Source organism: Mustela lutreola, chromosome 12, assembly GCF_030435805.1.
Source record: "Mustela lutreola isolate mMusLut2 chromosome 12, mMusLut2.pri, whole genome shotgun sequence".
Lineage (NCBI taxonomy): Eukaryota > Metazoa > Chordata > Mammalia > Carnivora > Mustelidae > Mustela > Mustela lutreola.
This window is the reverse complement of record NC_081301.1, coordinates 69,764,256-69,836,344: the sequence shown is the minus strand read 5'-3', so window position 1 is coordinate 69,836,344 and position 72,089 is coordinate 69,764,256. Positions and strand designations below refer to the sequence as shown.

General features: G+C 36.3%; 1 protein-coding gene across 1 annotated transcript; it reads right to left on the bottom strand.

Moving 5' to 3' along the window:
- Window positions 1–15,874: 15,874 nt before the first annotated feature.
- Window positions 15,875–60,692, bottom strand: ZNF782 (zinc finger protein 782). Its single transcript, XM_059143138.1, has 5 exons — window positions 60,589–60,692; window positions 59,002–59,057; window positions 54,777–54,903; window positions 25,184–25,279; window positions 15,875–19,157 (listed from the first exon to the last, which is right to left on the bottom strand). The coding sequence occupies exons 1-5, from the start codon at window positions 60,599–60,601 to the stop codon at window positions 17,308–17,310; spliced, it is 2,142 nt and encodes a 713-aa protein (XP_058999121.1). The 5' UTR covers window positions 60,602–60,692; the 3' UTR covers window positions 15,875–17,307.
- Window positions 60,693–72,089: the final 11,397 nt, after the last annotated feature.

The following is a 72,089-nucleotide window of genomic DNA, read 5'->3' as shown; positions in this document are numbered from 1 at the left end:
AACCTGACCACTGTACTTCTTTCTCTATAGAGCAAAAATGTTCTTTGTATTTTATTTGATCTTGCTCATTCTATATGGCCAGATTTAAGATACCCCTGTTAAAATATGAATGACAGTTGGTTTTCTGATGACAGTAGTTTTCATAGAAAAAAAATAAGAAAAGCTAGGTGTGCCATAGTGCTCACTAGCACTTTGCAATTGCCAAAGTCTAAGAATTAACATTTATACTGACTCCAAATATGCTTTCCTGGTACTACATGCCCATGGAGCTATTTGGAAGGAAAGGGGCTTGCTATCAAGACATAACTCCCCAATCAAATATGGGCCTAAGTTCCAAAACCCTCCTTATCGCTATACTGAAGATGGCATATATCAGATCCGGGATACATATTTGTGGTTCACACCCACAATTGGACAGCTCAGTTAAAAGGCAGTTTTATGCTGGGAACAAAAGAATCATACGTAGGATACTTGAACAAATAACACACAGTATCGAGGATGGCTATCATTAGAAATGTGTTCCCAAATAATAGTACTCCAGGCTACTGAATGTTTTGCTACTGATTGGGTAAGGTGACCTGGCATTAGATAGCCAGCTCCAAACGAAACCCACTGGATATGTGGAACCAACCTGTGGCCCTGGCTTCCTCCAGGGTGGATAGGTCGCTGTACTTTAGGATTTGCCTGGATTCATGGGCGCATTACTACAACCATTACAACTCCAGCTAATCTCCCCAACTTGAAACAAAGATGGACACGATCTGTTTTTAAATGGTATGATCACTTAGCATCCATTTTTGTTCCATCTGTGGAACTAGAGGATGTCATGTGGCATGTAGAAGCCCTTAATAAATATACTACAAAGGCACTCAATGATTCACTAAATAGCATCTCCCTGCTTAATACCGAAGTGTCACAGATACGCAAGGCAGTCCTACAAAATAGGATGGCCTTAGATGTCCTGACAGCAGCCCAGGGTGGCACATGTGCAATCATCAAAACAGAATGTTGCGTGTACATCCCAGACTATCGCAAAAATGTCACAGGAATAATAAAGGATATGAACACCCAGATTAAGGCCCTACAAGATCCCTCTCTCTCTTTTAGTGATTGGTTAAGTTCCTGGTTTGAAGGAGGACTATGGCCAAATCTCCTTCTCGGGCTTCTCATTTTTATCACCTCATTAACCTTAATATGTTGCTTTGTTCAATGTTTCTCTACTTGGTGCCGAGACTCCATTGCTGCAATGACTTCATGACAGACGATCCTTGTCGCGTGAGAGGACGCCTCTTCGCTGTCAGCGCTGGATTCGGCTGCCTCCGCCTTTCGTAACTCCCTTATACGTTCCTACCCTGACCAATATTGACCCGAGCAGGTAGGGACAGCTCTACGCCCCTATTCAGCACGAAGAAGTTACAGAAGATGAGACCTTACACCTTCAACCACCTTAAAGATTTAAGAGTCAAAATTGTTCAGGGGGAAATGATGAAGGAGCAGGAGGCTGGCTGAGGATGGAGAAGGGGCTGATGCCTTGCACCCCCTCTTCACCCTTCTCCACCGTGAAAACTGGTTCAACAGATTGCCTTGGCTCACTACTTTGTTGTCATCTATAACGGGCCCTCTCATCATTCTGTTACTAATTCTAACTTTTGGTCCTTGTGTCTTAAACAGGTTAGTACAGTTCGCCTGTCTGTTGTTCAGACTATGGTACTGACACAGCGATACCAACTCCTCAAACAAACAGAGCCCCGGACTAGCTCAATGCAAGGGCAGGACATGCAAGAACAAGACGAATGGATAGAAGATTCTATCCATGATAAAGAAAAAGGGGGGAATGAAAGACTCCTCCCCTAGAAGATAGATAGGATAACTAACCGCTTGTTTGCTTTTCTGTAAACCGCTGGCTTTTAGGTATAGACCAGGTTATTAATTAGGTTATTAATTGCTTATTAATCGCTCTTTTGCCCTTCTGTAACCGCTTGGCTTATAGAAATAATAGAGACGCCATGATGGCATTCCTACCTTCCCCCTTCTTGTTCCCCCTCCCTGCCTCTCTCCTCCCGCGCGCGGGCCCTCAGAACCAATCAGCTTGTTCCCCCTTCCCGCCTCTCTCTTCGCGCGCACGGGTCCCCAAAGCCAATCAGCAAACTCCACGTATGCCTTTTTCAAAAGTTCTAACTGTCAACCAATCAGCTGCGCCCCACCCAAAACTTGTTTGTACCTGTCTATAAAAACCCGGCACCACCCCAGCTGGGTGTGCTCAGCTAGCAGGAGCTGCTGACCATCCGCAGGCGCCTGCGTAACAATAAAGAACCTCTTGCTGATTGCATCCAGTGGCAGTGTTGGATTCTTGGGTAAGGGGATCCGCGGGTCTTTCAATTCGAGTATATGCAATTAAAAGACAAAATATTAAAATAACTTTCATTATTCAAGTATATGCAATTAAAAGACAATTTCTAGAGTTTTAAAATTTAAATTTCTAAAGTTCCTAAGTTCTTAAACTTAAGAATTTGTATTCTTAAAGAATACAAATGTTTTAAAAATATAAGGCCTCTCCGCTCCTTTCTAGGAAACCCTACCTTTTCACTCCTATCTCATGCCTGAAACCTTGCTCCACGCCTGAGAAATACTGGCCTGGTGTGCTGAGATGGGCTACACATCCATCCTCCCCTACCCCACCTGAATCCAGTGCTGTCAATGTAGATGCATCGTCACGACAGTTACTAATAAATATTTGCAGAGGGGTGCTTTGAGGCTATAAAACATACTGTTTTTCTTTAAAGTATCATTCACCAGTTTAGCATTCATCTGTGGATTTTGCCTGATTCAGTTATTACTCTGGTATTCTAACGGTGATTTTTAATTTCCCTCATTAGTTTGAGAAAGCATAAAGCAGCCTGTGAGGTGTGGGAGCTGGCCTGACACTTAGAGCTTGGCTGTGAGTAAAAGCTGTCCTAGTGCTCATAGCTAAACAGTGGTGTTTTCTTGCTGCATGTAAATGATCTCACTGAACACAAGCGGACAAGGTCATTTTGTGACCATTATGATGTAACACAAACAAGATCATTATTTTGCATGAGTAAAGACAAAAGCTCTGCGACTCTCAAAATACCAAACATGGCCCTCTCAGCTGATACAAGTGACTGTTGCTTTTTTTTTTTTTTTTTAAACAATACCCAATCCTGAACAAATTCAGCAGCTTTGGAACCAAGGCAAAATGAACTAACTAAAGCTCAAATCCTATAATTTCTAACATTCTTTTACTGAAACCCTTTATCATTTCCATGTAATCTGTGCCTATCTCTTAAAATGACTATTAAAATCTTAATTGTTCAATTTACATGTGTGTCCTTTTTTTTTTTTTTAAGATTTTATTTATTTATTTGTCAGACACAGAGAGAGACGGAACACAAGCAGGGGGGTTTGGTGGGGGCAGAAACAGACTTCCCGCCAAGCAGGGAGCCTGATACAGGGCTGGATCCCAGGACCCTGGAATCAGGACCTGAGCTGAAGGCAGATGCTTAATGACTGAGCCACCCAGGTGTCCCTGCATGTGTGTTCTGATAGTATTTGGCTGAATTACAATGATATCTTCTATAGTTATTGATTGGAATTCTGCAAGGAAGATTTGTCCCTTCTCTGCTATGTACTTTTTAATTCAATCATTTGTTTTTATCTATATGGATAAAAAGATTATATTATTATATAATTATTATATTATTATGTTATAAGTGGAGATTTATTTCACTCTTTGCACTACAGTCCATTACTGTATTTTTTATTTTCTGAATATGTGCCATCTTTGGCCATTGGGAGCTCATTCAGACTGGGTCTGTATTCTATTTTTTCTTCTTTAAATAGGCTTTATCTTGTAAAACAGGTTCACAGCAAAATTCTGTGGAAAATATAGAGTTCTTATATACTTCCTGCCTCCAAACAGGTACAGCCTTCCCCACTAGAAATATCCTGCACCAGAGCGTGGTACATTTATTACACTTGATGAACCTATGCTGATAAATCACTATCATCCCAAATTCACTGGTTACGTTAGAATTCACTCTTGATATTATATATTCTATAGGTTTTGACAAATGTATCCACCATGAAAGCATCATACAGAATAGTTTCATTGCCTTAGAAATCCTCTGAGCTCTTTCTGTTCATCCTTGCCTCCCTTCCAAGTCGTGGTAACCACTGATTTTTTTCTGTCTCTGTAGTTTTGCCTTTCTCAGAATGTCATTGTATTTGAAATCTTACAGTATGAAGCTTTTTCAGATGGGCTTCTTTGACTTAGTAAGGTCCATTTAAAGTTCCTCCATGTCTTTCCGTGGTTTGACAGCTCATTTCTTTTTACCACTGAACAAATCTCTTGTTTAATATAGCACAGTTTATTTATTCATTCACCTACTGAAGGACATCATGCTTATTTCCAAGTATTGAAAATTGTGAATAAAGCAGTTATAAACAACCATGTGCAAGCTTCTGCATGAAATTAAGTTTTTAACTCATTTGGGTGAATACCAAGGAGCATGATTGCTGGATCAAATGGTATGATTGTGTATGGTTTATAAGAAATTGCCAAATTATCTCCCAAAGTGGTTGAACCATTTGGCATTTCACCAGCAATCAATTAGAGTTCCTGTTGCTATACATCCTCACCAGAGTTTGGTGTTGTCAGTGTTTTGGATTAGGCCATTCTAATAGTTATGTGGGTGGTGTTTATTGTTGTTTTAATTTGCAGCTCCCTAATAACATAAGATGTTGAGCATCTTTGTTTTTTTTTAAGATTTATTTATTTATTTGAGAGAGAGAGAGAGAGCACGAGCCTGTGAGCAGGGGGAGGGGTAGGGAGAGAGAATTTTAAGTAGACTCCCTGCTGATTGTTGAGACCCACATGGGGCTCAACCCCAGGACCCTGAGGTTGTGACCTGAGCTAAAATGAAGAGTTGGCCGCTTAACTGACTGAGCCATCCAGGTATCTCTTGAGTATCTTTTCTTATACTTGTCATCTCTATATTTTCTTTGTGAGGTGTCTATTCAGATATTTTGCCCATTGTTTCATCAAGTTGTTGGTTTTCTTACTGTTAAATTTTAACAGTTGTTTGTATATTTAATTTTTACATATTTATTTTATTTTATTTTATTATTATGTTCAATTAGCCAACATTTAGTACATTGTTAGAATTTGATGTAGTGTCCAATGATTTATTAGTTGCATATAACACCCACTGCTCATCACCACACATGCCCCCCTTAATACCCACCACCCCGTTACCCTTTCCCCCAAACCCTCCTTTCTATAACACTCAGTTTTGTTCTTGGAGCCCAGAGTCTCTCATGGTTGGTCTTCCTCTCTGATTTTTTTCCCCACTCTTTCCCCTCCCTTCCTCTGTGGTCCTCTATGCTATTCCTTATGTTCCGCATATGAGGGAAACATATGATAATTGTCTTTCTCTGCCTGACTTTTTTCACTTGGCGTAATCCCCCCAGTTCCATTTATGTTGATGCAAATGGCTAATATTCCACTGTATATATGAACCACAGATAAATGATCAGTGTCTTTCATGTGTTGAAGGACATCTTGTCTCCTTCCACCATTTGGTTATTATGGACACGGCTGCTATGAACATTGGGGTGCTGGTGCCCCTCTTCTCAGTACATCTGTATCTTCAGGGTAAGTACCTAGTAGTGCAATTGCTGGGTCATAGGGCAGCTGTATTTTTAATGTCTTGAGGAACATCCATACTGTTTTCCAGAATGTCTTTACCAGCTTGCATTTCCACCAACAGTGTAAGAGGGTTCCCCTTTCTCCACATCCCCACCAACACTTGTTGTTCCCTGTCTTGTTAATTTTTGTCATTCTAACTGGTGCAAGGTGGTATCTCATTGTGGTTTTGATTTGTATTTCCCTAATGGTTGGTAATGTTGAACATTTATTCATGTGTCTGTTAGCCATTTCTATGTCTTCTTTGGAGAAGTGTCTGTTTATGTCTTCTGCCCATTTCTTGACTGGATTCTTTGTTTTTTGGGTGTTGCATTTGAGAAGTTTTGTTTTGTTTTTGTTTTGTTATTTAGTTGACAGAGAGAAACACAGGTATGGAGGGAACATAAGCAGGGAGAGTGGGAGAGGGAGAAGCAAACTTCCTGCTGAGCAGGGAGCCTGATGGGGGCTCGATCCCAGGACCCCAGGATAATGACCTGAGCTGAAAGCAAACACTTCTTAACGACTGAGCCACCCAGGCACCCGAGAAGTTCTTTATAGATCTTGGACACCAGCCCTTTGTCTGTAAGTCATTTGCAAATATCTTCTCCCATTTCGTGGGTTTCCTCTTCGTTTTGTTGACTATTTTCTTTCCTGTGCAGAAGCCTTTTATCTTGATGCAGTCCCCAAAGTTCATTTTTGCTTTGTTTCCCCTTATCTTTAGAGACATGTCTTGAAAGAAGTCGCTATAGTCAATGTCAAAGAGGTTATGACCTATGTTCTCAGGATTTTGGTGGATTCCTGTCTCACATTTAGGTCTTTCATCCATTTTGAGTTTATCTTTGTGCCTGGTGTAAGAGAATGGTCTAGTCTTATTCTTCTGTATGTGGCTGTTCACTTTTCCCAGCATCATTTATTGAAGAGACTGTCTTTTTTCCATTGGATATTCTTTTCTGCTTTGTTGAAGATAAGTTAACCATACAGTTGAGGGTCCACTTCTGGGGTCTCTATTCTGTTCCATTGATCTCTATGTCTATTTTACATACCATGCTGCCTTGATGATCACATCTTTGTCATATAGCTTGAAGTCAGACATTGTGATGCTCCCAGCTTTAGTTTTCTTTTTCAACAATCCCCTGGAAATTCAGGGTCTTTTCTGGTTCCATGCAAATTTTAGGATTGTTTGTTTCAGCTCTGTGAAAAATGTTTATGGTATTTTGATAAAGATTGAATTGAATGTGTAGATTGCTCTGGGAAGCATGAACATTTTCACAATGTTTGTTCTTCCAGTCCAAGGACATGAAATGTTTTTCCATCTCTATGGGTCTTCCTCAGTTTCTTTCATAAGTGTTCTGTAGTTTCTAGAGTACAGATTCCTTACGTCTGTGGCTAGGTTTATTCCTAGGTATCTTAGAGTTTTTGGTGCTATTGTCAATGGAATTGATCCCTTAATTTCTCTCTTCAGTTACATCGTTAGTGTATGGGAATGAAACTGATTACTGTTCATTGATTTTGGGTCCTGTCACATTCCTGAATTGCTGTGAGTCCTAGCAATTTGGCGGTGCTTTGTATATTTTAGATAGCAGTCCTTTATCAGATATGTCTCTTGTAAATTTTTTCTCCTAGTATGACTTGTTGTCTCGTCCTTTTGACAGTGTCTTTTGCAAAGCAGGAAGTTTTGTTTTTTTTTTTTTTAAGATTTTATTTATTTATTTGAGAGAGAGACAGTGAGAGAGAGCATGAGAGGCAAGAAGGTCAGAGGGAGAAGCAGACTCCCCATGGAGCTGGGAGCCTGATGCAGGACTTGATCTTGGGACTCCAGGACCGTGACCTGAGCTGAAGGCAGTTGCTTAGCCAACTGAGCCACCCAGGCGCCCGCAAAGCAGGAAGTTTTAATTTTAATGAAGTCCAGTTTATTGATTATTTCTTGAATCATGATGTCTTTGGTATTATACCTAAAAAGTCATTGCCAAACCCAAGATCATCTAGATTTTCTCTTATGTTATCTTTGCACTTTACATTTAGGTTTATGATCCATTTCAAGTTAATATTTGTAAAGGCTGATACTTCTTTTTTGTATGTGGATATCCAATTGTTTCAACACCATTTATTGGAAAATCTGTCATTCTCCATTGTGTTACTTTTTTTTTTTTTTTCCAAAGATCTGACTATATTTGTGTGGGTCTATTTCTGGGCTTTCTATTCTGTTCCATTGATCTGTTATCCTTCTCTTTCACCATTCTTTCTGTCATATTATCTTGATTACTGTAGCTTCATAGTAAGTCTTGAAGTTGGTAGTGTCAGTCCTCTGACTTTGTTTTTCTCTTTCAATATTATGTTGGCTAGTCTGGGTCTTTTTCCTCTCTATATTGAAGTTTAGAGTCAGTTTGCTTGTATCCATAAAATATTTCTGGTATTTTGATTGGGATTACATTTAATCCATTGAATTTATACATCAAATTGGGAAGAACTGACATCCTGGCAATACTGAGTCTTCCTATTCACAAACATGAAATACCTCTCCATTTGTCTAGTTATTCTTTTATTTCTTTCATCGGAGTTTTGTAGTTTTCCTAATATAGATCTTGTACATTTTTTTTTTGGTTAGAATATTTATGAAGTTTTTCATTTTGGGGCAGTGCTGATGTAAATAGTGTTATGTTTTTAATTTCAAATTCCATTTGTTTTTTGCTGGCATATAGGAAAATGATTGACATTTGTATATATCCTTGTAGCCTGCAACGTTGTTGTAATTGCTTATTAGTTCCAGGAGTTTTGTTGCTCATTCTTTCATATTTTCTACATAGGCATTCACATTATTTGTGAACAAAGATGGCTTTCTTCTTTTTTTTTTCCAGTCAGTAAGTTTTATTTCCTTTTCTTGTCTTATTGTATTAGTAAGACTTCTAGTATTATGTTGATTTAATTTCTTTATTGAATTTCTTTAATAGACATAGCTGTATTCAGATCTTTTTTTTTTAAATTTTATTTTTTTAAGAGATTTTATTTATTTGACAGGGAGAGAGAGATCACAAGTAGGCAGAGAGGCAGGCAGAGAGAAAGGAGGAAGCAGGCTCCCTGCTGAGCAGAGAGCCTGATGTGGGCCTTGATCCCAGGACCCTAGGATCATGATCCGAGCTGAAAACAGAGGCTTAACCCACTGAGCCACCCAGGAGCCTTTCTTTTCTTTTTTAAAAAAGATTTTATTTGTTTGAAAAAGAGATAATGTGCAGAGAAGAGGGGCAGAGAAAGAGAGAGATGTGCACTCCCTGCCGAGCAGGAAGCCCAATGTGGGGCTTGATCCCCAGACTTTGAGATCATAACCTGAGCTGAGACAGATGCTTAACTGAGTCACCCAGGTGCCTCATATTGTCTATTTTCTTTTGTGTGAGTTTTGGTACATTCTGTCTTTTGAGGAATTAGTTCATTTCACCTAGGTTATCACATTTGTGGCCATAGAGTTGTTTATAGTATTCCTTTATTATCTTTTTTTTTTAAGATTTTATTTATTTATTTGACAGAGATCACAAGTAGGCAGAGAGGCAGGCAGAGAGAGAGAGGGAGGGAAGCAGGCTCCCTGCTGAGCAGAGAACCCGATGTGGGGCTTGATCCCAGGACCCTGGGATCATAACCCAAGCCGAAGGCAGAGGCTTTAACCCACTGAGCCACCCAGGCACCCCTCCTATATTATCTTTTTAATGTCCACAGATCTGTAGTGATGTCCTTTCATTTCTGATATTAGTAACTTGTTTTCTGTTTTTTCCTTTGGATGGAGTGGAGGTTAATCAGTTTTATCTTTTAAAAGAATCAGCTTTTGGTTTCATTGTTTTTCTCTATTGGCTTCTGTTTTCAGTTTCATTGATTTCTGCCCTAGTTAATACTTTTCTTTTGTTTACTTTGGATTTGTTCTTTCTTTTCTGGTTTTCTAGCATGGAATCTTAGATGATTGATTTTGGAACTTTCTTCTACAAGGCTACAAAGTTCTCTCTAAACAGTGTTTTCACTGCATCCCCCAAAATGGATAAGTTGTAATTTTTTAGTTCAAAATACTTTAAAATTTGAGAGTTCTTTGATTCACATGTTATTTAGAAATGTATTGCTTAATCTCCAAGTATTTGGGAATTTCCCAGCTACCTTTCTATATTTATTTCTAGTTTCATTCCATTGTGGTTTCAGAGCATATATTTTGTACTTTTTATTCTTTTAAATTTTTAAAAAAATTTTATTTGACAGAGAGATCACAAGTAAGCAGAGAGGTAGGCGGGTGGGGGGGGTACATGGTGGGGGTAGCAGGTACCTGCTGAGCAGGGAGCCCCATCTCGGGACTGAGACCATGACCTGAGCTGAAGGCAGAGGCTTAACCCACTGAGCCACCGAGGGGGCCCTATTCTTTTAAATTTGTTAATATGTGTTTTAGATATAGAATGTGGTCTATCTTACTGAATGTTCTATGTGAGCTTGAGAAGAATGTGTATTCTGCTATTGTTAGATGAAAGAGTCTATAGTTGTTAATTATATCAGTTAATTTATGGTGCTGTTGTGTTCAACTATTTCTACACTTGTTTTTTGCCTGCTGGATCTGTCCATTTCTGATAGAGGGCTCCAACTATAACTATCAGTTTTTGCCTCACGTATTTTAATTCCCTGTTGTTAGGCACATACACATTAAAGATTGTTGTGTCTTCTTGGAGCTAAGATCCCTCCTGTGCTTGCTGACCATAACCAGTTTTCCTGCACCACTACTTGGGCACTCTATTAGTTCAGGCACCCCCATTTGTTGTCTCCTGGTATTCTAAGACCGCAATGACCCACCTAGAATTCTGCCCTTTTCATCCCCTGGGCCCCTTTCAGAAAGAGATATCTCTCATTGGAGCACATTTCTAAGGATTTCCATTTTTGCACGCCAGTGTTATATTACTTTCCAGTAGCCAGTTTAGGGAGGCTCCCTCCCCCCTCTGTTTATCTTCTGATACTTCCCCTCAGATTCACTTTTCCACACCTCTTACCTTGCAAAAAGCAAGTCACTTTTCTGCTTGTAGAGTTCCAGATATATTTTCTAACATCTTCAGCTGATTTTGTGGGTGTTCAGATGGTTTGATAGATATCCAGCTAAATTCAAGGACCAGATGAAACAACGTCCCCTACTCTTCTACCAGGAGACTTACTTTTAGATCCAAAAACAAACTGGTTGATATTGAAAGGATAGATAAAATATTCTATGCAAACAGTAACCAAAAGAGTGTAGAGGTACTTGTATTATCAGACAGTATAGTCTTTGAATAAAAACAGTTATTATGCTAAGTGAAATAAGTTTCAATCAGAGAAAGAAAATTATCCTATGATTTCACTCATGTGGAATTAAAAAAAAACAAAACAGAGGATGATGGGGGAGGGAGGGAAAAGTAAAATAAGATGAAATCAGAGATGGAGACAAACCATAAAAGACCCTGAACTATAGGGAAAAAAGTGGAGGGGAGGCACGTGGGGGGATGGGGTAATTGGGTGATGGGGATTAAGGAGGGCACAAGATGCACTGGGTGTTATATGCAACTGATGAATAACTGAACTCTACCTCTAAGACTAATGATACACCATATGTTAACTAATTGAATTTAAATAAAAATTTAAAAAGTTATTAAAAATTTACATATTAATAAAAGGTTTAATACCACAAGAAGCCTTAACAATTATAAACAATTGCACATATAACAAGATCAAAATAAGAAGCAAAAATAGGCAGAATCAAGGGAGAATATTACTATAATAACAAGGAGATTTCAATCTCACTATTGATAGTGATTGTACAACCAGACAAAGATAAGGAAACAGAAGACATGTACAACAAAATAAACCAACTAGATCTAACAAACATTTATAGAACATTGCACTAAACAACAGAATACACATTTGTGTCAAGGGCATATGGGGCATTCTTTGGGAGAGACCAAACATTTGGGCACAAATTAAGTCTCAATAGATTGAAAAAGAAAGGTATTATACAAAGTCTCTTCTGTGACCATAGCAGGATGAAGTTAAACATCAGTAACAGAAGGAAAACTGGAAAATTCATTTGTGGAAATTAAGCAACACTCTTAAACAATAGATCAAAGAAGAAATCACAAGGGAAATTAGAAAATACTTAGAGAAAATGAAAAGGAAAAGACAATATATCAAAATCACTGGATTTAAAAAAAAAACAGTGCTGGGGGGTAATACATAGCTAAATAATATAAAAACACTGGAAAAATATGCCAAGGAGCAGGCTAAGCCACACTTAATTTAAAAAATTATATTCTTTACATAACAATATAGCATAATATGAAAACAAATTACTTGTGTGTTCGATTGTTAGAAGCATTATTCAAGCACTCTTTTCTTTGGTAAACCTGTAAGGAGGGTGCTTTAGTCCTGATGAGAATAAGTTTCTCTTAGGAATATGGAAGGGCCGCTGAAAATTGAGCTCAATGTTTCAAGTCCTTGTAAAAATTTTCTATCAACACAGAAGATGGGTTCTCAAACTGTGACCCGAGTCATGCCCCCATGAACTCTGCACACAGGTAGAGGATCCTCTACTACTTGAAATGGTGTTTATTTTTAAGTTTTGACACACCTGTGACAAATAATGTGAAACCTCATGGCTTTTGCCCATGATTAGAGCCAAGTCAGCTGCAGAGCTGAGTCTTCTTTTTTTTTTTTTTTTATGGCAGGCACCATGTGATTCAATTATGCAAAAGAACTCAGGATATAGTTCTTGTGTTAAAAGGCATTATTAGTCACACATGAAATCACTTTCAATACAACAGGGAAACAACTTAGGGCAGCTGTGGTATCATATGCTGAAAGCATTTAGAGAATGTGTATGTGTGTTTGTGTTATTAGAACTATGCTCAAGTATGACTTCTTTCTAGAATGTTCATACATCTTGTGTGTATGCCTACTAACCTGGACTGTAGCAGAGAACCCAAGTGACAATACTTCAGCTTAGTTTTGGCTTCTAAAAGCTTCTATCAGAGAGAATCTTAGGGAGATGGTGGGGAGGGGGATGTAGGGCCATTGAGGGAGAGGCTTTTTATGTCTCTGTTCAGAAGCAATTGCCTGGGAACTAGACAATGTTTTGGATGAAGTCATGTCAGCAACTTAGCAGACCCCAAGGTTTCAAGCACTTCAGGAATGGTGTCATCAGATAGGGTTAGAAAAATTGATGCCATAATAATGTGAGGAACTCCCATCCAATCAAGGTGAAGCCTCCTTTAGGTCTAAATTATCCCATTGTTTTATTATGAATTATAATCTTGCATTAAGCTTTTTTAAAGAACACATTCATTTTGATTTTTAGCATTAGTAAAATAATGGTAGTTATTATTTATTGCCCATTTGCTCTGTGCCAGGTTGGTTTAAGTGATTGACATAGATTCAGAAAATGCTCCTCAAATGGATTGTAGGTAATTAATATCATTGTGCACCTTCCACGAATGAGGAAACCGAGGAACATAAAGAACTGACTTGCTCCAGGTCACAAAGCCAAACAGGAGGGGGAGGGGAGTAAATAACCAATTAGTAAAGTCAATAAGCCACTTGGCACATGCTGGGTCTCCTAATATACATAATAAAGTTCAATTTTATGATTTTTAAAATCAACTGTACTGACATGTAATTTATATAATATAAAGTGTATGCATTTTTGTACATTTTGATGAGTTGCAAACATTTATTCAGCTTTGTAAACACTATCACAATCTAAATATAGAACCTTCCATCACACTAAGACATTCTGTTGTTCCTCTATCTAGTGAATTCCAAACCCCACCCTAGGCAACCAATGATGTGTTTCCTATCCATCTATATGAGAGGTCTTTTCTAGAATTTCATAGAAAAGAGATGATACAGATTCTTTTGGTTGGCTTCTTTTCCCAGCCTAATCTTATTGAGATTTATCAATGTTGATACATCCATTAGCAGTTTTTTCTATTACTGAGTGCTACTCCATTCTAATATCACTGTTTATACAATTTATCTGTTGATGGACATTTTGGTTCTTTCTAATTTGGAGCTACTGTGAATAAAAGTTCCTTGAACATCTTAATAAAATTCTTTAGAAAAACTTAAAAAATTTTCTGGGTACAGTGTTTCCTTGGAGGCAAATATCTAGAACTCAAATTGTTAGTTGTAGTTATGATATTGTTAACTTTATAAGGAACTATCAAAGGGATTTGTAATACTACCACATTATAATTTTAGTTTGCATTTCCTTGATGACTAAAGCTTGGGACATCTCTTTTAGTATTTATTGGGTATCTATATATCTTCTTTTCTAAAATGCCTGTTTTAATCTTCTCCTGTTTTGCCCATTTTAACTAGGGTGTTTATATTATTATTATTATTGCATTATAATTTTTTCCCATTATTAATATTCTTTATATATTGTGGATGCAAGTACTTTATCAGATATAATTGTCAGATCTATTAGGGACATTTTCTCCTAATCTGTGTTTTTTTACAATTTCATAATAAAATCTTGAAAAGCACTTTAAAAATTCATAAACTTCAACTTATCTTTTTTTCTTTACTATTTGGTCTCAAAGTAAAATTATACTTTTGTCTGTTTTCTAACAAATATTGTACTGTTAGCTACTTTGTTTAGGTCTATATTTCATTTTGAATTAAGTATTTAATTATGATGTAAACATAAAGGTATATTTAAAATACACAATTATCCAATTATTTTATCACCATTTTTGGAAATAGTTATCCTTTCCCATTAAATTACACTGGAACATTTATCAAAAATCCATTTAAAATTTTCAGTTTTAGCTCAGATAAGTAGAGAACATCCAGTAAGAAAACAGCTAGGCAGACTTTAAGTTAGTAAGTTTTCTTGAATGCATCAGCTGAGATGGCAGGGTAAAAACTAACGCAGACCTTGGAGAGCTAGGTGGCTGCAGGGAGAAGCAAGGGCCCAAGCAGTTGCTTCATTGAGCCAGAGAAGGACAGATATTATATAAAATGACTCTAATGGAAAAGCTAGACAACATGCATGATTAGATAGGTTATTTCAGCAGAGAGATAGAAGTTTTAATAAAATTTTAATGCTAGAAATAAAAAACAGTATCATAAATGAAGAATGCCTTCAAAGGGCTCCTCAGTATACCTGATACTGCTGAGAAAATAATCGGTGACATTGAAGATGTGTGTATGTTGAAATGTTTTTTTTTTTTTCATTTTATGTATTTTAATGTTCACAAGCTTATTTTACTAGTTTAGTCCTAGAAACATCTTCACATGAAATATTCCTACCTGCTTAACTGACTGTATAATCATTTACTGTTTTATTTAAATTCAATTTAATTAACAAATCTGTATTATTAGTTTCAGAGGTAGATTTTAGAGATTCATCAGTTCCATACAACACCCAGTGTACACTACTTCAAGTACCCTCCTTAATACCCATCACCCAGTTGCCTCATCCCCCACCCACCTCTCTTCTAGCAACCCTGTTTCCTATAGTTGAATCTCTTATGGTTTGCCTCCCTCTTTGTTTTCTTATTTTATTTTTGCTTCCCTTCCCCAAGTTCATCTTTTTCATTTCTTAAATTCCACATGAGTGAAATCACATGGTATTTGTCTTTCTCTGATTCTTTCACTTAGCATAATATTCTCTAGTTCCATCGACATTGCTGCAAATGGCAAGATTTCTTTCTGTTTGATGGCTGAATAATATTCCATTGGGTATATATGTGCATGTGTGTACGTGTATGTGTGTAAACCACATCTTTATCCATTCATCTCTTGAAGGACATCTAGGCTCTTTCCATATTTTAGCATGGCGACCCTGAGATAATACAAAAGTACACAGAAAACACTGTTTGGCTTCTTTGAAAACTGTTTAGTAACAATATCCTTCCCTAGATGTACATGTGAGAAAGCAGCAGGAGAAATGAAATGTAGTATGGGATTCTGTCCATTCAGAGATTTCCTGTAAAAGACTTATTAATCTACATGTGGTAAAATGTAGCTGATGTCAGAACAGTTACTGAGCAAGGGGTACATAATTCTATTATAATGATGTTGGGTTTCAGTACACTTATAAATACCTGGTAAGTGGCATGCACATATACAAACACACATAGATAAAAAATAGAGGAATCAGAAAATATTCACATATATTCAACACTGTTCAGTTTATGCAACTTATTTTTTATTTCTTTTTAAAGCTTCTTATTCTAGTGAATTCTACATTATCAATATTGTTATGTTTAACTGTTTTCATAATACATATGTAACAATTGTTTTATGAAACAATTTCTAAGTAGATGCTATTACTTACCTTTCTCAAATTGATAGATTCTCCCCCTGTAACACATTCTGAGAAAGATTAAAATTTGACAACCTGTTGGAAAACTTTCATATGTTTACAATTCAATTATCAGATATTTGATGAGATATTATTTTTTGGTAAAGGATTTCCTACATATGTTGAAATGTTGAGTTTCTTCCACTGGTATTTACCTGACTGATGAGGAGGAGTTGTGGATAAAAACTATTGTCATTCAGGATATTGTCAGGGGTTTCTCCTTTGTCAGGTTTCTGATATATGTTGAGTTTAGATATCCACAGAAATCATATTCCTAGGCTTTATTAGTTGAGGGTTTGGTGAGTATATGTCAGTATAGAGTGTACTCAAGCCTGTAGAAACTCAGTAACAAATTTATATCCTTGCTGCAAAAAGACTGGTTCCATGGAGGAAAAAACTCCATTCCAGTCACTCTTTTACCCTGTTTCCTTCCGTCTTGTACTCTCCCATCTTCAGTGCATGAGCCCCACGATTTCACTGGGAGAAATCTCTACTCCATTCTAATAAGGGACAGTAGAAAACATTAATTCGAGGAATGTATTAAATGAGACTGGTCAATGACACCCACATCCTACTAGCCAGAGGTTATTAATATGACACCATTTGGATGACACTGGTTGAGAAATTTAGACATATGGCATATGGGGATTTAGACATATTTGGACATATGGCATATGGGGATTACTTCTGTGTAAGTCAAACTGAGGGCTGATTTATAATAGAAAAATTCCCCACATCCATTACCTTGTTTTTTGTTTGTGTTGAAATAGTGTGAGGTCTATAACCTCTATGTATTTTCTGTTGTACTGAGGAAGGTGGCTTTTGGCTAAAAGTTATCAAACACTTATTACACTCTCAGTTTTCTTATTGTATCATTTATCTGATGATGAGTATATTTTGATAATTGATGCAGAGTTTTCACATTTTATTACATTCCCAGACCTTTTCTGCAGTGTGAGTTTTCTGAGGATTGAGTACAGAGTATTTCTTACATTCATTCTTTCTGTAATTTCATTTCTTTGGTGGGTGAGTTCTCTGATCCATAATGAGGACTGTACTTTGTATGAAAGACTGCCCATATAAAATATATTCCAAGAATTTCTCTCCTGTGTACATTCTCTGATGTTTGTGAAGATTGGTATCTTGCAGAGGAACTTGCAATAGTTTATTCTATTCACAGGGTTCTCTTTCTCTTTTATATTGTGAGATTTGATTTCTGGCTCAAAGTTTTTCCATATTCTTTACGTTCAGATGTTCAACTCCCTGTGTGGGCTTTCTGATGTTCTCTAAGGCTGGATTTCTGGCTGAAAGTTTTCCCACACTTATCACATTTATAGGGCTTCTCCCCTGTGTGAGTTCTCTGATGTACTCTGAGGTTTGATTTCTGGCTGAAAGCTTCTCCACAGTGATTACAATTATAGGGTTTCTCTCCAGTGTGAGTTCTCTGATGTTTTCTTAGGACTGACTTTTCACTGAAAGCTTTTCCACATTCATTACATTCATAGGGTTTCTCCCCTGTGTGAGTTCTCTGATGTCCTCTGAGATTTGATTTTTGCCTGAAAGTTTTTCCGCACTCATCACATTTATAGGGTTTCTCCCCAGTGTGAGTTCTGTGATGCACTCTGAGGTTTGATTTCTGGCTGAAAGCTTCCCCACAATGATTACATTTATAGGGTTTCTCCCCTGTGTGAATTCTATGATGTCCTCTGAGTTGTGATTTCTGACCAAAAGCTTTCCCACATTGATTGCATTTATAGGGCTTCTCCCCTGTGTGAGTTCTATGATGTTTCCTTAGACCTGACTTCAGTTTGAAAGCTTTCCCACATTCATCACATTTATACGGCCTTTCCCCTGTGTGTGTTCTCCGATGATTTCTTAGGCCTGACATGTGGCTGAAAGCTTTCCCACATTCATTACATTCAAAGGGTTTCTCCCCCGTGTGAGTTCTCTGATGTACTATGAGGATTGACTTATAGTTGAAAGACTTCCCACACTCATTACACTCATAGGGTTTCTCCCCTGTGTGAGTTCTCTGATGTATTCTTAGACCTGACTTTGCACTGAAAGACTTCTCACAACCATCACATTTATAAGGTTTCTCTCCTGTGTGAGTTCTTTGATGTTTTCTTAGGCGTGATTTCTCACTGAAAGCTTTCCCACATGCATGACATTCGTAGGTTTTATCCCCTGTGTGACCTTCCAGAGGTTGAATCAGGAATGAATTCATAGTACAGGGTTTTCCACATTCATTACATTCATAGGGTTTCAGTGTTATGTGAGTTCTCTGATGTATGTTGAAAGCTGACTGGCAACCTAATGTCTCTGTACATGTGTCATAATCAGAGGATTTGTCTGTTGTGTGAGTTCTCTGATGCACTGGAGGGGCTGGATTATGGATGAAATTCTTTCCATATTCAAAGGGTTTCACTCCTATATGAATTTTCTGATGTTCTCTGTGTGATTTTTGGCTGAAAGGTTTCCCTTCTGTGTCAGTTCTTTGCATGATCCTACTGAAATTATTTCTGTTTTTGGCACATTCATATTCATTAAATTCACAATGACTCTTCTCTTCTGGATTATTGCTATGAGAGACTATAAAAGTTGTTTTATCACATTGTTTTACCCCAAATTTACTGAATTTATAAGATTTCACTTTTGGGTGGATACTTTCAGATGCAATGAGAGCAGTCTGTTCAAGGAAAGCTTTTCCACATTTGTTGTACTCAGAAGCTTGCTGCAAAGTCTGAATTGCCTGATGCTGAATGACTTTCTCTTTATGACTGAAGGATTTCACATTTTTACTATAGACAAGTGATTTCTCACTAGTATTAGTTCTGCCCTCCTTAATACTAAGAAGCCATTTCTCAGTAAGCTTATGAGCCTTCTTTCTTGAATATTGATAGTGTGGGGCCAATGAGCTGAGATGCAGGAAGGTAGGCCCTGTAGTATCAAATTTATAGGGCATTGTTCTTGCAGGTAAAATGTTTATGTCCAGATTACATGGTTCTGCTGTAGTCAATGATTTATTGGTGAACAAAACTTGCCACAAATATTTGCCTTGGTTTTCTAGGCTCTTCTCTGAATGTTGATTAGGTTGGGAGTCTTCTAAAAAATGAGAAAATTAAAAATACTTTAAGATATTTAACATACTTCTTATGGAATGGGACTTATAGATGTATGCCCTATTATGTATTTGATGCCTCAGTTTCTGGCTCAGGTTAATAAAGTAATTTCAAGTGTATATTCTTTTTTTTGCAAAAAAAACCCCCAAAACAAACACCCCCCCCCAAAACCCAAAAAAACCCTCCAAAACCAAAAAAATGAAAAAAACTTTTTTAGTGGGAAGAAACTAGAAATAAATATACATATGATTTGGCATCTTAAGGTATAGTTTTCAAAGCTGGTTAAAGAAGAAGATATAGGGTGCCTGGGTGGCTCAGTGGTTAAGCCGCTGCCTTCGGCTCGGGTCATGATCTCAGGGTCCTGGGATCGAGTCCCGCATCGGGCTCTCTGCTCAGCAGGGAGCCTGCTTCCCTCTCTCTCTCTCTCTGCCTGCCTCTCTGTCTACTGTGATCTCTCTCTGTCAAATAAATAAATAAAATCTTTAAAAAAAAAAAAAAAAAAAAAAAAAAAAAAAAAAAAAAAAAAAAAAAAAAAAAAAAAAAAAAAAGAAGAAGATATAAAGGAACGGAACAATTAAGAATGTAGAATATATTTGAGAGAATTGGTTCTTGGGAACAGAAAAGACAGGAAAAAAGTAGTAAATGGGATGAATTCAACAAAGATTATGAAACTTCGTAGATTAAAAGGCTTTCAATGGTTTTACTGGAGATAGAATTTGCATTAAGGAAAAATATGAGTCTAGATTCTTAGTCAAATATAGATTAAAACGGTAGCATAATCATTAGAATATATGATTAGATTTGGAGCTCCATTTTTGCTAGTCTACATAACAACACTAAGTTTATAATGGGACCAACTTCCTCATGGTGAAAAAAAAATATTTGCCATGCTTTAATTCTCTCTGTGGTATTATTCACAGAAAAAGTGTATCAGTAGAAGTAAAAACAAAATGATGGGACTTAAAGTAATTTTTCCACCTATAATGGAGTCACTGGTCTATCCTGGTTCTGGTACCTTGGTATTATTATTAAGTAGTGAATATCTCTTGGTCATCAAACCTCAACTTTTCTCTTTTCAACTTGCTCATTATTTTCCCCAAACTCGTCCTGCTTGCCCAATTTCTGATATTTTTTTTCCAACATAGCTAGGTTTTTTTTTGACTGAGAACCTTAAGTAAGGATCATGCTTCAAACTGACCCTAAAAACTACAAGTATCCTTTGTATTTATTCACCATAAGTTTCTTATGCATATTTGACTGTTATTGCCCTTTAACTACCCACACTCCTAGCAAAAACATCAGGCCTATCCTAAAAATATTAGAAAGCTTTGAATATATTACCCTAGGCACCAAAAGATTAAAGATTTAAGTGATTCAGGAAAAATGTCACATTAACTACATGTTCATTGTGTGTTTTAGCTACCATTCCCCCCGTCCATAGTATTTTCCTGCTCTAATCTTATTATCGGTCCCCATTAAATGGTTCTTTTCCAGCAGTAACTTTATATGCACACTCTTTCCCTAAACTGACTTCCAATTTAGTATTAGAACTATACAGAATCTAGATGCCTTTCAGGTACAGCAAAGCTATCTTCATTAAACTTAACAACAGAAAGACTTCCAATATCTTCTTACAAATTTAAGCAATATTTACTTTAAAATCTGAAAGAAGTACCATTCTGCCTATCTCATTATTATTATTATTTTTTAAAGATTTTTAAAATTTTATTTATTTATTTGTCAGAGAGAGAGGTAGAGCGAGTGCGAGCACAAGCAGACAGAGTGGCAGGCAGAGTCAGAGGGAGAAGCAGGCTCCCCGCAGAGCAAGGAGCCCGATGTGGGACTCAATCCCAGGACGCTGGGATCATGACCTGAGCTGAAGGCAGCTGCTATTTTAACAAGGGATATACAGAGAGGGCCCATATTTGTGACTGATGATTTTTTTTTAAGATTTTATTCATTTATTCGACAGAGAGAAATCACAAGTAGGTAGAGAGGCAGGCAGAGAGAGAGGGAGAAGCAGGCACCCCGCTGAGCAGAGAGCCCGATATGGGGTCAATCCCAGGACCCTGAGATCATGACCTGAGCCAAAGGCTGAGGCTTAACCAACTGAGCCACCCAAGTGCCCTGTGACTCATGACTTTTAAAGTAAATTATCACAACCCAAATCAGGAGTCTTTTTTTTTTTTTCTTTAGGAGTCATTTTTAAAATTAATGGCATGTCCATAGTTAAATAAGAAGCAATTTTCTCTTTCTTGGTTGTATTTAAAATACTGGTTCATCTTTTAATCAACAGTACCTTATATGATATGAAATATATTTTATGCAGTTTTGCTCACTTTTCCAAAATGAAACCCTCACTATGATATTCTTTGCATCCTTCTGTAATATATCAGTGGTCCATAAAAAGCAGTGTGCTCAGAATTACTTAGGGAGCTTATAGGAGGGCTCAGATCGATTGTTGACCTAGCCTGAGGATTCAAAAAATCCTAGAAATTTGACTTGGGCATTGCATTTATGAATAGTGTCTTCTGAATGAATCAGTATGAAATAGTTACCTCCACCTCATTTTGGAATCAATCTACAATGTTATTAAAAATATTTATCATATCATACATATCAAAGTAGAAGAATGAAACAGACAATTCTTTTGGGGGGGAATCATAATCCAAGCGAGAAAAGGAGCTCATCAATAACTTGACACATCCATCACATGATTTAAGAGTTTACAAAAGAAATGGAGAGGCTAAAATATTCCAAGATTATATTACACAAGTTAGAATCTGTCCCCTTCTGATTTCTTTCCTTTTCTGGCTGAGGTTAACTATTTAATTTACTTTTATTCCAAGGATTACCTTTGCTATATAATTGATACCATTATACTTTGTATTACATTTTTTTACTTTACTTAAGCTTTCTTTTACAACTTTCTTGTTAAAAAAAAGTACACTTGAGGGGCACCTGGGTGGCTCAGTAGGTTGAAGCCTTTGCCTTCGGCTCAGGTCATGGTCTCAGGGTCCTGGAATTGAGCCCCACATCAGACTCTCTGCTCAGCGGGGAACCTGCTTCCTCCTCTCTCTCTGCCTGCCTCTCTGCCTACTTGTAAACTCTATCAAATACATAAATAATAAAAATCTTAAAAAAAAAAAAAGTACACTTGACCCATGTGTTTCAAGGGTCAACTGGCCAAGGGGTGCTGACCACTCCCCATGCAGTTGGAAATCTGTGTATAACTTCTGATTCCCCAAAAATTTAACTACTAACAGCTTACTGTTGACCAGAAGCCTTACCAATAAGATAAACATAGTTAACTCATATTTTGTAATTTACATGTATTATATATGCTGTATTTTTTACAATAAAGTAAGCTAGAGAAAAGAAAATATTATTAAGAAAATAAAAGAAAATACGTCTACAGTACTTTATTGCATTTATTGAAAAAAATCCATGTATAGGTAGATCTGTATAGTTCAAACCTGTGCTGTACAAGTGTCAACTGTATATGAGATGAAAAATTCTGCACTGCTTTACCTACAGTTCAAAGGTTCTAATAAGACATTTTTTTAAAGATTTTATTTATTTGACAGAGAGAGATCACAAGTAGGCAGAGAGACAAGCAGAGAGAGAGAGAGAGAGAGAGAGAGAGGAGGAAGCAGGCTCCCTCCCAGCAGAGAACCCAATGTGGGACTCGATCCCAGAACCCTGAGATCATAACCTGAGCTAAAGGCAGAGGCTTAACCCACTGAGCCACCCAGGCAGCCCAAGACATGTTTTTTTAATAAAAACTTCAGGATATTGTATAACTTTGATTTACCTTTTAATAAAATAGGTTTTTGAAAGATATATACTCATCACTGATTTTAAGATAGAGGGATTTTAACTTTTCTCATATTGTTTGCAATTAGTGTTACTGAACGATAGTATCTCTGCTTTTTGGAATTTATTGACGTTTGTCTAAAATACTTTACATTTTCTCAGTGTTCCAAGGCCATTTAAAAGGAGGTTTATTTTTTGTTTTCAAAATAGAGTTTTGAAAGACACTTAATAGATTTTTTTTTAATAAAATATGCTAGATAATGTCTAGACCAGAGATTGGGAAACTTTCTTTGTAAAAGGCCAGAGAGTAAATGTTTTGGGCTTTGCTGGTCATGCAGTCTCTACTGCAATTATAGTTGACCCTTGAACAATGTGGAGATTAGGGGTGCCAACCCCCAAAGCAATTAAAAATATGCAATTTTTAACTCACCAAAAATTTAACTATTAATAGCCTGCTGTTGACTAGAAATTGTACCAATGACATAAAGTTGATGAACACATTTTATATATTACATGTATTATATACTATATTGTTACAATAAAGTTAGCTACAGAAAAGAAAATTATAAGAAAGAGAAAATATATTTACATGTGCTGTTTTGAAAAAAATCCACATAGAAGAGAACCTGAGCAGTTAAAGCCTATGTTGTTTCTGTAGTTCAAACTGAAGTTACTTAACTCTGCCTTGTAGTGTGAATACATGAACAAATGGACATGGCTGTGTGTTCCAATAAATGTTTCCTTACCAAAAAAAGCAGCAGGCAGGATTTGACCTAGGGATAGTTTTCTGAGCCGTATTCTAGACCCCACTGAGTCTGGTATGAAAGAGGGGCATATTAAGGTTTATTATATCTACTGTATGCCTACTTCTCCTTTTAACTCTTGCCAGCTTTTATTTTATGAATCCTGATCATTTGGTACATAATACTGAAAACTTCAATGTCCTTTAAAACTCTTTCAGCTTTATCAAAATATCCCTTTTCTTATCTGTTTTTGACATGAACTGATTCTTAAGTATTAGGTAAATAAATATTGAGTTTTAAAATGCTTTTGGCTTAACAATTCATGGCTATATTTCAAACTATATATATATATATATATATATATATATATATATTACTTTTTAGGCATATCTCTTTGATACAATTTGATGGGATATTATCTTAATAGGTGAATTTAATTCATTTTCATTAGTTGATATGGCAGGTATGTTTATCTTACTGTATATTATGTAGTGTATTTGCATAGCTTTTGTCCAAAATGTTTAACACAGCAGGCCTGAGACTGTTACCCTTAGATGGTTGGCTTGGAAGATTAGCCCTTGCCTGGCATCTACAAACTTAAGATTTTGAGATGGTTCTCAAGAACCTAGTCTCTAATGAACTTTCCAGGTAGACAACATTCACTGTTCGGGGTCTTAGAAGCTTGCACTTGGTTTCCTCTGGACTTCGTCCCTTTTCATTTTGCTGATTTTGCTTTGTACCAATCATTTCATGTTATAAATCTTAGCTGTTAAGTATGACTACATGAATAGCAAAAAGAACCAATGAATGTGGTATGTGGTAGTTGTCTTGAGGACTTGCTCTCTCTTTCTTTTTTTTAAATTTGAAGTATAGTTGACACATAATATTATTGGGGACTCTATAGCTTTTAAAGAAACTTTTCTATTAATAGGTCTGTTATCTTTGCTCTATTAAAGATATTTAACTTCTAATAATTAGGAAGGCTGCGTTTTGTTCCAGTAGTTATCCTTTCCAATTATATTATATAATTTCTTAATTATCTATATATTTAGATGACAACTAGTAACACATTATCATATGGTGAAAAAATTATGGTTCCTTTCTCTTTTCTAATTTGCTGATTCTCGATTTTAGTAGTTTTATTAATTTTTCTTAGTTTTTATGTTTTTACTGTTAAGAGTATAGAATTCATTATTTAACTTTTCAGCTTCCCATCTTTTAAGATGAGAACATCAACATGCTTACAACCCACTCCTTGTGTTAACTGGCCCCCCCACATTTTATTAGATTTAATATTTTTGTAATTTAAAAAGACTCTAAAAGGACAGTGCTGAAAAACATTTTAAACAGCTCACTTCCAGCTGATTGCTTTGGTTTTATTTTTCTTTTTTAGCTGATCACTTTGGATCTAATTTTCTTGGATGCATTCTGCCAGTATTTAATAACTCACCTGGGGAGCTTTTTCTTAGAAATTCTTTCTTTAATAACCATGGATCCTCTCCTTGTTCCAATGTGAAGATCAGTTCTGGTTTTGCAAAGCAGTACCCTGTAAATGGGAAATAATTTAGCACTTCAGTTTAGCTGCATAGGTTTCACTGTTTCTGAATGTGAAGTAAGGTATAGTTTCAAAAGTGGCATGTTTAGGGTACTCACTACAACTTTTCTGGGAGGGGAATGATCACAAAAAATATTTTCTAATGCTTATAAAGCACCAATCTTCTTAACCTCCTAAATCACAAGCCTAAGTAATGTTAAATTCCAAAATGCTCAGTGTCTATCTTTTAAAGAAGAGCGTTTAGAAGGACTTTCCAAACTGGCCATAACAGAGTAAAAGGAACTGATTTACTTCTCCATACCACATATCTAAAAAAGTGTACAAACTATATAAAATGGTTTTTAAACTTTAGACACCAGGCAGTGCAGACAGAAATACCTGAAATAGGAAAACAAATGATGTGAGTCCTAGGATTACCATGTGTTGACACAAAACGAACATAAACTTTAAAAAATTTTAAAGAGGGGCGCCTGGGTGGCTCAGTGGGTTAAGCCTCTGTCTTCGGCTCAGGTCATGATCTCAGGGTCCTGAGATCAAGTCCTGCATCGGGCTCTCTGTTTATCAGGGAGCCTGCTTCCCTCTCTCTCTCTGCCTGCCTCTTTGCCTACTTGTGATCTCTCTCTGTCAAATAAATAAATAAAATCTTAAAAAAAATTAAAAAAAAATTTTCAAGAGAAAGGAAGAGTTTTACTTGAGCCCAAGTTAGGACAACTGCCAGGGATACACAATCTTCACAAGCAAGAGTCTTCCAGGGAAGGAACATTTAGTGCAGGGTTATATATGTTCTTTACACAAAGAGTTACAAATCAACAAGATGAAGGACATTCCAGAAAGTGACAGACTTTATCTTATGTTTTTATTATATGCAAGGCTCTATGATTAATCTCAGAGAGAGTTGTTTTGTTTTTCTTATCCTTATGTTTAGAATGCTCCTTTTTCGTCTTTTTCAAAAAAATTGACATGTGCTTGGGGCAGAAAAAGAGCCCATGCTTTGAGGTTTTGCCAAGTCATTTTGGTCTTAGTAAATGTTAAAGCCCAGGAGCAGGGCCCACAAACATTAAAAGTTGAAAATTTCCCTTATCACACAGCTTACTGCTAAGAGTTTAACCCAGAACAAAAGAACCAAAAAAGCCTAGCTGACTCATTAAGTTGAAGTAACATAAATGAATCATGACAACTAGAATTGTTAAGGATGAAATACTAGAGAAGACAAAGCTGTACTGGGGCGCCTGCGTGGCTCAGTTGGTTAAGCAGCTGCCTTCGGCTCAGGCCATAGTTCCAGGGTCCTGGGATCAAGCCCCACATCAGGCTTCCTGCTCAGCAGAGAGCCTGCTTCTCTCTCTCCCTCTGCCTGTTGCTCTGCCTACTTGTGCTCTCTATCTCTCTGTCAAATAAATAAATAAAATCTTAAAAAAAAGAAAGAAAAAGCTGTACTGATATGGAGTCTTATTAGAGATTTGCAGAAGAGTCTCCTAAGTACTAACTTGTGCAAGTATGGAAGAAAAATACTCAAGGATGGGGAAAGACCAGTGAAAAAGAATAGGCTGAAAAAATTATCAAAGCATACATAGATGTAAGAAGCTTCTGTTGCCACCAGCCAGGGTAGAAAAATCTACTTCATGGCCAACTGGGAAGAATACCAGAAGGATGTTTATTGCTTAACAGAAGAGCCAAATGAGTCCTAAAGCAATCTCTGAATCTAACAAAACACAGCTTAACGCAATCCCTGAAATAATCAAATTAATTCCAAGTAACTTAACTACATGCCAGGAAAGGCCTCAAAAGATTTAAAATATAAACAACAACAACAACAACAACAAAAACTAGAAACTTACAATTTATTATCAGTACTCCATAAGATAAATGTACTTTTGATCCCCTTTATCAATTTCATCCCTCCCCCACCCACCTCCCCTCTGACAACCACTAGTTTATTCTCTGAATTTAAGAGTTTGCTTTTTTGTTTGCCCTTTTTTTTGGGGGGGGGGGTCTGTTCTTTTGTTTTGTTTCTTAAATTCCAAAATGAGTGAAATCATATGATAATTGTCTTTATCTGATTGACTCATTTCACTCAACATTATACCCTCTAGGTCCATCCATGTAATTGCAAATGGCAAGAACTCATTTAATGAAGAAAAAAAATCTCCCTCTCCCACTCCCCCTGCTTGTGTTCCCCCTCTCTCTGTCAAATAAATAAATAAAATCTAAAATAAAAAGAAAATTTTTATTTTAGAATGTCTTTAAATTCACAGGAAAACTGCAAGGATAGGAAGGAAAATTTCTAAATAGGCTGTACCCAATTTACCCTACTGTTAACATTCCTAGATTTGTCACAACTAATAATATAATGTTGACAATTATTAAATAAAATCCACACTTTGATATTTATTTTTCCCCCTTAATCTCATTTTTCTGTTCCATAGTATCCATCTGTTCCATAGTATCCATGCAGGATACAATATTATATCTAGTTATCATGTCTCCTTAGACTCCTCTAGATTATGAGTGACTTGCCCTGGTTTTGACAATCTTGACATTTAGAAGATGTTGCAGAAAGTCCTTCAGTATGGGGTAATTGTCTGATATGTTTTGAGGATAAAAATGGAATTTGTGTTTTGGGGATAAAGACCACAGAGGCAAAGACACTGTATTCTTATCCCATCTTATGCTATCAACATGACACTATTTTCTTTTCATTCAACTTTTTATTTAAATTCTAGTTAGTTAACATACAGTTAACTATGTTAACTATGTGAATACTACTTTCAGGAGTAGAATTCAGTGGTTTATCACACACAATACGCATCACCCATTTAGCCCATTCTCCACACACCTCCATCAACCCTCAGTATGAGCTCTATCGTTGAGTCTCTTATAGTTTGCTTTCTTCTTTTCCCTTGTCCCATATGTTTATGTTTTGTTTCTTAAATTACACATATGAGTGAAATCATATGGTATTTTTCTTCCTCTAATTGACTTATTTTGCTTAGCATAACACACTATAGTTTCATCCATGTCATTGTAAATGGAAAGACTTCATTGTTTTTAATGGCTGAGTAATATTCCACCCCCCTCAATCCTACATCTTCCTTATCATCTGTTGATGGACATATGGGCTCTTTCTGTATTTTGGCTATTGTGGACATTGCTGATATAAATAGTGGTGTGGATGTGCCACTCTGAAACACTATGTTTGTATACTTTGGGTAAAAACCTAGTACCACAATTGTTGAGTCAGCGTAGTTCTATTTTTAACTTTCTGAGGACCCTCCATACTGTTTTCCAGATTGGCTGGACCAGTTTGTATTCCCACCAACAGTGCAAGAGGGTTTCCCTTTCTTCATATCCTTGCCAGCATCCATTCTTTCCCTAGTTATTAATTTTATCCATTCTGACTGGTGAGATGCTATCCCATTGTGGTTTTGATTTGTATTTGAACATCTTTTTCATGTGTCTGTTAGCCATTTGTATGTCTTCTTGGACCATGTCTTTTCATGTATTCTTCCCATTTTTTTGACTTGATTTTTAATTTTTTGGGTGTTGAGTATGGTAAGTTCTTTTTAGATTTTGGATACTAGCCCTTTATCTGATATGTTATTTGCAAACACCTTCCATTCCATAGGATGCCTTTTAGTTTCTTTGCTTTGTTGTGCAGAAGATTTTTGTCTTGATGAACTCCCAATAGTTCATTTTTGCTTTTGTTGTTCTTGCCTCTGGAGACATGGCTAGCAAGAACCTGCTGTGGCTGAGGTCGAAGAGCTTGATACCTGTATTCTTTTCTAGGATTTTGATGGATTCCTGTTTCACATTTAGGTCTTTTGTCCACTTTGAATTTATTTTTGTGTATGGTGTAAGAAAGCGGTCCAGTTTCATTCTTCTGCATGTATTTTCCCAATACCATTTGTTGACAAGACTTTTTCCCCTTTGTTGAACATTAACATTGTTTGACCATGTAGTTGCAGACTCATTTCTGGGTTTGCTGTCTGTTCTATTGACCCATGTGTCTTTTTTTTTTCTGCCTGTACCATACTATTTTGATTACTACAGTTTTGTGTAGTATAACATGAAATCTGGAATTGTGATACCTCCAGTTTTGTTCTGCTTTTTCAACACTGTGTTGGCTATCTGGTGGTTTTTGTGGTTCCATATAAATTTCAGAATTGTTTCTTCTGGATCTGTGAAAAATATTGGTGTTATTTTGGTAGGGATTGCAATGAATGTGTATACTGCTTTAGGTAGTATAGACATTTTAAAAATATTTGGTCTTCCAATCCATTAGCATGGAATGTTTTTCCATTTCTTTGTGTATTCTTCAATTTTTTCTCATAAATATTCTGTAGTTTTCATAGCACAATTCTTTTACCACTTTGGTTAGATAGGTACCTTTGAGTTTTTGGTACCACTATAAATGAAATTGACTCCTTTCTGCTGCTTCATTGTTGATGTATAGAAATGCAACAGACTTCTGTGTGTTGACTTTATAGACTGTGACCTTGCTGAATTCCTGTGTAAGTTTTAGCAATTTTTTGGTGGAGTCCTTTGGGATTTTTACATAGAGAATCACGATGTCTGCAAAGAGTGAAAGTTTGACTTCTGTGCTCATCTGAATGCCTCTTATTTCTTTTTGTTTTCTGATTGCTGAAGCTAGGACTTCTAGTAATATGTTGAACAGCAGTAGTGAAAGTGGACATCCCAGTCATGTTCCTAACCTTAGAGTAAAAGCTCTGTTTTTCCCCTCTGAGGATATTAGTTTTAAGTCTTTTGTATAAGGCCTTTATGGTGCTGAGGTATGTTCCTTCTTTCCCCACTTTTCTGAGTTTTTTTTTTTTTTTTTTTAATCAAAAAAGGATGCGGTATTTTGTCAAATGCCTTTCTGCACTGAGAGGATCCTTTGTTTTGTTAATGTATTGTATCATGTTAATCGACTTGTGGCTGTTGAACCACCCTTGTAGCCCAGGAATAAATCCCACTTGATCTTGGTGAATAATCCTATTAATATACTGTTGGATCCTATTGGCTGGTATCTTTTGGAGAATTTTGGCATCTACGTCCATCAGGGATAATATTGGTCTATAATTCTCTTTTTTAGTGAGGTATTTGTTTTGGGGATTTGGCCTCATAGAATGAGTTTGGAAGTTTTCCTTTCACTTCTGTTTTTTTGGAAAAGTTTCAAAAGAATGGGTATTAATTTTTCTTTAAATGTTTGATAGAATTCCCCAGGTAGCTGTCCAGTCCTGGACATTTGTTTGTTGGGAGTCTTTTGATTACTGCTTTAATTTCATTGCTGGTTATGTGTCTGTTCAGGTTTTCTATTTCTTCCTGTTTCAGTTTTGGTATTTTATATGTTTTTAGGAATGCATTAGTTTCTTCCAGATTGCCTAATTTGTTGGCATATAATTGCTCATAATATTCTCTTATAATCATTTTTCTTTGGTGTTTGTTGTGATCTCTCCTCTTTCATTCATGATTTCATCTATTTGGGTCTCTCTTTTTGATAAATCTGGCTAAGAGTTTATCGATTTTTGTTAATTCTTTCAAAGAAACAGCTGTTTCATTGATCTGTTCTACATTTTTTTTTAAATTTCTGTATCACTGATTTCTGCTCTAATCTTTATTATTTCCCTTCTCCTGCTGGATTTAGGCTTTATTTCCTCTTATTTTTCCAGCACCTTTGGGTGTAAGGTTACGTCTTGTGTTTGAGACTTTTCTGTTTTCTTGAGGAAGGCCTATATTGGTATATACTTCCCTCTTTGAAATGCCTTTGCTGCATCCCAATGGGTTTAGAATGTGTATTTTCACTTTCATTTCCTTCCATGTATTTTAAAAATTCTCCTTTAATTTCCTGGTTGACCCATTCATTCTTTAGTAGAATGTTCTTTAATCTCCACGTATTTGTGTTCCTTCCAAGTTTTTCTTGTGGTTGACCTCAAGTTTCATAGCATTGTGGCCCAAAAATATGCATGGTATGCTCTCAATCTTTTTGTACTGGTTGAATCCTGATTTGTGACCCAGTATGTGCTGAATGTCTTGGAAATTCTTTATCCTTCCTTCTATTCTGAATGACAGCCCTAATGGATAAAGTATATTTGGCTACCTATTTTCCCCATTTATCTGCTCTAAACTTTATTATTTCCTGTCTTTTGACCTCAGGTCTTGTTTTTCTAGTTCCCTGAGACTTAAAGGTGTTTATTTGATGTTTTTCTATTTCCTAATATAGGCATTATTGCTACAAACTTCCCTCTTACTACAGCTTTTGCTGCATCTTATACCTTTTAGCATGTTATATTTTTGCTTTTGCTGGATTCAAGATAGTTTTTACATTATTTTTCCATTTTTTTTCTGACCCAATATTTAGCTGTGTTGTTTAGTTTCCACATTTTTTGAATTTTCCTATTTTCTTGTTGTTGTTGGTTTATAGTTCAGAATGATTTCAATCTTCTTAAAATTTGTTAAGATTTGCTTTTTTTTTTTTTTTAAACCTAACGTGATTTCTCCTGGAGAATAATGTATGTACTTGAGAAAATTATGTTTGCTTCTGATGGATGGAAGGTTCTATATTTGTCTGTTACATCCAATTGGTCTATCAGGTTCAAATCAGCTGTTTCTTTATTAATTTTTATGTCTAGACTTTCTTTCCATCATTGTAAGTGGAATATTGAAATCACCTACTTTTTATTGCTGATAGCTTCTCTGTTTAGGCCTATTTATGTATAACTCAGAGATATTTCAAGTACAGCTCCAGGCCATCACAATAAAATGAATACTGCATTACAGCAAATTACATGAATTTTTTGGTTACACAATGCATGTATGCTTACACTATACTGTAGTTTATTAAGTGTGTGATAGCATTATGCTGAAGAAACATATACTTATAAAAGAACTTCGCAGCTAAAATATTCTAACCATCATCTGAGCTTTCAGGAAATTGTAATCACAGATAACAGTTTGCCTTTAGCAAATACTATACTAATGAAAAAGTTTTTAAACTTTTAATTCCTGTATAGTTAACATACAATGTTATATTAGTCTCAGGAGCACAAAATGCTTCACCAATCTGTCCACTGCTCAATGCTCATCAAGAGAAGTGTACTCTTAATCCCCTTCACCTATTTCACCCATGGCCCCACCCACCACCCCTCTCTTAACCATCAGTTGAGAGTATGTTTTTTGGTTTCTCTTTTGTTGTTCATTTATTTTTTTCTTCAATTCCACATAGTAGTGATATCTATATTTGTCCTTTTCTGACTTATTTCACTTATTAGCATTATGCTCTAGTCCCATCTGTGTGTTGCAAATGGCAAGATTTCATTTTCATGGCCAAGTAATATTCCACTGTATGTATTTACCATGACTTCCTCTATTTATGGACACTTGGGGTGCTTCTACCTCTTGGCTATTGTAAATAATGCTTCACTAAACATATGGGTGCATGTACCACTTTGAATTAGTGTTTTTGTACTTGGTGAGTAAATCCTTAGTAGTTTGGTTCTATTTTTAACTTTGTAGTTAAACTTTGTAAGAAACCTCCATACTGTTTTCTACAGTGGCTATACCAGTTTGCATTCCTACCCATAGTGCAAGAGTATTTCTTTTCTTCCACATCTATGTCAACACTTGTTGTATCTTTTTTTTGGATTTTAGCCATTCTGACATCACATTGTGGTTCTGATTTGCATTTCCCTGATGATCAGTCATGTTGAGCATCTTTTTATATGTGTCTGTTGGCTATCTGGATGTCATTTTTGGGGATATGTCTGTTCAAGTCTTCTGCCCATTTTTTAATTGGATCATTTTTTGGGTGTTGAGTTTTATAAGTTCTTTATAGATTTTGGAGACTAACCCTTTATCAGCCCTATCATTTGCAAATACCTTCTCCCATTCAGTAGGTTGCCTTTTAGTTTTGTTGATTTTTTTCATTTGTTGTGCAGAAACCTTTTATTTTGATGTATTTGATGTATTTTATTTTGATGTATTTTTACTTTTATTTCCCTTGTCTCAAGAGGCCTATCTGGAAAGATGTTGCTATGGCCAATGTCGAAGAAATTACTGCCTGTGTTCTCTTGCAGGATTTTTATGGTTTCAAGCCTCACGTCTAGATCCTTAAACCATCTTAAGTATTATTGTGTATGGTGAAATTGGTCCAGTTTCATTCTTTTGCATATTGCTACTTTTCCCAGCATCATTTGTTGAAGAGATTGTCTTTTTTCCATTGCATGTTCTTGCTTTTGTTGAACATTAACTGACCATGTTAATGTGGGTTCATTTCTGGGCTCAATATTCTCTTCTATTGATATATGTGTCTATTTTTGTGCCTGTATCATACTGTTTTGATTACTACAGCATCATGTAATAGAACTTGATTTCTGGAATTGTGATATCTCCAGTTTTGTTCTACTTTTTCAACACTGCTTTGGCTATTTAGGGTCTTTTATGGTTCCATACAAACATTAGGATCATTCTAGTTCTGTGAAAAATGCTTGGTGTTTTGGTAGGGATAACATTAAATTTGTAGATTGTTTTGGGTAGTATGTATATTTTAACAGTATTTTTTCTTTCAGACCATGAACATGGAATATCTTTGCATTTGTTTGTGTCCCCTTCAATTTCCTTCATAAATGTTTTATAGTTTTCATAGTATAGGTCTTTTCATGTCCAGGGTTAAATTTATTCCTATGTATTTTATTCTTTTTGGTGCAATTATAAACGAGATTGTTTGCTTAATTTATCTTTCTGCTACTTCATTATTAGGGTACAGAAATGCAGTGGATTTCTCTATAAGATTTATTATCCTGCCACCTTACTGTATTCATTTATCAGTTTTAGCAGGGTTTTTTTGGTTTGAGTTTTTTGGGTTTTCTATATATAAAGTCATGTAATCTGCAAATAGTCGAAGTTTTACTTTTTCCTTACGAATCTGGATGCCTCTTATTCCTTTTTTTTGCTTTGTTGCTGTCACTAAGAGTTCCAGTAGTATATCGAACAAAAGTGGTGAGAGTGGATGTTCTTGTCTTGTTTCTAACCTTGGGAGAAAAGCTCTTATTTTTTTCCCCATTGAGAATGATGTTATTAGCTGTGGGTGTTTCATATATGGTCTTTATTATTTTGAGGTATGTTCTTTCTAAATCTACTATGTTAAGGTTTTTTTTTTATTATCATCATGAATGGATGTTGTATCTTGACAAATGCTTTTTCTGCATCTATTGAAATGTTCCTACAGTTTATGTCCTTTCCCATATTGATGGGATGTATCACACTGATTGATTTGTGAATACTGAGCCACCCTTGAAACCCAGGAATAAATTCCACTTGATTGTGGTGGATGAATTTTTTATGTATTGTTTTATGTATTGTTTGATTTGATTTGCTAATATTTTGTCTGTGTTTTTTGCATCTATATCATACGTCAGATCTTATTTTCTCTTTCTTATGTGGAGTCTTTGTTTTTGGTGTCAGGGCAAATGCTGGCCTCTTGCAATGAATTTGGAAGTTTTCCTTCCTTCCTTCCTTTTTTGTTTTGTTTTGTTTTTGTTTAAAATAGGTATTAACTCTTCTTTAAATGCTTGGTAAAATTTGCCTGCGAAGCCATCTGTTCCTGGACTTTTGTTTGTTGGGAGTTTTTGATTACTGATTCAATTTCACTGATGGTAATAGGTCTGCCCAAATGCTTAAGTTTTTGTGGTGTTGGATGTATTTCTCCTCTTTCATGTCTGATTTTGTTTATTTGAGTTCTCTCTCTCTCTCTCTTTTGATGAATCTGTTTAAAGGTTTATCAATTTTGTTCATTTTTGAAAAGAACCAGCTCTGGGTTTTATTGATCTGTTCTACTGGTTTTTGTTTTGTTTTTTTGTTTTTAGTTTCTATTAAGTTTATTTCTGCTCTAATATTTATTTCCTTCCTTTTACTGGTTTGAGGTTTCATTTGTTCTTTTTCTAGCTCCTTTAGGTGTAAGGGTAGTTTTTTGAGATTTTTCTTGCTTCTTGAGATGGGTCTGTATTGTTACAAACTCACCTCTCAGAACCAGTTTTGCTTCGTCCTGAAGATTTTGGACCATTATAATTATATTTTCGTTTGTCTCCATGTATTGTTTGTTGTCCTCCTTTATTTCTTGGTTGACATACTCATTGTTTAGTAGCATGTCACTTAACTTCCATGTAGTTTTGCTCTTTCCAGACTCTTTCTTCTGTTTGATTTTCAAAGTACCGTGATCAGAAAAGACATGGTATTACTTTAGACTTTTTTAATTTGTTGAGGTTTGTTTTATGTCCTAATATGTGATCTATTCTGGGTGAATGTTTCATGTGTACTTGGAAAGAATGTGTATTCTGCTGTTTTAGGGTGGAATGTTCTGACTATATATCAGATCCATCTGGCTGATGTGTCATTTAAAACCACTTGTTGATCTTCTGTTTGATCTATTCATTGATGTACCTGGAGTATTAAAGTCCCCTAATATTATTGTATTACTATACCAATTACTTTATGTTTATTATTATGAGCTTTATGTATTTGGCTGCTTCTGTGTTGGTGCATATCATTATAAATTCTTATTGGGTTGTTCCCTTTTAAATTATATTACGTTCTTACAAAAAACCAGTTTTTGTTTTAAAATCTTTTTTCTTTCTTTCTAGGTGGCTCAGTCAGTTAAGCATCTGTCTTTGGCTCAGGTCATGGTCCCACAGTCCTGGGAATGAGTACCATACTGGGTTCCTTGCTTGGTGGGAAGCCTACTTCCCCCTCCTGCTTGTTCTCTTTCTCTCTCTGACACATAAATAAAATCTTAAAAAAAAAAATCTCTTTTCTTACTGGTTACCAGAATGGATGTGGGTGGAGAGATCGGTTAAATAGGTGATGGGGCCTAGGAAGTGCATTTGTTGTGATGAGTATCAGGTATTGTACAGAAATGGTAAATCACTATATCATACACATGAAACGAATATTCTGTATATTAACTATAATTTAAATATAAGCTAAAAAGACAAATACAATAGTATATATTGACTATCCATGTATTAAGTAAATAGTCTATTTTGTCCAAATAAGTATTTCTACCTCAGCTTTCTTTTCATATCCATTTGTGTGATAAATACTTCTCCATCCCTTCACTTTCTTTAGTTCTTTTTTTCTTAAAGATTTTATTCACTTATTTGACAGACAGGGAGAGAGACCACATGTGAGGGAGCATAAGTACACAAGCAGGGGGACTGGCAGGCAGAGGAAGATGGAGAAATGGGCTCAGAGTCTGATGTAGGGGTCAATTCCAGGACTCTGGGATCGTGACCTGAGCTGAAGTTAGAAGCCTAACTGAGTTACCCAGGTACCCGTGTCTTTAGTTCTGAAATCAGTCTCCTATAGGAGTATACTCTTATAGAGTATATATACTCTATAGAGGTATAGAGTATCCATATAATGGGAGTGTTAATATGCTTCAAGGTGTTGCCAAGTTCCCTAAATCTATTTTCATTTTATATTAGTTTTTTCTCTCTCACCTGTTCAGCTTGATTGCTTTCCTCCAGGTCGCTCATCCATTGTTCTGCCTCCTTTAGTCTACTTCATTCCTTCTAATGATTTTTAATTTCATTTATTGAGTTCTTCTTTGATTGGTTCTTTTGTATGTTTTCTACCTCTTTGTTAAGGTAGCTCTTAGGTCTTCCACTCTTTTATCAAATCCTTTGAGTAATTTTATGACCATTATTTTAATTTCTCTATCAGGCATATTAATTATCTTCATTTTGTTTATGTCTCTTGCTGCGATTTTGTCCTGTCTTCTCATTTAAGACATATGCTTCTGTGTCCTCATTTTGACTAACTTTCTGTGTAGTTTCTATGTGTTAGGAAAATTAGCTGCATTTCCTGCCCTTAAAAGTAGTTGCCTTATGAAAAAGGGATTCTGTAGTGCCCTGCAGTGGAGTGTCCCTTGGTCACGAGAACCTAGTACTCCAGAGGTGCCTCCTATGTGTGTTGCTTGTGCTTTCTTTTGTGGCTGAGGCACTTTTTCCTTGGACAGTTGTCTTCAACATCTCTCTATTTGTTGTAGGCAGGGTTTAGTTGCTGTGGTGATAGTGATCACTTTGGGGCTTCCTTAGGCTTGATGAGAGTCGGACCAGTTATTTGCCAGAGATGCAATAGTACTGAAGTGCAGGACACTTTCCCTGTTTTGTCCCCCGAGAAGTTTTCCTTGGTAGGTGGGACCTGTAGTAGACCAGGTATCTTCCCCCAGTATGTGGTTGTCTTTCTCCCTGTTGCTGTGGTTGCTTACATTCTGCCAGCACTGTCACAGTACTTTGGATGGGCTCTGGCCAGGAGTGTATTGGAGGGGGGTGGATCCGCAGAAGCACAGACTATGGAGGTTGAAGGTAGGATGCACAGTGTTAACAAAAGGTTTGGGAGGGTCCTCTGTGGGAAAAGAGCTGGTGCTGAGGCCTTGCTGGAAGTCACATGTCCATAGGGGAATGGGAGTGAAGTGGGCACTGTTAGCAAGTTAGGTAGTGAGTATTGGCACTGTGCTGGTTCCCACAGGTTGCTATGCTGGGGGTGGGGTGGGGGAGGGAAATGGTGCCTGCCAACTCCTTTATTCCTGGAGAAGTCACTGAATGATTCCTGTCCCACCAGCACAGGCTCTGAGATTAGTAAATAAATCTTCCATCTGATAGACCCCATGCTATTTTCAAACCACTACTCCTATGCTATATCACTGCAGGGCTATTTGGGTGGGGACTCAGTTTCCTCTCATCCCCCTGTTCTCTCAGATGTTAGGCCACTGATTTTTAATGTTTCAGATGTTAAGTTCCATTGATTGTAAGAACTCAGGAAATCTGGCCTCTTTGGTTTTCAATGTCAAATGTTACGTGATGCCTCTAGCTTTGTTCTTTCTCAAGACTGCTTTGGCGATTTGGGGTCTTTTGTGGTTCCATAAAAATTTTAGAATTGTTTCTTCTAGTTCTGTGAAAAAGGTCATTGGAATTTTGATAGTGAGTGCACTGAATCTGCAGACTACTTTGGGTAGTGTGGACTATTTAACAATATCAATTCTTCCATTCCATAAGCACAGAATATCTTTCCATTTATTTCTCTTCAATTTTTGCATCAATGTCTTATTGTTGTCAGTGTATAATGTCTTTTTTTGTCCGTGTATGGTGTGTCTTTCACCTCCTTGGTTAAATTTATTCCTAGGTATTTTATTCTTTTTTAAAAATTTTATTGTAACTGTGATTTTTCCCCCTTCTACTAGTAGATTTGTGTACAGAAACACAACAGATTTCTACATAGTGATTTTTTATATTCTGCAGTTTTTCCAGAGTCTTTAGTCTTTTCTATGTATAGTTTCATGTCATCTGCAAATAGTGACAGTTTTACTTCTTCCTCACCAATTTGGATGCCTTTTATTTCTTCTTCTAGCCAAACTGCTGTGGCTAGGGGCTGCAAGAGGATGTTAAATAAAAATGGTGAGAGTAGGCATCCTTGTTCTAATCTTAGAGGAAAAACTTTCAGCTTTTTACCATTCACTATGATGTTAACTGTGGACTTGTCATATGTGGCCTTCATTATGTTTAGATACATTCCCTCTGTACCCATTTTGTTGAGAATTGTTATCATAAGTGCATGTTGAGTTTTGTCAGATGCTTTTTCTGCATACTAATATAATTACATGATTTTTATATCCTTCATTTTGTTCATGTGATATATCCTAATGATTGACTTGCAGATATTGAACCATTCCCATCCTTGCATCTCTGGAATAAATTCCCCTTTAGCATGCTCTGTGATTTTCAGTGTATTGATGAATTTAGTTTGCTAACATTTTGTTGAGGACTCTGCATATATTTCATCAAGGATATTGGCCTCTAATTTTCCTTCTTGAGGTGTTTTTCTCTGGTTTTGGTATTAGAGTAATGCTGGTCTCATAAAATTATTTTGGAAGTGTTCCCCTCCTTCCTTCTGTTAATTTTTTTTTTTTTTACTATTGAATTTTGTAAGTTTATAATGAGTTCTTTGTCAAAAATATGATTTTCACACTTATCAGTGACTTGTCTTCTCATCCTCTGTATAAGGTTTTTCCAAGGTCTAAATTTTTAATTTTGATGAAGTTCAATTTTTATCAGTGTTTTTGATTCACCAAGTTTTTGGTCCAAAAATTTCTCCAAATTTTAAAAATTATGTCATTTTACATTTACATTTAAATTTGCAGTACATTTTGAGTTAAATTCTGTATAGTTATGTCTACATTGATATATATATATATATATATATTTATATATATATATATATATATATTTTTTTTTTTAATTTTTGCCTGTGGATATCCATTGGCTCTGTACCATTATTTTTCTCCCATTGAACTGTCTTTTCCTTTCTCAAAAACCAGTTAGCTGTATTTTTAGGGGTCAATTTCTGTGTTCTTTAACTCAGACAGTAATGCTTCCCACATTATATTTTTTGTTCAACATTGTTTTATCTGTTCCGGTTACTTTGGCTTCACATATAAATTTGGAATAATGCTGTTGTGTTTTTTTAAATCTTGCTTGGCTTAACATTTACATTTACTGTATCAGTTACCTATTCTGAAGGGTTAATATCTTTAGTATGTTGCAATCCCTAAACAAACTATATACACTGATTTAGAACTTTGATTTTTTTCATCAGGGTTATATAGTTTTCAGCATAAAAGCCCTGTACAAGTGTTGCTTAATTTATACTTTAGTATTTCATTATTTTGAGTGGTGGTAAATGGCATTATATTTTACTTTGTTTTCTTATTATCAGTTGCTGGCTTATAAAATATTTTTATATGTTCTTTTATGCTGGGACCTTGGTAAACTTTCTTGGTAGTGGTGAGAAAAGACATATTTGCCTTTTTCCAATCTTAGAAAGCATCCAGTCTTTCACCAGATGATATTACTCAGCAGGAGGTCTTTTACAGACATTTTTCATCAGCTTGAGGAAGCTCTCCTCTACTTCTAGTATTCAGAGAGTATTTCTTATGAATGGATGTTCAATTTTGTCAAAAAATATTTTTTGTATCTACTGCCATAATTCTGCAGTTTTTCTTATTTACCCACTAATGTGGTAGACCACACTGACTGATTTTTGAACACTGAATCAGTCTTCCAAACTTGGAATAACCCTTACTTGGTCATGTCACATAATCCTTTTTATTTATTGCTAAATTCCATTTGCTAATATTTTAAAAGTAGTTTTACATCTCTTTCATGAGAGAAATTGGTCTATAGTTTTGTACTATCTTTGTCTTAGTATCCACATCAGAATAATGCTGACCTTGTAAAATTAATTTGAAATTGTTCTATTTCTATTTTCTGGAACAGATTGTGTGGAAATTGTGTTTATTTTTCTTTGAACGTTTGGAATAATTCTTTATTAAAAATATCTGGTCCTTTTCTTTCTTTTGTATTTAAGTTACAAAATCAGTTTCCTTAATGGTTATAGGACTATTTAAATTATCATTGTTGGGTTCATTGTGGTATTTTTGCTTTCCTACTAATTATTCCATTTTATCTAAAACTTGTCAGATTTATGTGTATAGAGTTCTCTACAATATTCTCTTATTATAATTTTGGAGTCTGTCGGTGTTGTGTTTTTTATATCCTTATTTTATTTGTCATATTGACCATTTGTGTTCTTTTATCTCATTCACTGTTATTAGAAGTTTGTTTTATTATTCTTTTCATCATCTTCTATCACTGGTTTTTCTTTATTGTTTTTCTGTTTCCAATTTCATTGATTTCCACTGAGTTTTTCTTCTGCTGAAGTTGGGTTTACCATGCTCTTTTATACTTTCTTAATGTGAAATTATATACACTACTGATTTGAGACATTTTCTCTTTTCTAATGTAAACATTTAATGCTATAAATTTCTCTTAGCACTCCTTTAGCTTGTAAAAATTGTGTATCAAGTCACTAAAACAAATCCTTAATTTATATCTTTTAGTGTATCTCTTTCTTTTATAGGTTACAGTATGTGATCTTGAAGAAATAGAATTAAAATATAACTATTTACTTAATACTCCCTATTCGGGGACACCTGTGCAATTCTCCAACTATTTAATAGCACAGCCTTTTCCTAGGATAGTCTGAACACTCAGTCAAGTACTTGACTAAGTACTAGAAAAATAATTATGAACAAAATACAGAATGTTTCCTTTCAGGAAGCTCAGCATTCTTGGGCAAATTACAAATAAATTACATAAACAAATGTAATTCTGCAAATTTGGTAAGCACAAGGAATCAAAAACATACAATACAATATTTCTAACAGCAATACTTGACTTGAGGGAGCTCAATAAATTTTCCATAAAAAAATGTGTGCTATTTGTTGAAGTTGGGTGGGGAGGGGTTCACTGATTATTTACTATTTTCATTAAAGTTTTCAAACTCAAAGAAAAAGAAATGTTAAGATAAAACGAGGCTTGAGAAAATCTTTAAGGGAAGTGCAGGAGTAACTAAAATAAAGAAATAGAAGCACTCCAAACAGGGATAAAAGCAAGTACCAAGATCCTTGTAAGAAAAGAAGACAGTGAGCACCAGGTCCTAAAAACAGATCAATAAGGTTGCAACAAAGAAAACAAGAGGGCACATAGTACAAGATGTGGAAGAGAATCAAGAGAATATATTTTCTTGGAGCCATATTCTGAAACTTTTAAGCAATCAATAGCCAGTGAATGTTCTTAGTAAAATAGTAATACAATCACATTTATTTTTAAGAAATATAAATTTGGGGCACTAAAATATTTCAGATACATTAGCTTTTCCCCAACAATCTCATGTCTAGGAATTTATCTTAAATCTATTCCTGCACAGTTAGAAAATAATATATGTACAAGGTTATTCATTATAGCACTGCTGGTAATAACAGTAAAATAAAAAAACCCAAATGTTCATCATTGACTAGTTAATAAACTTGGGTTGCATCCACCCACAAGTGAAGACCATGTATTCAAAATATAGATAAGAGCTTACACACAGGGTGCCTGGGTGGCTCAGTGGGTTAAGCCGCTACCTTCGGCTCAGGCATGATCTCAGGGTCCTGGGATTGAGCCCGCATCGGGCTCTCTGCTCAGCAGGGAGCTTGCTTCCTCCTCTCTCTCTCTATGCCTGCCTCTCTGCCTACTTGTGATCTCTCTCTGTCAAATAAATAAATAAAATCTTAAAAAAAAAATGAAGAGTTTACACACAAATAATGAGTAATCAGTATAAAGTCAAAAATAAAGAAGCAGAATAGTATGTGGGAGAAAGAAAGGGAGATAGGAATTATGTAATTACTTATATTTGCAAAAAGGAAACACTGGAAGAAAAATCAGAAAGCAATAAAAGTAGGACAGGAGGGAAATGAACAGAGGGACAAGAATGGAAATGAGAAAACTCTGAACATACCTTTTAACAGAGTTTGGGTTTTTGAACTACATAAATATTTCCCATACCTAAAAAATCACACTAAATTTAAAGTCAATTCTTAAGTGTGAAAATTTCAGAGGCTGATGGTTCCAGATACAATTAGTTAGACATCACTCTGTACCTCTTCTTAAATCCATGTGAAATCCTAGATATAATATATAAGGTAAACATATGAAGACTTTGGACAGTATAACAGAGGAAAGAGATTGGCTAGTGATCTCAGAACCTAACTCTGTATAAAATATGTGCACTATATGTTAAGTGGTATGGTTATGGTGTTGTAGAATGGACACAAGATTACTTTTAAAAATGTATAATGTCAATAACAAGCAACCACTATAAAGATTTTAAAAAGAAGTATAAATGATACATCAAGAGGAAGAATAAAATGGATTCATATAAAATGTTCTTGGAAGCAAAGAAGGCAAAAAGGAAAAAGGAATTGGTGGGGAAACCAATGAACAAATTCAGTGACTAGAAAAGTTACAGAAAATTTAATCCAACTACATCCATTAGTCACCACAAATGTGAATGGTCTAAAAATCCCCCCACCCCCCCAAAAAAAGAGGCTGTCAGGTTAAATAAAAAAGGTAGAAGGGAACTCTATGCTGGGACTATAAGAAACACACTTAATATGCAAAGACTCAGATAGATTAAAAAGTAAAAGATAAAGAAAAATATATCATGCTAACACTTACAAAGAAAAAAAATTGAACTGTATTAACTTCAGAGAAAGAACACTTCAAAACATAGAAGATTACCAAACATCACACATATTACCAGGGCATTACCTACTGATAAGGGGTTGATAAGGGGTTGACTCTTTAAGAAGACATAACAGTTCTAGGTATTTATGTACCTAAAAACAGAGCTTGAAAATATATGAGGCAAAAACTGATAAAACAGAAAAGAAATAAAACAAAACTCACTGTTAGATTTGGAGCGTTAAGCTCTACTCTGTTAACACTGATAGATTAGGAAGGCAGATTCCTAAGGATATAGATGCCTTGAACATCACTAGCGACCAACTTGGACCTATTCACATATATTAAGGCTATTCTAACAACAGAAGAATACACATTTGCCTGAAGTATACATGAAACATTCACCAAAAGAGAACCCATTCTAGGTCACATACCATATTTTAACAAATTTAAATGTGTACAAATTAAAACAATATGTTTTCCCATTAACCCAGAAGTAGATAGGAAATCAAGTACAGTCAGACAGCAGGAATATTCCTAAATATTTGGAAATTAACCAGCATATTTCTAAATAATGCACTAAAATAAGTCACAAGAGAAATTCTGAAAATATCTTTAAATGAAAATAAATTTGTATAATGCAGTTAAGCAGTACTCAGAGAAGAGTTTATAGCATTAAGTGCACCTAATAGAAAGAAGAAAGAAATTACTAATCTAAGATTTCTTTCTTTCTTTCTTCTTCTTCTCCTTCTTCTCCTCCTCCTTCTTCTTCTTCTTTTATTTTGGGTCAGGCTTCCTTTTTTCTTTCATTTTTTTCCCTTTCCCTTTTTCAGTCAGGCTTATAGTTTTTCTTATTGTCTGCCTGGGGTTTCTTGTCGGTGTTATTATTCTATTTCCTTTTCTCTTTTTTAGGATCAGACTTTTTTTCAACAAACAAATCAAAACACACCTAGATCAACGTCCAAACACTTCCCACTGCAAACAGGTTAGGTGGAACTCTGCAGGGGATGGACCAGTGGGAAAGAACAGCTAAAACACAACAGCACAGTGCACACAGCACACCTCCTGAGCTGCTAGGCCCTACACGCTGTATGATCTCTTCCTAATATAGCATTACTCTGAGGTGCAGGAAACATAATAAGCTTTCATAACATGCAAAAGATAGAAACTTAGCCAAAATGACAAGATGGAGGAATTCTCCCCAAAAGAAAGGTCAAGAAGACATCACAGCAAGGAACCTGCTTAAAGCAGATATAAGCAAGATATCTGAGCAAGTATTTAGATCAAGAGTCATAAGACTACTAGCTGGATTTGAAAAAAGCACAGAGGACACCAGAGGAAACCCTTACTGCAGAGATAAGACCAAAAAACTAGCCAAGCAGAATTAAAAGATGCTGTAACTGAGATGCAAAACAGATTGGATAAAATCACTACCAGGACTGAAGTAGCAGAGGAGGAAACAGGTGATAAAGAAGATAAAATTATGGAAATAATGAAGCTGAAGAGGGAAAGAAAACTACTAGATCATGAATGTAGACAAAACTCAGAGATTCCATAAAGCAAAATAGTATCTGTATCATAGGAGTTCCAGAGGAAGAATAGCAGGGAGGAAGGGGTGGATGGTTTATTTGAACAAATTACAGCTGAGAAATTCCTTCGTCTGGGGAAGGAAAGAGGCATTCAAGTCGAAGAGGCACAGGGAACTCCCCTCCAAATCAACAAAAACAGGTCAACACCATGACATAACATAGTGAAATTTGCAAAATACAAGGATAAAGAGAGAATTCTGAAAGAAGCTCAGGAAAAAAGGTCCTTAACCTACAAGAGCAGACACAAAGGCTGGCATCAGACCAATCCACAGAGACCTGGCAGGACAGAAAGTAGTGGCATGATTTATTCAACATGTTAAATGGGAACAATATGCAGCCAAGAATACTTTATCCAGTAAGACTGTCATTTAGAATAGAAGGAGAGATAAAGTTTCCAGGACAAACAAAAACTAAAGGAGTTCATCAACACTAAACCAGTCCTGCAAGAAATATTAAAGGGAACCTTTGAGCAGAAAGAGAGATCAAAAGTAAAAAATACTAGAAAGGAACAGAAATAATCTATAGGAAGTGACTTCACAGGTAATATAATGGCATTATACTCGTATCTTTCAATAATTACTCTGAATGTAAACTGGACTAAATGCTCTAATCAAAAGAAAAAGGGTATCAGAATGGATTAAAAAAACAAAACAAAAACCAAAAAACCCAAGAGACTCATTTTGGATGCAAGGACATCTGCAGATTGAAAGTGAGCAGGTGGAGAATCATTTATTATGCTAATGGACATGAAAACAATGCTAGAGTAGCCATCCTTTTATCAGACAAACTAAATTTTTTTTTTTTTTTTTTTTTTTTTTTTTTTAAAGATTTTATTTATTTATTTGACAGAGAGAGATCACAAGTAGGCAGAGAGGCAGGCAGAGAGAGAGGAGGAAGCAGGCTCCCTGCCGAGCAGAGAGCCCGATGTGGGACTCGATCCCAGGACCTGAGATCATGACCTGAGCCGAAGGCAGCGGCTTAACCCACTGAGCCACCCAGGCGCCCTCAGACAAACTAAATTTTAAATCAAAGACTGTAATAATGGATGAAGAAAGATGCTCTATGATAATAAAAGGGTCTATCAAACAAGAAGATCTAACAATTATAAATATTTATGTCCCCAACATGGGAGCAGTCAAACATATAAATCAGTTAATAACAAACTTAAAGAAGCTCATTGAGAATAATGCAATAATACTAACATATTAATGCAATAATACTAGTATGTTAAGTTAATAATACTTAATACTCCACTCATAGCCAGGGACAGATCGTCTAAGCAGAAGATCAGTAAGGAAACAAAGACTCTGAATGATACACCAGACCAGATGGACTTAACAGATATATTCAGAGCATTTCCTCCTAAAGCAACAGAATACACATTCTTTTACAGTATACATGGAACATTCTCCAAAATAGATCACATACTGGGTCACAAATCAGGATTCAACCAGTACAAAAAGGTTGAGAGCATACCACACATATTTTTGGACCACAATGTTATGAAACTTGAGGTCAATCACAGGAAAAAACTTGGAAGGGGCATAAATACATGGAGATTAAAGAACATTCTACTAAAGAATGAATGGGTCAACCAGGAAATTAAAGGAGAATTTTTTTTTAATTTTTTCAATTTATTTATTTTCAGAAAAACAGTATTCATTATTTTTTCACCACAACCAGTGCTCCATGCAATCCGTGCCCTCTATAATACCCATCACCTGGTACTCCAACCTCCCACAGCCCCGCCACTTCAAAGGAGAATTTTAAAAATACATGGAAGGAAATGAAAATGAAAATACACAGTCTAAATCCATTGGGATGCAGCAAAAGGCAGTCTGAAGAGGGAAGTACATAGCAATACAGGCCTTCATCAAGAACCAAGAAAAGTCTCAAATACATGACCTAACCTTACATCCAAAGGTGCTGGAAAAATAAGAGGAAATAAAGCTAAAATCCAGAACAAGAAGGGAAATAATAAAGATTAGAGCAGAAATCAATAATAACAGAAATAAAGAAAAAAACAGTAGAACAGATCAATGAAACAAGGAGTTGGTTCTTTGTAAGAATTAACAAAAATTTACAAACTCTTAGCTAGACTTACCAAAAGAAAAGAGAGAGGATCCAAACAGATAAAATCATAAATTAAAGAGGAGAGATAAAATAAATAAATAAATAAATAAATAGGGGCGCCTGGGTGGCTCAGTGGGTTAAGCCTCTGCCTTCGGCTCAGGTCATGGTCTCAGGGTCCTGGGATCGAGCCCCACATTGCGTTCTCTACTCAGCAGGGAGCCTGCTTCCTCCTTTCTCTCTCTCTCTGTCTGCCTCTCTGCCTACTTGTCATCTCTCTCTGTCAAATAAATAAATAAAAAAATAAATAAATAAATAAAGAGGAGAGATCGCAACAAACACCAAAGAAATATTATAAGAGAGTATTATGAGTAACAATATGCCAACAAATTAGGTAACCTGGAAGAAATGGATACATTCCTAGAAATGTATAAACTAACAAAACTGAAATAGGAAGAAACAGAAAACCTAAACAGACACATAACCAGCAAGGAAATTGAAGTAGTAATCAAAAATCTCCCAATAAACAATAAGTGTCCAGTGCTAGACGGCTACCCAGGGAAATTCTATCAAACACTTAAAAAAGAATTAATACCTATTCTTCTGAAACTTTTCCAAAAAATAGAAATGGAAGGAAAAGGTCCAAATTCCCTTTATGAGGACAGTATTAATTAAACTGATCCCCAAACCAGGCAGAGACCCACAAAAAAACAAGAATTACAGACTGATATCTCTGGTGAATGCAAAAATTCTCCACAAGATACTAGCTAATCAGATCTAACAGTATATTAAAAGGATTATTCACCAGCACCAAGTAGGATTTATTCCTGGGCTATAAGAGTGGCTCAACATCTGCAAATCAATCAACATGATACACCAAATTAATGAAAGAAAGGATAAGAACCAAATGATCCTCTCAACAGATGCAGAAAAAGCCATTTGACAAAAAACTGCATCCTTTCTTGATAAAAACTCTCAGCAAAGCAGGGATAGAAGGAACATATGTCAACATCATAAAGGCCATCATTCACGATGGTGAAAAAACTAAGAACTTTTCTCCTAAGGTCAGGAACATGGAAGGGATGTCCACTCTAGCCACTGTTGTTCAACATAATACTGGAAGTCCTAGCCTCAGCAAGACAACAAAAAGAAATAAAAGGCATCCAAATAGACAAAGAAGAAGTCAAATTTTCACCCTTCACAGATGACGTGACACTTTATGTAGAAAAGCCAAAAGACTTCACTAAAAAGTTGCTAGAACTAATAGAGGACTTCAACAAATTTGCAGGCTATAAAATCAATGTACATAAGTCTGTTGTATTCCTGTACATCAATAATGAAGCAGTAGAAAGAGAAATCAAGGAATTGATGCCACTTACAATTGCACCAAAAACCATAAGATACCTGGGAATAAACCTAACCAAAGACATAAAAATCTGTACTCTGAAAACTACAGAGCACTTATGATAGACATTGAGGAAGGCACAAATGGAAAAACATTCCATGCTCATGGATTAGAAGACCATATGTTGTTAAGATGTCTATGCTACCCAAAGCAATCTACACATTCAATGCAATCCCTAACAAAAGAACACAAGCATTTTTCATAGAGCTAGAACAAACAATTCTGAAATTTATATGGAACCAAAAAAGATCCTAGAAAGCCCAAACAATGTTGAAAAAGCAGAACAAAACAGGAGGCATCACAATTCCAAACTTCAATCTGTATTATAAAGCTATAATCATCAAGACAAGATGGTACTGACAGAAAAACAGACATATAGATCAATGGAACAGACCGGGGAACCCAGAACTGGACCCTCAACTCTATGGTCAATTAATCTCTGACAAAGCAAGAAGGAATATCCAATGGAAAAAAAAGTCTCTTCAACAAATGGTGTTGGAAAAACTGGACAACAACATGCTGAATGAAACTGGACAACTTTCTTAAACCATACACAAAAATAAATTCATAATGGATCAAAGACTTAAATGTGAGATAGGAATCCATCAAAATCCTAGAGGCAGCAACCTCTTTGACCTCAGCCCCAGATACTGCTTGCAAGACACATTTCCAAAGAAGAAGGGAAACAAAAGCAAGAGTGAACTATTGGGAGCTCATCAAGACAAAAAGCTTCTGCACAGCAAAGAAAACAGTTGACAAAACTGAAAGGCAACCCATGGAATGGGAGAATATATATGTAAATGTCTTGTGAGATAAAGGGCTAGTATCCAAAACCTATAAAGAACTTATCGAACTCAACACTCAAAACCCAAAATATCCCATCAAGAAATGGGCAGAAGACATGAACAGACATTTCTCTAGAGAAGACATATAAGTGGTAACAGACACATGAAAAAATGCTCACCATCACTCAGCATCAGGGAAATACAAATCAAGACCACAATGAGATACTTCCTCACACCAGTCAGAATGGCTAAAATTAACAATTTAGGACACAACAGATGTTTGAGGAAGTAGAGAAAAGGGACCCCTCTTACACTGTTGGTGGAAATGAAAACTGCTGCAGTCACTCTGGAAAACAGTATGCAGGTTCCTCAAAAAGTTAAAAATAGAGCTATCCTATCACCTAGCAATTTCATTACTAGGTGTTTATCATAATATCATGTTTATCATGATACAAAAATAGTGATTTGAAGGGGGCACATGCACCCCAATGTTTACAGCAGCAATGTTCACAGTAGCCAAAATATGGAAAGAGCCCAAATGGATAAAGAACTGATGAATGGATAAAGAAGATGTGGTATATATATACAGTGGAATGTTACTCGGTCATCAAAAAGAGAGAAATCTTGCCATCTGCAATGATGTGGATGGCACCAGAGTATATTTTGCTAAGTGAAATAAGTCCATCAGAAAAAGACAAATACCATATGATTTCACTCATATGTGGAATTTAAGAAACAAAGCATGAACATTAAGAGAAGGAATGGAAAAATAAAATAAGACAAAAACAGAGGAAGACAAACCATAAGAGACTCTTAACTCTAGGGAACAAACTGAGGGTGCTGGAGGGGAGGTGAACTGGGTGTTGGGGTAACTGGGTAATGGGCATTAAGGAGGGCACTTGATATAATGAGCACTCGTTGATGAATCACTAAATTAAACTAAACTAAAATAAACTAAGGTAAAGTAAAATAAAATAATATTTTTATAATAAAAATTAAAGGTTAGAGCAGAAATAAATGTCATGGAGAACAGAATAGAAAAATCAGGAAAACTAACAGTTGGTATTTTGAAAAAAGTAAACAAAATGAACAAACCCTTAGACTAGACTAAAAAAAGAGACAACTCAAGTAAAAAGAAAATGGAAAGAGGAGATATTATAAGAGATTCCTTTGAAATAAAAAGGATCACAAGGGACTAATATGAACAACTATGCAAACAAATTGATTAATGTAGAAGAAATGGATAAATTCCTACAAATATACAACCTATACTCCTGAATCAAAATAAAAGACAAAGCCTAAACAGACCTATGATAAATAAAACAGACTGAATTATTAATAAAAAATCTCCTGACAAAGAAAAGCTCAGGATCAGAAGGCTAAACTGCAGAATTCTGCCAAACATTTAAATACCGATCTTTCTTCAAGCCTTTCAAATAATGGAACAAAGAACATTTCCAAACTCATTTTATGAGGTCACCATTGCCTTGATTCTAAAATCAGAGGACTACGTCATAAGAAAACTATAAGCTAATATCCCTGATGAGCAAAGATTCAAAAATTTTTAGAAGACTAGCAAAGTGAATTTAACAGCACATTTAAAGGGATCATTATATCATGAATAAATAGGATTTATCCCTGGATGCAAGGCTGTTTACATGCAAATCAATCTGTGTGATACACCACATGAAGAAATGAGAGAAATAAAAACATGTGATCATATCAAAAGACTGAGAAAAATCATTTCACAAAGCTCAACATTCATTCATGATTAAAATTCTCCACAAAACAGATCTAGAAGTACATGTTCTCAATACAATAAAGGCATATATGAAAAGTCCACAGTAAAGATCATAATCAATGGGGAGAATACTGAAGGCTATAAGATCCAGTACAAGGATGTCCAGGATGTCCACGCTCACCAATTCTATTCAACATAGTATTGGAAATTCTACCCAGTGCAAGTAGACAAGAAAAAGAAATAAAATGCATCCAAACCTGAAGGGAAGAAGTAAAATTATCTGTTTGCAGATGACACTATTCTCTACGTAGAAAACCCTAGACAATAAAAAAAAATCTGTTAAAACTAATAAATTTGGTAAAGTTGGAGGATACAAAATCAACACGGTGTCTATATACTAACAATGAATAAAATTTAAAACCACTTAGGAATAAGCAACCAAGAAGATAAAAGACTAAAAAGTATACTAAATACTATAAAAAACTGACCAAAAAAAATTAAAGATACAGATGAATGGAAAAACATTCTATGTTCATGGATTGAAGAATTAATACTATTCAAAATGTCCATACTACCTAAAGTGATCTACACATTCAGTGCAATTCCTATCCAAATCCCAATGGTATTCTTTACAGAGAAAAAAAAAAAAGAAAAAAAGAAAAAATTGCTAAAATTCATGTAACCGCTAAAGGCCCTAGAGAGCCAAAGCAATCTTGAGAAAGAACAATGTTAGAGGCATCACACTTCTGGACTTCAAAATATATTACACAAAGCTATAGTATATATAACATTAGGGAAATGCACATGAAAACCAGTGAGGTATCACTTCACACATGTTAGAAAATGAGGTATCACTTCACACCTGTTAGAAAACGATGATTATCAAAAAGACAAAAGACAACACATATTGGATGTGGAGAAAACATAACCCTTGGACACTATTGGTGGGGATGTAAACTGGGGCAGACATTACAGAAAACAGTGTGGTGGTTCCTCAAAAAGCTAAAAATAGAACTACTCTGGGGTATCTGGCTGGCTCAGCTGGTACAGCTTGATCTTGCAGTTGTAATTTCAAGCCCTACACTAGGTGTACAGATTACTTAAAAAATAAAATCTTAAAAAAATTTTGAACTACCCTATAATTCAGGAATTCCATTTCTGGGTATATGTCCAAAGGAAATCAGGATCTCAAAGAGATATCTGCACTCCCATGTTCTTTGCCGCTTTATTCACAATAGCCAAGACACAATCTAACTGTTGATGGATAAATGATTAAAGATGTGTACACACGGGACGCCTGGGTGGCGCAGTTGGTTGGACGACTGCCTTCGGCTCAGGTCATGATCCTGGAGTCCCAGGATCAAGTCCCGCATCGGGCTCCCAGCTCCACGGGGAGTCTGCTTCTCTCTCTGACCTTCTCCTCACTCATGTTCTCTCTCACTGTCTCTCTCTCAAATAAATAAATATAATCTTTAAAAAAAAAAAAAAAAAAAAAAAAGATGTGTACACACACACACACACACAGGAACATTATACAGCCAAAAAAGGGGAAGGAAATCCTGACATTTGCCCCAACATGGATAAATCTTGAAGGCATTATGCTAAATGAAATAAACCAGACAGAGAAAGACAAATATGGATGTTGGTGGATCTAAAAGAGTCAAACTCATAGAGAGATAGTAGAATGGTGGTTGCCAGGGGCTGGGGAGATAGGGAATGGGGAGATGTTGGTGAATGGTTATAAAGTTCAGTTATGCAAGAGGAGTAAGTTATGAAGATCTATACATACAGCAATCTGAGGATAGTTAAAAATACTGTATTGTTTACTAGAAATTTGCCAAGATGGCAGATTTTAAGTGTTCTCACCGCCAAGAAAACAAAGATAACTAGGCCAGGTCATGGATATGTTATTTAGCTTGATTGTGGCAACTGACTCAGAATGTGTACATATATCAAAATATCAAGTTGTACAGCTAAAATATATATTTTTTGTCATTATATAGCAGTGAAGATGGAAAAAATGCATATAAGCCATAAACAGACACTTTCCTAAGGATACATAGATGGCATAGGAGTATTAGAAATATTTGACATCCTTAGCCATCAAGGAGATGCAAATTAAGACCATGTTGAGCTATACTATATACCCATTACAACCACTATTTAAAAAAATAGTTATCACACCAAATACTAGGAAAAATGGGGAGTAACTAGATTTCTCATATATTGCTGGTGGAAATGCAAAATGGTGCAGCCATTCTGAAAAATAGTTTGGCAGTTTTTAAAGAGCGAAATATACTTACCATATAACCCCAATCATACTCCTAGGCGTTTATTCCAGAGAATAATAATTTATGTTCACACAAAAACTTGAACATGAATGTTCACAGCAGCTTTATTTATAATAAAATGTCTTCTAACAGATGAATGGCTAAATAAATGTTATATTCATATAGTGAAATACTAATCTAGTACTAACTAATACTAACCTAGTATTCAGATGAAGAGTGGATTAGTAGTTGGTAGAGATTAGGGATAGTGTGGGAGAGGAGATGGGTATGATTATAAATAGGTAGCATGAGACAGTTCTATATCTTGATTGTTGTGGTGTTTACACAAATCTCCACATGAGATAAAATGGCATAGAGCTATTTATACACACTGTACCAATGCCTATTTACTAGCATTGCTATATTACAGTTATGTAAGATATAAGCACTAGGGGAAATTTTTGAAGAATAAAATTGTGCCAATTATCATCATTAAAAAGCTTCTTTGAAAGTTTGTATAAAATAGTAATAACTGGAAAACATTTTCTTCTTAAAAAGGTGAGACAAAGATAGAGCGAAAAAGTTTGTAAAACATGTATTAGACAGAAGTCTGAACTTCTGAGATGAAAAAGCCCAAAAACTAAACTAAAAAAATGGAACTGAAAATGTGATCCCTCCAATAAAGGAGATTATTATTGGTTAAAAAGCAAAAAAAAAAAAAAAAAAAAAAAAAAAGCAAGCACATAAAAAGAGGTTCCATATAGTTAATCATCAGGGAAATACAAATTAAAACACTGTAAGATATAACTAGATCTTAAGTAGAATGGTTAAAAATAGTAAGACTTACCAAACCAAATGTTGGTAACCAAAGAGCAATGAGAACCCTCAGACATTGCTCATGGGCATGAAAAACAGTAGAGCCAACTTGGAAACATTTGGCAGTTTCTTACAAAGTTACATATAAACTTAGTAGAAGACCCAGCTAACCCACTCCTACATATTTACACAAGGGAAATTAAAACATGTTGATACAAAGACTTGTATAAATGTTCATAGCAGCTTTATTCATAATAGCCCCAGACTGGAAGAAAGACCCTGGATCTATCAACTGAAAGGAAGACACACACATCCGTGAGGCTCAAAAGCATTTATGCTAAGTGAAAGAAGCCAGACAATAGAGAGTATATACTTTATGATTCTATTTATACAAAATCTGAGAAGAGGCAAAGTGCTTGCATTAGAAAGTGTGTTAAGTGAGATAAGAGAGTTAGGGATGGGCGCAGGGGACTCACTGCAAAGGGGTACAAGAATCTTTTAGGGGTGATGGAAACATTCCAAATTATGAGTTTGATGATAAAAATCTACTATATAATTTTTCAAAACTCACTGACTTAAACACTGAAAAGTCCCGAGTTTTATTTTCTGTTAAACACACCTCAACAAGAGTGACTGACATTTTAAAAAGAAAAAAGAAAACTAGAACATGCAGTCAAAAGGGTGGTAAGGTCTGCTCACCCACTGAGACGAGGTGGCTATAGTTCTCCAGCATCACATCTCTGTACAGGGTCCTCTGAGCAGAGTCCATCTGTCGCCACTCCTCCTGCGTAAACTCCACAGTCACATCCTTGAATGACACTGTTGCCTGCAACAGCACATTTCTGATCAATCTGAGGGCCAGAATCAGGCACATGGAAAAAAATTTTTGGAAACTAAGTCTTACTGTTTTTACTGTTTAGAGTTTAAAACAAAATGCTATAAAGGATGACTATCATGGCTCAACTCTGTCTTATATTTCAGGCATATACTCATGATAAGTTAAAAAAAATTCTCATGCTCTGATTTATTTATATTTATTTTTAATTTATATACATATATTGCCACTTAATATCATGAGAAAACTAGTGACTTATTTTTTAAGGTAAAATTATTATAAAGAGGATTCCTGTCTGCATTTCCCATACACCAACAGATTATGCTGAGCACCTGGTAGAGTCTACACATACCAGTCTGGAGATCTCTGCTGGGGTAATAGAGAACTAATGAAGAGAATACATGTGAGACTGGGGAAGTAATTACACACCACCAGATTCATATTTCAGGAGCAATGCTTTAGAATAGGATTTCTTTGTTTATGTACAATATGTATTTAGTGTGCAGAACTAATGAAGAGAATACATGTGAGACTGGGGAAGTATTTACACACCACCAGATTCATATTTCAGGAGCAAATATGAATTATAATATGCTTTAGAATAGGATTTCTTTGTTTATGTACAATATGTATTTAGGCAATACACTGGGTACTGTATATAAACGATGACTCTTAGAACACTGCATCAAAAACTAACAATGTAAACCATGAGAGACTGTGGACTCTGAGAAACAAACTGAGGATTTTGGAGGAGGAGGGATAGGAGGTTGGGTAAGCCTGGTGGTGGGAATTAAGGAGGGCACGTAATGCATGGAGCACGGCGTGTGATGTATAAACAATGAAACTTGGAACACTGAAAAAATAAAGTTTAAAAATCAATAAAACCAAACTAATGATGTATTTCATGGTGGCTAAAATAACAATTAAAAAAAAAAAACAGGATTTCTTCATCTTGGCACTACTGACACTGTGGACCAGATAATACTATTTTTGTGGAAGACTGTCCTGTGTATTTTAGTGTATTTATCAATATCTCTGTCTTCTACTGATTAGATGTCATCAACATCCCAGTTCTGACAATCAAAAATATCTCCAAACACTGCCAAACATCTCCTGGGGTGCAAATCACCTCCAGTTAGGAACCATTGCTCTATATGAAAGGTGGATAATGTCTTAAGCAGCAAAACAAAATAACTAATGTAAAGATGACTTACATTAAAGCAAAGATGAAGAATGGGAAATTAATCCTTACAGGAAACAAAAATCTGCTCATTATTTTCCTGTGCACCTATCTACAGAGATGCTGCACAAACAACTGGGTAAATATGGATGCCATTTGCAGAGACTGGAAGAATTAAGTAGAGTCAGAGATTGGGTCATTGTGAGACAGATGTTCTTCGTTTGCACTCAAAATACCTATTGAAAATATAGGGGGAATTATTTATTTCATTGTTGGTTGCATGATTTTGGGACAGAGGTCTAAAATGAAAATAAGGAATTAGGAGATAGCAGTCATTAAGATGGCTAACTGAAGTCATCGGAAAAAAGAGATGACTCAAAAAGGACAGAAAAACAGGAGCAAAAAAGACTAAGTAGAGAATTCGAGGAAATAGCAAAATTTAAGAGGCAGGTAGAAAAAGAAAAGCCGTGAAGGCTGAGAAAGAATTCTGAAATGTTAGAAAGAAAAACTGGAAATATTAGAGTAATGGAAATTAAAAGAAAAAAGAATTAAAAGCATGATTCATCTAGTTCAAGGGAATAGACTGAGCATACACATTTACCTCTCTGCCTTTAAAAACACAGGGAAATGCGAAGCAAGTATATAAAAGTATGACAAAAGAGGAATAGAGAGAAATGACCCAGCAGAAACCCCCCAAATTTGAACAAATTCTGGAAGATAGAGGGTAGGAAAGTATTAGATAAGCAAAACAGGATAATGTTGGCCACAACTTAATATAAACACAGACGTGGGCCCGAGCAGGGAAGTGATGAGAGCCTAAAAAGGCATCCAAACTTAAACTGAACAGGACCTAGAACCAAGTGTGTAATAGGAAGAATGATTAGCAGAGTAAATTTCCTATTTGAATACAAGTGACATCATTCAAATGCATGAGGAAAAGTCTGGACACTAAAATATCACAGGGTAACTAGTTGTCCGTCTGGGAAAAGACTACTATCTTGTACCACCGAGCAGGATAAATATCAAAATGTATTCAGGATCTACTGTAAAAAATAAAATAAAATTCCAGAAGGCTACACAGAACAATTATTTTACATTAGAGTGGGAAATGCCCAATTATGACTGAAAATCCAGGAACATTAATGAAAAAACTCCTAGATTTGACATAAAAGTCAACTGCCTTGGGGTATGTCGGTGGCTCAGTTGGTTGTATCTGCCTTTGGTTTAGCTCATGATCCCAGGACTCTGGGATTGAGCCCACAGCTGGTTCCCTGTTCAATGGGGAGCCTGCTTTTCCCTCTCCCTCTACCCCTCTACCCCTCACCCTTGTTCGTGTGCACTCTCTGAAAATCAAAATCTCAGCAAGTGTCTTTGAGACAGACAAGATTTTTAAAACTTTCTATAAAGAAGCGAAGGACCTAGACTATCCAAAACAATTTTAAAAAAGAAGAAAGTTGAAAGACTTATATTATCTGACTTCAAGAGTTACTGTAAAGAGACACTCATCAGGATAGTCTGGTATTAGCAAATGGATTACACTGATCATCAGAGGTGAACAGAGAATAGAAAGAGACCCTACATGCATTGTGGACTGGTTTCCCACAGAGATGCCAACACTATTCAATGGACGAAGTATATTTTTGTCAACAAATGGTGCTGACAGGTAGGTAGGCAAAGGTAGAGAGCACAAATAGGACCAGTATATGTCCCTCAATTCCCAATATTTAGAGTTCACTGTCTAAATAGAATATTTAGAATCTCAGACCCCGAAATTCCGGGTTTCAGACTGGGCCAAGTAGAACATATTTTGTCCTTTTCTGATTAGCAGCCTTTAGGCTAAAATAAAATTTAAAAGCTGATTGAAAAAAGGGATTACTGATATAATAGATAAAGACTTTGAAACTAATAGAATGCTATCAACAAGCTCATGAAAATACATTAAAAATGTAAATAAAATGAACAATTCTCTATGAAAATGTAGTATCAAAAATTGTATTAAGAAAAAACACAGGGGTGCTTGGGTGGCTCAGTCAGTTAAGCATCCAACTCCTGATTTCAGCTTTGGTTATGGCCTCGGTGTAATGGGATCGAGCCCTGTGTTGGGCTCTGTGCTGAGCAAGTACTCCTCTTGAGATTCTTTCTCTCCCTCTCTTTGTGCCCCTCCCCCAAGTTTTCTCTCTCTCTCAAATAAATAAATCTGAAAATAAAAGAAAAAAATACAAATGCCATATAGACTTATGCCTGATAAGTCAACACCAGAGAGTCTTTATGCTAAAGTCTTCTAAAGGTCTAAATCTGTATGTACAAATTTCACAAAAACCCTCATGTAGTACAACTTTCTCATCTAAATTGCTAGAAAAGAAAAGGAGCAGAAAAGTTCTCCATTTACTTTCATAAGACTATGACCATGATACCATAATTGGACAGAAAAACAAAAAACTATAGTCTAATCCAACTTGTGGATACAGAAACATAAACCCTGAATACAGTATTAGCAAAAGGCCCGAGGAAAATATGTAAGAAGCAACTTACCACACTTTTAGCAACTAAGCTCCATACAGGAATTTAAGTTAATATAGAAAATATGTTATACTGTTTACAGTACTCACAGATGAAAGGAAATAAGCTTTAGTTTTATTCCAATCCATACAGAAGAGACAATAGATAATTCAATGCATATTCATGACTAACATGAAATCTTAGCAACCTGGTACATGGATGGAACGTAACCCTACTCTAACAAAGGTTACCTACCAAAAGCTGAAAGAAAACATCACAGCTGATAGTCAAACAGCGTATATTTTGGTTCAAGACATATTTCTAGATCTCCTTTTTCATTTAATACATGGATCTGTCTAAACCTCAAAAATCCATTACAATACTAAGTAGGGAATAAATGAAAAGCTCACCTGAGGTGTGTTCATTTTCTGTGGATCTTGGGAGAGTGTAGAGAACTGTGGTTCAGCTAAGGGGACAGAAAGAAGATAGAGGTCACGAGATCTAGCCTGTTTTACACCGCCCCACATCTCAGCAACCCAGTTGGAGGATCATCCTCCCCATAGGCCTGGGACCCTCTGGACCTTGAAAAGGAATGAGAAAGATCATGTACCACTTGTCTTTGTGTGACTCTGAAATTACTGTGGGCTTAATTCTGCAATTTTTTACTGAGCGAACATAAAATTTGCTTGATTGATTTAATAATAATGCATGTTTCCTCGTGACTAACACAAAGCAACAGATTAGTTGAATCAGCGTACGCCAAAGGATGAGACAACATAATTGAGACCTAAGAACTCATTTTAGGGGCAAAACCAAGAGTCCTGGAATTCATTATAATATCAGACTTAAAGGACAGCCTGAAAATACTGAACAGGCGGGACGCCTGGGTGGCTCAGTTGGTTAAGCAGCTGCCTTCGGCTCAGGTCATGATCCCAGCGTCCTGGGATCGAGTCCCATATCGGGCTCCTTGCTCCGCAGGGAGCCTGCTTCTCCGTCTGACTCTGCCTTCCACTCTGTCTGCCTGTGCTCGCTCTCGCTCGCTCTCTCTGACAAATAAATAAAATCTTTAAAAAAAAAAAAAAAATACTGAACAGGCTAGGAACCTCTTTCTGACCGAAGGGACCTGAAGAAACACTAAAAATACCAGAATATATCTGACATATGATCAAAGTTCATCTACATTCACCTTCCCTTATATCCTTGGGGATTTGGGGACAGGCCACTTTGCTTAGTGCTATGAACGCTGCGATGCTGGTTTCAGGCAGGTGTGATATTTAGACAATGCTTAAGACTGGAAGTAAAGCACACCTGCCCTTGAATCCAAACTCCCTCACTGCTAGCTTGTGACCTGGGCACATCGTTTCACCAAGCTGAGCCTGGGTTGCTTTCTAATTTTTGTCCGTTTGTTTATTTTAAGTAGTTGTGAGGTTATGATAAACCGTCCAATGAAAACAACAGTATCTTCTAACTGTGAAAGCAGTTGTCATTTACGCAGTGCGTAGTGCCCGGTACTTGTCTAAATACTTTAAAAGTGATGACTTAGATCCAAGTTTCAAAACAACTCCCTAGAACAGTCGTATTAATACAATTTTGAGATGAGAAACCCGAATCTTACCCAGGTTCCTTCTATAGCCTCTGCTGGAAATTCACCCGGGCCTTTTTGACTCCCGTGCTCCGGCTCTCACCGTACTCAGGGTCACCATCAGCGTTACAGACGCACTTTGCCTCGCACCGACACTAAGTCGGGCTGCAGGCGTGCCCAACCACACTGTCCCTACACATCCAGGACAGTACGGAGCCCCTACTCAAGACTGGGCTCAGACCCACTTGCGCGACCGGAGCCGGAGGGCCGGGGATCTCCCCCTACATCCCCCAACACTCCCACCGGCCTAATGTTGGTAGAGGGCTGGTCGAGGCGTCTACCAGGGGTATCCCAAAGACTTCTTGCTCCTAGACACAAGGGCGCCCCTCCCATAGAGAGCTCCCTGCACTCTCACCGCATGCTCTCATCCTTTACTTTCCGAGTAGACCCGGGGGTTCTCTCAAAGCGCTTTCCTGCAGTCCAAGATTAGACGAATGAGGAGGCGGAGCTATGGCTGCCCTTGCGCAGAAGGAGCCCCGAATTCCCTTCCCAGAGTGCCATGCGGGGAAGCTAAGAAGTCAGGACTACATTTCCCATAGACCTCCGCGGCCACTGTTAAAGTCACTCTTTTTTGGCATTTCCTCTTTTTAGAAAATTAGAGACTGCTGTTCTTAAAATTCTCTAACTCAGGTTCTGTCAGAGCCCGAAGAGATTAAGGGTGAAATGTGAATTCTACCAAATGTAAAGGGTGCTCCTCTACTGAATCCATATTGAAATAACATTTCCCCCCTCAGGTTATTTGGAGGCAATGAAAAAACTTGAATATGGTTCGGATATTGAAAATATTAAAATTACGGTTACTTAGATGAAGTGTGAAAAAAAAAAACCCTCGAAGTTATGTAGGAAAAATGATTTTGTTAAAAAAAAAAAAAAGGCATGACGACGAGGTGTTTAGGATTGAAATGATAACTCTGTAAAATTATAATCTTTACAGTTTTTCAACCCGGGACTTCTACCTTGTCCCTTTACAGCCACCGGACCTGTGAGCTCTGACTTGGTGCCCTTGGAGCCCAGTGTGGAGCTTCTACTGGGGGTCAAGACAGATGCTGCAGGTGTAGATGTATGTAGGATGTATGATGAATTCTCTCTTTCAACAATTTTTTTGTTATCTCGGACTTCCATGTACATAACAAGTTTGCTGGTTTTTTGCTGACATAATTCTTTGTCATTCCTTAAGGAATTACAAATAAAAGCACAAAAATGTTGTTCAAACTATATTAAATCATTAATGATTGACTTTAACATAAAGATTAGTAATGGAGGGAAAGTAGTCACTACATATGTTCATTTAATAAACATTTATTGAAAACCTGTGGTGCAAGAGACATTATAGATGGTGGGATAGCAACCTCAGATAAAAGATTAAATTCCCTATCCTCATGGACTTTATGATCTAAGTTGTTTGGGGGACCTAATAGTCAATGTCCCCTTAAGAAACAGATGTCTGTTGTCGACAAACAGTAGGATCTTGAGGACAGTCTAATAAACAGGGCTCTAAAAACAAGGGTAGGGTTGGTAAATCATCCTGTAACTAGTGATGATAAGGAGGCATTATGGCCACAGGGCTCACAGTGAATATAGGTAATGTTACCAGAACCTGGAAGTAGAAAGGTTATCCTTATGAGAGCAGTGGTTTTAGGAAAGCATCATTATGGCCATTGATTACATGGCTCAGCATGAAGAACCAAAGGAATAAATACCCAAACATCACTTATACTCTTTCTGCTCATGGCCTATTTTCAGTTAAGCATTTATAAACCTCATTCAATACCTATTCTTGGAATTCCTTCCACATGTATCTCCTCTAGACTTTTTTGTCATCAAATTTCCAGTCTTATTCTTTTTTTTTTTTTAAAGATTTTATTTATTTATTTGTCAGAGAGAGAGCGAGCGAGAGCGAGCATAGGCAGACAGAATGGAAGGCAGAGTCAGAGGGAGAAGCAGGCTCCCTGCGGAGCAAGGAGCCCGATGTGGGACTCGATCCCAGGACGCTGGGATCATGACCTGAGCCGAAGGCAGCTGCTTAACCAACTGAGCCACCCAGGCGTCCCTCCAGTCTTATTCTTGTCTAGCCCCCTACTACTCAACAACTCATTGAGCTACTGGACATCCATCAATATAAAACTCAAGACATGTCTCTTCTTCACAAAGTGAACAAGTAAATAAAACTCCTCAAACCTCTGCCTACTGGGAAGATTTCTTTTTCACACATTTCAGAACCAGCCCTAAGTGAGACTGATTAATTATATAACTAAGTTGTGAGGACTTTTGTCAAAGAGACCCAGTCTGCCCTTCAGTCAAAGCCTTCTATCTTTAAAGTAGGATATATCAATGACTAGAAAGAGGATCTGAAGCCCTGATATAATGGGTTGTGTTAATTTTCTGCCCATGAGACCCAAAATTTCATATATAGATATGTATCTTAAGAATTATTTTAAGTGGGTGTTCATCTACTTCATTTCGATGGACTTCACTATCAAAGAGCTACCAGTGCACATCCCTTCAGGTCACTAAAAAAGATAACTGCATATGAGAATGACTTAGAAGAGTTTTAAAAAAATATTTGTCAGGATCCCATTAAAAAAACACAGGCATATCTCGAATATACAGTGGGTTGGGTTTAAGGTTACCACAATAAAGTGAATATTGCAATAAAGTGAACAAAATGAAATTTTTTGGTTTCCCAAGGTATGTAATAGTTAAGTTATGCTTATACTATACTGTTGTTTACTAAGTATGCAATAGCATCATGTCTTAAAAACAATGTACATAGGTTAATTAAAAATATTTTATTGATAAAAGATTTGTCCTCTGAGCTTTCAGCAACTCATAATCACTGATCACAGATAACTATAACAAATACAATAATAAAGTTTGAAATATTGTGAGAATTACCAAAATGTGACCCAGAAACATGAAGTGAGCAGGTGATGTTGGAAAAATTGTGTTAATAGACTTGCTTGACTATGCTTTGCAGCTATTGCACTTTTTACAATTTGAAACCTTCAACTTGTAAACTGATTTACAAATTAAAGCTTTCAGTTTGTAAAAAAGAAAAAGCCACCACAATATCTGCAAAGCAAAATAAAATGAAATTACAATACAATGAGTTGTCTCTATATATTTCATTGGTGTGAAATCCATCTTGGGCTGCTCCTGATTCCACAGTGAGTATACTTGTGTTGGTAAATTTGGCCCTGTCCAAACAGAGTTCATCCTTCTTGGCCTAATATTCTAAGGCTCCACCTACATATATGCTATCTAGTTTCTGCTTGTACTATTGAGCGAGATCTTGAGTTCGTGTGTGTGTGTGTGTGTGTGTGTGTGTTTTAATTTCTGGATTAGCCCTTGTGATTTCCCTTCTGAGCATAGCTGGTTCTTTATTCTCATAATGGACCTCAAGTCAGCAACAGAAGCTGACTCAGGCTCAGGGAAAACCCGAGGACAGTGTGCATTCTTTTTGTGGGATAAATTGTATTAGGATCATCCCTTAGGATTTAGAGAGAAACAGAGGATAGCAACTGTCAGAAATAAGTTAAGCAGGACTTCTTTTTCTCAGCTTCTCACAAACAGTGGTTTTTAGTACACCTTAAAAGTCTTGGGGCACCTGGGTGGCTCAGTGGGTTAAGCCTCTCCCTTCAGCTCAGGTCATGATCTCAGGGTCCTGGGATCGAGTCCCGTATTGGGCTCTTTGCTTGGCAGGGAGCCTGCTTCCTCCTCTCTCTCTCTCTCTGCCTGCTTCTCTGCCTGCTTATGATCTCTATATGTTAAATAAATAAATAAAATCTTAAAAAACAAAAAAGTCTTACAGTTGCAGAGTGTGCCAAGTGCAATGAAACCTGAAGTAAGCCTCAGGTTTCAAAGACCTGAGTATACCTTTGTAAGCCTCAAAGACCTAGTATACCTTTAATGCCTAGTTGCACACCAAAGGCAAAGTGCACAGAAGAGAGAATAGCTATTCTAACTGCTAGTAGATATTTGACCATATATCAAATGGGGACCTGCCTCCGACAACACTCTACACACAACACACCTTAGATTCAAAGACAAATAGGTTGAAATCACAAGAATGCAAAAGAGGAGAGGAGGGAGGATGCCAGAAGAGTATGAGAACCTCATTTCACCTGGTCTCTTGAATTCAGCTAGATATCTACCAAATCATCTTGAATACCTACGAATTCAAACTTAGATCTAAAAAAAGAATTGCTGCAATTCTACAAATTGCAAAGCAACCACTTTCTGCAAGTTGCATGGAAAGCCTTCAGGGAACAAGAGCCACATTGAACAATCCAAAGTGTCTTACATTGAGCCCAGCCCCCTGGCAACTGGTGATGCATCTCCCCGTAGCCAGACAACTGAGAATCAGTACAACAGGCCCTTCCCCCAGAAGAACGGCAAGAATATCAGTCTAAAGATGTTTTTTTTTTTTCTTTTTTTTTTTTTTATTATTTATTTGACAGAGAGAAATCACAAGTAGATGGAGAGGCAGGCAGAGAGAGAGGGGGAAGCAGGCTCCCTGCTGAGCAGAGAGCCCGATGCGGGACTCGATCCCAGGACCCTGAGATCATGACCTGAGCCGAAGGCAGCGGCTTAACCCACTGAGCCACCCAGGCGCCCCAAGAATATCAGTCTAATACAAAATTTATGGATCACACTGAACTGAAAAACTCCTATACCAAGGGGAAAATAGTATATGGAATTTGGTCAATATTTTTTCTCATGATTCTTTAGTCTTTCAGGTTAAAGTTTTCTTTTTTTTTTCTTTTCAACTAGTTCCTTATTTTATCAACTCCTTTTAAAGTCTTTTTAAAATTTTCATTTTTACATTTATATTTTATAGATATATTCTTCATTTTTAGCTTCCTTTCACTGTATTCAAGTTTATTTTGTAAATCTATAAGGTTTTCATTCTTTACAATTTTGGGATTTAGTGTCCTCTAACAAACAGATCAAAATACACCCAGGGCCAAGTCGATCACCCTGTTTTGTCCACCTAGAAGATTAAATTCTCTCTCCCCCTATTTATTTCCTTTTCTTTTTTGGTTTCTGATCTCTTCAGATTATTCTAGTGTGTATTTCATTGGGGTCATGGTTGATTTTTTAAAAAGATTTTTATCATTTATTTGAGAGAGAGAGACAATGAGAGAGAGCAATAGAGCAGAGAAGGTCAGAGGGAGAAGAAGACTCCCATGGAGTTGGGAACCCAATGTAGGACTTGATCTCATGGCCTGAGCTGAATGCAGTTGCTTAACCAACTGAGACACCCAGGGGCCCTGTCATGGTTGATATTTTTGATTTTGTTCTTTCATTCATTTATTCTTCTCTGGACAAAATTACTAGAAGGGAAAATTCACAACAAAAGAAAGAACCATAGGTAATACTTTCTGCCATAGATTTAAACAATATGCATGTTAGTAAAATGTTAGACCTAGAATTCAGAATGATGACTATAAAGTTACTAGCTGGGATTGAAAAAGGCATAAAAGACACTAGGGAATGCCTTAGTGCAGGGATGAAATCTAATCAGGCCAAAATTAAAAATGCTCTGAGATACAGTCTAAATTGGATGCTTTAGCAGGTAGGGTAAATGAGGAAGAAAAGAGTAAATTACACAAAAGACAAGTTAATAGAAAGGAAGGAAGCTGAGGAAAGGAGAGAAAAACAACTAATGTACCATGAAGGGAGGATTCAAGAAATCGGCAATATCATAAAGTGAAACAATATTAGAATAATTGGGGCCCCAGAGGGAGAAAAAAGAGAGAGGGACAGAAGTATAACTGAGCAAATCATAGCTGAGAACTTCTCTAATCTGGGGAACGACATGGCATTTAAGCCATGGGCATAAGCCTGGGCATTTAAGCCCAAAAGGCCCAGAAATTTCCCTTCAGAAATCAATAAAAATAGATCAACATCTGACATATAATTGTGAAACTTGCAAATTTCAGAGATAAAGAGAAAAATCCTGAAAGAGGCCTTTAACCTACAAGAGTAGGAACAATAGGGTGGCAGCAGATCTATCCACAGAGACCTGGCAGGCCAGAAGGGCTGGCATAATATATTCAGGGTACTAAGTGAGAAAAACATGCAGCCAAGAATACTTTGTCCAGCAGGACTGTCATTCAGAATAGAAGGAGAGATAGAGAGCTTCCAAGACAGTGAAAGGCTAAAAGAATTTGTGATCACTAAACCAGCCTTGCAAGAAATATTAAGGGGGAAATTGTAAGTGAAGAGAGACTCTAAGAGTAACAGACCAGAAAAACACAGAGACAATATACAGAAACAGGGACTGTACAGGCAATACAATGGCATTAAATTGATATCTTCTGAATGTAAATAGTTTAAATGCTCCAGTCAAAAGACACAGAGTATCAGAATGGATAAAAAAGCAATACCCATTCATATGCAGTGTACAGGAGACTCATTTTGAACTTAAAGACACCTCCAGACTGAAAGTGAGGTGGCAGAGAACAATTTATCATGCTAATGGATCTCAAAAGAAAGCTGGAGTAACAATTCCCATATCAGACAAATTAGATTTTAAACCAAAGACTGTAGTAAGAGATGTAGAGGAATACTATATCATACTTAAAGGGTCTTTCCAACAAGAAGCTCTAACACTGTAAATATCTATGCCCCCAACATGGGAGCAGTCAATTATATAAACCAGTTAACCAAATAAAGAAAAATATTGATAACAACACATTAATAGTAGGAGACTTCAACACTACACTCACAGCAATGGACAGATCATTTAAGCAGAAGATCAACAAAGAAACAAGAGCTTTGAATGACACATTGGACCAGATGGACTTCGTAGATATATACAGAGCATTCCATCCTAAAATAACAAAATACTCATTCTTCTCAAATGCACATGAAACTTTCTCCAGAATAGATCATATACTGGATCACAAATCAGATCTCAATTGATACCAAAATATTGAGATTATTCCCCACATATTTCCATACCACAATGTTTGGAAACTGCAACTCAATAACAAGAAGAAATTTGGAAGGAAATCAAACACTTGGAGGTTAAAGAGCATGCTGCTGAAGAATGTTGGGTCAACCAGGAAATTAAAAAAAAAATAACTTAATTCATGCAAACAAATGAAAATGAAAACAAATTGGTTCAAAACATATGGGATACTGCAAGTGAAGTACATAGCCATCCAAGCCTCTCTCAAAAAAAGAAAAAAAAAAAAAGAAAATCCCAAATGCACAAGCAAACCCTACACCTAAAAGACCTGGAGAAAGAATAGCAAATACAGCCTAAACCAAGCAGGAGAAAAGGAATAATAAATATTAGAGCAGAAATCAATGAAACAGAAAACAGAAAAACAGTAGAACAGATAAACAAAACTAGAAGTTGGCTCTTTGAAAGAATTAATAAGATCAATAAATCTCTGGCCAGATTTATGCAAAAGAAAAGAGAAAGGACCCAAATTAATAAAGTCATGAATGAAAGGGGAGAGATCATGACTAATACCAAGGGAATAGAAATAATTGTTAAAAATTATAATCAGCAGCTATATGCCAACAAATTAGACAATCTGGAAGAAATGGATGCATTCCTGGAAACTTATAAACTACCAAGACTGAAACAGGAAGAAACAGACAAAGAAACAGACCCCATCAAAAAGGAGATTTAATGAACAGACATTTCTGCAAAGAAGACATCCAGATGGCCAGCAGACACATAAAAAAGTGCTCCATATCACTCGGCATCAGGGAAATACAAATCAAAACCACAATGAGATAACACCTCACACCAGTCAGAATGGCTAAAATCAACAAGTCAGGAAATGACAGATGCTGGCGAGGATGCGGAGAAAGGGGAACCCTCCTACACTGTTGGTGGGAATGCAAGCTGGTGCAGCCACTCTGGAAAACAGCATGGAGGTTCCTCAAAATGTTGAAAATAGAACTGCCCTATGACCCAGCAATTGCACTATTGGGTATTTACCCTAAAGATACAAATGTAGTGATCCAAAGGGGCACGTGCACCCGAATGTTTATAGCAGCAATGTCCACAATAGCCAAACTATGGAAAGAACCTAGATGTCCATCAACAGATGAATGGATCAAGAAGATGTGGTATATATACACAATGGAATACTATGCAGCCATCAAAAGAAATGAAATATTGCCATTTGCGACAACATGGATGGAACTAGAGCATATCATGCTTAGTGAAATAAGTCAAGCAGAGAAAGACAACTATCATATGATCTCCCTGATATGACGAAGTGGTGATGCAACATCAGGGCTTAAGTGGGTAGGAGAAGAATCAATGAAACAAGATGGGATTGGGAGGGAGACAAACCATAAGTGACTCTTAATCTCACAAAAGAAACTGAGGGTTGCTGGGGGGAGGGGGTTCGGGAGAAGGGGGTGGGATTATGGACATTGGGGAGGGTATGTGCTTTGGTGAGTGCTGTGAAGTGTGTAAACCTGGTGATTCACAGACCTGTACCCCTGGGGATAAAAATATATGTTTATAAAAAATAAAAAATTAAGAAAAAAAAAAAAGGAGCTTTACACTCCAATTTCCCTGATGAACATGGGTGCCAAAATACTCACCAAATCCTAGCCAATAGGATCCAAGAGTGCTTTAAAAGGATTATTCGCCATGACCAGGTAAGAATTATTTCTGGGATGCACGTGTGGTTCAACATTTGCAAACAAATCAATGTGATAGAGCGCATTAATAAAAGAAGAGACAAGAACCATACAATCCTCTCAATTGATGCAGAAAAAGCATTTAACAAAATACAGCATCCTTTCTTGATTAAAACTCTTCAAAGTATAGGAATAGAGGGAACATACCTCACTATCATAAAAGCCATCTATGAAAAGCCCACGGAAAATATCATTCTCAATGGAGAAAAACTGAGAGCTTTTCCCTTAAGGTCAAGAACATGACAGGGATGTCCACTCTCACCACTGTTGTTCAACATAGTACTAGAAACACTAGCCTCGGCAATCAGACAGCAAAAAGAAATAAAAGGCATTCAAACTGACAAAGAAGAAATCAAACTCCCTCTCTTTGGGGATGACATTATACTTTATGTGGAAAACCCAAAAGACTCCACCCCAAAATTACTAGAACTCATCCAACAATTGAGAATTGTGAGAGGATACAAAATGAATGAACAGAAATCAGTTACATTTCTATACACTAAGAACATAACTGAAGAAAGAGAGATTAAGGAATTGATCCCATTTACAATTGCACCAAACCCCCTAAGATATTTAGGAATAAACCTAACCAAAAAGGTAAAGGATCTATACTCTAGAAACTACAGAACACTTATGAAAGAAATTGAGAAAGACACAAAGAGATGGAAAATCATTCCATGCTCACAGATTGGGAGACTAAACATTGTGAAAATGTCTATGCTGTCCAGAGCAATCTATACTTTCGGTGTAATCCCTATTAAAATATGATTGACATTTATCACAGAGCTAGAACAAACAATCCTAAAATTTGTATGGAAACAGAAAAGACCTAAATTTGCCAGAGAAAACTAAATTTGCCCCAAAAAACTAAAGCGGGGGCATCACAATGCCTGACTTCAAGCTATATGACAAAGTTGTGATCACATCAAGACTGCATGGTATTGGCACATAAATAGACACATAGGTCAGTGGGATAGAGACCCCAGAAATAGATCAATTAATCTTTGACCAAACAAGAAAGACAGTCTCTTCAATAAATAGTGCTGAGAAAATTGGGTAGCCACATGCAGAAGAATGAAACTGGACTGTTCTCTTACACCATACACAAAGATAAACTCAAAATGATTGAAGGATCACAATATGAGACAGGAATCCATCAAAATCCTAGAGAAGAACATAGGTAGTAACTTCTTTGACCTTGGCCACAGCAACTTTTTGCATTATACATCTCTAAAGGCATAAAGAAAGAAAGGAAAAATGAACTATTGGGACTTTATCAAGATAAAAACTTCTAAAACAAAAACAGGGTAAAAACTGTAGAACGAAGGAAGCCATCAACAAAACTAAAAGTCAGCCTTTGGAATTGGAGAAGATATTTGCAAATGTCTTACCAGACAAATGGCTAGTATCCAAGAACTATAATGAACTTTCAGACTCCACACCCAAAAAATAAATAGACCATTCATGAAATGGGCAGAAGACATGAACAGAAATTTCTCCAAAGAAGACAGGCAAATGGCCAACAGATCCGTACAAAAATGCTCGACATCACTTGACATCAGGAAAATACAAATAAAAACCACAGTGAGATACCACCTCACACTATCAGATGGCTAAAATTAGCAAGACAGGAAAAAAAATGTTGGCAAAGATGTGGAGAAAGGGGATTGCTCTTCCACTGTTGGTGGGAATGTAAGCTGGTACAGCCATTCTGGAAAACAGTATGGAAATTCCTCAAGAAGTTAAAAATAGAGATAGAGCTACCCTATGACCCAGCAATTGCACTATTTACCCCAGAGGTAAATAGGTATTTAGAGGTATTTAAATAGATATCTAAATAAATAGGTATATAGAGGTAATAAATAGGTATTTAGAGGTAAATAGGTATTTACCCCAGAAATACAAATGTAATCATTTGTGTTACATGCACCACAATATTTATAGCAGCAATGTCCACAATAGCTAAACTATGGAAAGAGCCCAAATGTCCATCAACAGATGAATGGATAAAGAAGATGTGCTACATATATACAATGTAATATTACTAGGTCATCAGAAAGGATAAGTACTTACAATTTAATCAATGTGAATGGAACTGGAGGGTATTATGCTGAATGAAATAAGTGAATCAGATAAAGACAATTAGCATATAGTTTCATTCATATGTGGAAAATAAGAAAGAGTGCATAGGATTATAGAGGAAGGGAGGGGAAAACTGAATGGGAAGCAATCAGAGAGGGAGAAAAACCATGGGAGCCTATTAAGTATAGGAAACAAACTGAGCATCACTGGAGGGGAGGTGGGTGAGGGGAATGGGTAACTGGGTGATGGACATTAGGAAGGCACATGATGTGATGAGCACAGGGTGTTATACGCAACTGATTAATTATTAAACTCTACATCTGAAACCAATGATGTAACATATGTTGGCTAATTGAATTTAAATAAAAAAAGAATGCAAAAGATACATCATGCAAATAATAAAAGACTGATGGAGGGGTTGTATTAATACTGGAGGATATAGGTTCTTTTTAAAAAAGCTTTTTTAAAATTCCAAATTGTTAACATACAGTGTAATATTTGTTTCCAATGTGCAATACAGCAATTCGACACTTCCATATAACTCTCAGTGCTCATCATTGCCCCTTTCCAACAGCCTCTTGCCACTTTCCAATGGCACATGGGAGAAGAACGAGGCACAAACAAGTCAGTCTCAAGGGAATGGGAGTTGAGAAGATTCCTGCCCAGAACAACTCCTCTGTCCTGTATTTATTAGAGATACAAGATGACAACCAACAAAGAAGTTGAAGGAGGTTATAGATAAGCAAGGTATGCCTGATCAAGCAGTATAGGATTTGTGGTTGAGTAAACACATTTAAAGGAATCATCTAATTAACTACAGGTGATCGCTTGAGAAGGGGAGATAACAGAAAAAAGAAGCAGGCAGATTTCCATCCTGAGCAGGCCGGGTGTTCCCAGCTGCTTGGCTTCAATGATGTATATCCTCCTCTCCCCCAGATGCCTATTGCTGGTACATATTCAAGCATGTCTGGTCAGTACATTGTTCTGAGGGACAGTTACAATCACGATAAATGCACTCCTTAATCCACATCACTTATTTAACCCTTTATCCCACCAACCTAACCCTCTGGTAAAGATTAGTTTATTCTCTAT

Excerpts from the sequence above, each read along its gene's own strand:
- ZNF782 (XM_059143138.1), bottom strand. Across the intron at positions 25,280-54,776 it reads TAGCCACCTCGTCTCAGTGG|GGTACTGCTTTGCAAAACCA; the intron begins GTGAGCAGACCT and ends TCCCATTTACAG. Across the intron at positions 19,158-25,183 it reads TCTAAGAAAAAGCTCCCCAG|AAGACTCCCAACCTAATCAA; the intron begins GTGAGTTATTAA and ends CTCATTTTTTAG.